The 72,089-nt window shown below is 34.8% G+C and overlaps 2 protein-coding genes across 2 annotated transcripts; both read left to right on the plus strand.

The window, feature by feature from the left end:
- The first annotated feature begins 18,268 nt into the window (after positions 1-18,268).
- Positions 18,269-40,333, plus strand: LOC141692111 (uncharacterized). The gene is made up of 7 exons (XM_074496848.1): positions 18,269-18,805; positions 38,598-38,648; positions 38,998-39,090; positions 39,181-39,230; positions 39,329-39,456; positions 39,544-39,693; positions 39,778-40,333. The coding sequence occupies exons 1-7, from the start codon at positions 18,269-18,271 to the stop codon at positions 40,155-40,157; spliced, it is 1,389 nt and encodes a 462-aa protein (XP_074352949.1). The 3' UTR covers positions 40,158-40,333.
- Positions 40,334-41,992: 1,659 nt separating this feature from the next.
- On the plus strand, positions 41,993-43,648 carry LOC141689112 (autophagy-related protein 8f-like). Its single transcript, XM_074493291.1, has 7 exons — positions 41,993-42,119; positions 42,276-42,341; positions 42,438-42,500; positions 42,583-42,638; positions 42,798-42,850; positions 43,200-43,327; positions 43,422-43,648. Exons 1-7 carry the CDS (start codon positions 42,062-42,064, stop codon positions 43,568-43,570), a joined length of 573 nt encoding a protein of 190 aa, XP_074349392.1. The 5' UTR covers positions 41,993-42,061; the 3' UTR covers positions 43,571-43,648.
- The last annotated feature ends 28,441 nt before the right edge of the window (positions 43,649-72,089 follow it).

Below are 72,089 nucleotides of genomic sequence, written 5' to 3' on the forward strand. Positions count from 1 at the left end.
TTGTGATAATCACAAATTTTTAAATTAAATATCATTATTATCAATATTTCTCATGTTATCCGTGTGCGAATTTATTTCGTTGTTAAATGATTAGAACGTGAAAATAAAATCATTCGAGAATAATAGTAAGTTACTGTTGGGTTTCGTTTCGAAAGAATAATATTTTGAGAAATTATCAAAAATACTAATTTTTCTAAGTTTGCTTGTAATTTTACCATCTTTTGAAAAAATATGTAAAAAACGGTTTGTAACTAAAAGCAATCGTATATGCAACTTATTCGAAAAATACTGATTTTTTTTTTTGTTGCAATTAAGGTTGCATCGGGTTGTATTTGAGATTGTCTGTTTGCAGCGGGTTGCAAAATAGTATTTTTGCAAAAAAAAAAATTGTGTTTTTACAAATTAAAATTTAAAAAAAAACGTATTTTTGAAAAAACCTCTAATATTTTTGTGATTTTTTTTCTATCTATTGTATTATTGTCTTAGTAGTATTAATATATTTATATTTATTTTATTTTATTTTATGAAATAATTGGTATTAAAATATTGACAAAATATATTTATTTCAAAATATGCACAATTACAGAAATAAAATTTAAATATTACAAACATTGCAAATAATTTCTATCAATTTTTTTAAAGAATACTACAAATTTATTGATTAATCTCCACTATTTTTCACACGTTCGATTATATATTGATTAGAGATGCAAATATTGCATTAATGGAAGATCATAATTGATGGCCAAAAATATATATTTTAATTGCAAGCGCACAATATTTATTTTAATATTTTAAGATTCGTTTCGTAGAGACTATTTAATTTTTCGCAACCTTAAATTTTAATTTAGGCGAATTAGAGCAAATAATTTTGAGAAAGAACGTTTATCTAACTAATTAAAACTTCGAAAGATAAATGACAATAAACTACTAAAATCTAGCGGTTTGAAGTAATATCTGCCTTATTGGGCCAGGAACAAAAAGGAAAAATTATTATCAAACAATTACTTTGGGCCATAAGTAAACACGAGCCTGCCTTAATTTAATCCATGACAATACAAATTGGGCTATAGGCAGAGGCCCAAAATAATTTAAAGATAATGAAAAATGCATGAGATTATAATGAAGAGCCATGATTAAATAATGAAATTAATGACTAGTTAATGGTGATATTGTAATTTGTACGTATGCAATCTAAAGATAATTTGGGCTATAAAATCAAATGGGCTAGATTTAAATCAAAAGTAAGTTGGGCCAGCAAGATAAAATAAAACCGCAGATTGAAAATAAAATACAGAGGTCAAATATTATAGCAGGTAGACAACAATACTCCTAGAAAATTAACATATATATATATATATATAATATATTAATAAGGCAAATTTAAAGATGAAATGAAACAAAGGCGTGATTAATGAGTGAGAACAAATCAAAACTTCGAACACCAAACATGTTGGTGAAGAAGTAAAGTAGACACCATTAAACTTAAGACTGGATCTTAAAATACTAATTACAATAAAATTCGAAAGTGAATTTAGAATATTAACTCAAAAATAAATCTAAATCTAAAGGCTCCTTTCAAATCCTCAAATATGTAGTTTGTGAGATTTTGAAAAATATCATAACCCAAAATAAAAATAAAATATATAAAAATAAAAGAGAAGATGCAATAAAAAGACTTAAATAACATTAACCGAGAAGAGTGTTTACAATAATGGAAAGCTTGAGAATTGGAAATCGGATCTAAAACATAAAAAGAGAGGTTACTACTAAAATTAGGGTAAACTAACATCAAACTCAAGTCTAGATTACAAAGGGGAAATGAGGGTATTTATAGCTAAAAAGTAGGGTTTATGGTAGAGTTGGTGAATCTTGGTCATTCAAGTGAGAGATGTATTGTGTTGATCTTGACCCTTGATTTCCACCAACTATTTCTTTTGGTTTTTCTTCGATTTGCTTGGTGACATTATAATTCTTTCATTTTTGTCCTTTTCTTCTATTTTCTTCATATATTTCATTTTTCAAATATCTACAAAATAATGAGATTTGCAATAAAATAATATATTAAAAATACGAAATCAAGTAAGAAATAGGTTTAAAATTATGCAAATATATGTGATTATCAACAATCCAAATATACTAAACTAAAAGTTTGCATGCGTCTTTGAAATACTTATAAATTAAGATCAAGATTTCTTCTTTAGCCAAACAAAATCTGAAAACATGTCTTGCATATATCTATATTTCACCTCTTTTGTCTTTATTTATCCATAAAGCTTTGGTTGCAATGGTTCGTATACGAGCTTCCAATTCCTCGTTCTAATCATACGCGTCTTCTCATTTGCGTTTGTTGAAGGCTGAATAGACACATAAAATAGTTTTATATGTATGTATTAACCTCCGCAGACGCATATAGATTATTAGCATAATCATCATAGACTCATAGTATACTTTCAAAGTTGGACGGGAATGACCAATTGAAAGCTTCTACAAGAACCATTGCGGCTACAGCTTCTTGGACATATGGAGGCAAAAGAGGTGAAATAGAGAGATATGCAAGTCTTGTTGTACAGACCAATCCGAATTCAAGTAGGAGATTGGAATCCGGGTATGAGGTTGCGACCCAGGCAGGGAGCTTTGAATTCCGAAAAATTGGGGGAGTTGTAACGTTTTTTAGTTTCCTCCTCGATTTTGAATTGTGGGCAGTTAATGCCCCTTGAAATTCGCCCTTAATCATTACGGGCTTTAAATTGTGGTTTTGTGTATATTCATTTATACGTATATATAAATATAACTGAAGGGTTGGCGGATCCCGACTGGACACGTGGCAGGGGCAGTTTCTCCCTACCCCTCTATAAAACCCCCGCCCCTTCACTTCCTTTTTCTTTTTAATTATTCCACCCACAAAACACACAGCAAACTCTCTCTTTTCTGTTAATTTTCCGGCGAGTTTTAGGGTTGCGGGCTGCTTGTTCTTCTTCCGCTGTGGTTGTCTCCGTCTTCTCCCTTCTTCTACTATACTCGGAAGTTTCTGTTTTTTGTTTTTTCTTATCTTATTCTTCCCTTTTTCGAGTTCTTGCATGCTTCCTCTCGTTTCAATCCGTAAATTCGAAGTAGGATCTTGATTGGTTGTGGTGTTTTTGGTATAAATATTATTTTTTCGTGTTTTATTTTGTTGCTAATTTAGATCTGTGTTTTGTTGAGTGTTTTTGACTTTGAATTTGGTTCGATTTTTCTGGGTTTTTGTTTTTGTTCTTGGTGTTCTTAGTTTGAATGAGTGTAAGTATATATGAAAAGTATATGTTTTGGTGTTTTGATTTTTGTATAAACTGTTCTGGGTTAGGGTTTTGTTTATAGCCGGGTTGGGTAGTCTATACCCGGGTCTGGGTTGTTTCCTGAGTTTGTTTTTGCATGTTTAGGATTGTAGTTTGTTTGTACCCGGGTATGGGTGAAATTAAGTGTTTTTTGCTTTGTTGATAAGTAGGAAGATATTGTTTGGGGTAGTGTTGATCTGAATTAGTGATATATGGTCGGGTTGGACTTGCATTGCCGGTCCAGATTGACAGGTTATGGTAGGACTAACATAACGTGCTGGTTCCGGACCATTTAGTAAAAACATAAAACTTGTAGGAGTCTAGACTAAATCACATTGAATTTAATAGGTATATGATCCGGACCAAGCAACTTGCCAAGAGACCTTTTTCTTGTTATCCAGGAGTGTGATCCGGATTTTTCAGAAAGAGATCAGATCCAGATTGAGATGGATAAGACGGCTGCTACCTTGAATGAGGTTATAAGTTAGTTCCGATATAAGAGGCTCCCGGATCGGTCCATACCCTTTACTCCTAAGGGGTACTGGATCGATGTAAAATATCATTTTATGACCAAGGCTAAAGATGTTGATAACGAAGTTTACTACTTGAGGATTAAGTATGAGAATCAGCCTAATGGTCATCCCGGAGTCTACAATCAGGTGGCCCTTGATAGAGATTTCTCGGATTTCCTTATTAGCCGGGACCACTATGCGTTGAAAGACAGTTTTGTTGAGGCCGATCCTGCTGAGATTAATAAAGCGGTCCGGGCCGCTTTTCAGTTGACCCTGAACATCGAGTGGAGATGACCGGAACCCCATGAGAGGATCTATCATAGGCCTGCTGATGGTTTTGTTCCAGTTTCGATGGAGCATCTCAGATCCGGGTGGAATCCGAGGTGCCATATGTTTATTAAACATCTTTGTAAGCATGTTTACAAGATATCTCCAATGCAGACTACCCCCAATGGAATTAAGCCATGAATTGATTTATAACTTGCTGTAATATGACCGGGTTCCAGCCTACTCTGAAGTTGTTCCATCAGCTTTTCTATTTGTCAAAGTCGGGTCAGAAGCCCTTCTATGAGATAAGGTTCCGGGTTGCTGAGTGTGGGTATGGTTCGGGTAGGTCCAAGCCTATTATGCACCTGACCTCCCTGAAGTACTGGAATGGGGAGATAATTCTTTTGAAGGGTATGAAGTTGGCCTACCTCCCATACTTCACTTTAGAGGGGATTCAGACTAAATTCCACCCGACAGTTCTTGAGGGTGATGCAATTGAACATATCCGAGCCTTTTATGATAGTCTCGGGTTTCAGATTACCCGGGACACGTTTCTTAATCATAAAACTCTGTTTAATTTTGGATGTAAGTTTGTTTTTTGCTTTGGTTTTAGATTTATGTGTGTATATACCCGAATATTGTTTACCCGAATCATATTTGTGCTGTGCTTACCCGGGTTCTTCAGTATTTTTGACTTGGTTTTTCTTGTTTCTCTTTCAGGTCTTCCCCACTATGACACGGATTTTGCCGCCATCATGTCTTCCTCAGCATATGCTGCTGCCATCAACAGTCTTGGGCTTGCCTTCAAGACAAAAAGCCTCCTGGTGTTGGATCCGGGTCTGCGGATGCCGAGGGTGGGGGCGAGTCATCTGCTCCCCATAATGAGCCGAATCCGGGTTCTGAGCCTAATCTTCAGGATATTCCGGATGATGAAGATCCTCCCTGTAAGAAGAGTGTCCCGGCTAAGCCTCCTCGGGGAAAAACTGTTGTTTCTAGCCGGGTTGTCTGTGTTTCGAAAGGAAAGGGTCCAGATGGGGAGCCTGTGAAAGTTGGCAATAAGACTTTGCTGGATTTGGTTGATTTCATGTCGGACATAACGACTGGTGATGATTAGGACCAGGTAGAGGGTTCCGGGTTGGCTACTGTTTTTAAAAAAGTAATTGGGCATTTGGGGACAGGTAAATATATGTTTCTCATTGATCCTACCCGGGAAGGATATCTTTTACTTAGCTATTTTTTCTTTCTTTCTTTCAGGTTGGGACTGCTATTGCTGTCTATTCTGATATAGCCTTCAACAAACTTTGGGAAGCCAATAAGAGGTCAGATTTTGAAAAGGATTGGGAAGACAATCTTAAGGATGAGCTGAATGAGGCTCGGGAGGGTTTTAAGACTGTTGAATCCGAGTTGGAGAGACAGTTGAAGGAGGAGAGAACCCAGGATGATGGTCTTGCTAAGGAAGTTGAGAAGCTCAAGGCTGATTTGGCTGCCAAAGAGGATCTGAACAAGGATGATATCATTGTCGAGTTCAAGACAAGTGAAGAGTATGACATGGCTGATGCTCAAGTCGGGGCTCTTAATGTTCTTAGGGCTTGGTTTGTAGCAGAAAGGCATGTGAAGACTGATCCCGGGCAAGCTGGCCAAGCTTCATTCAGGAATTTCTTGCAGCCAAGGCGGCCACTGAGCAGGGTACGGGAGAATCAAAACCCTATGATGGTCCCAACCCCATCTTCATCTAGATCGTTCCCGGCTTTGCAAAGCTGCTTGGGCTGTGGCCATGTAAATTTTAATTTCCTCGTACTTTCTTATTGTGGATGATTTTTGAACCTTGAATTTGGCCGGATTGGTGTCCAATCCGGATTGATGTTTTTATTATTTTGGTTTCGTTTGCTGTTACTCCTTGCTTGCTTTATGATAATTTTTATTCTTAGAAAATATTCTAAGTTAAAATTTTTATGTTTCAACCCAGGTATGAATTCATAGCAGGGTTGATGTTGCTTTAAATTACTTTTTATACTTAGAAGACATTGTAAGTACAAAATAATTGCCTTTGACCCGGGTATGAGTCCATAGCCGGGTTGATGTTGGATTTGTATTGCTTTTTGTACTTAGAAAATATTCTAAATTCAAAATAATTGCTCTCAACCCGGGTACGAATTCATAGCCGTTAATGTTCGCTTTATATTGCTTTTTGTACTTAAAAAATATTCTAAGTACAAAATAATTGATTTCAGCCCGGGTATGAATTCATAGCCGGCTTGATGTTTGCTTTGAATATTTTTTTCAACTCGGGTATGAATCCATAATCGGGTTGATATTGGATTTATATTGTTTTTCGTACTTAGAAAATAGTCGAAGTACAAAATAAATGCTTTCAACCCGAGTATGAAACCTTAGCCGGGTTTATGTTTGCTTTTAACCTTTACTTTCAACTCGGGTATGAATCCATAGCCGGGTTGTTATTGGCTTTATATTGGTTTTTGTACTTAAAAAATATTAATAGTACAAAATAATTGCTTTCAACCCGGGTATGAATCCATAGCTGGATTGATGTTGGCTTTATATTGCTTTTTGTACTTAGAAAATATTCCAAGTACAAAATAAATGCTTTCAACCCGGGTATGAAACCTTAGCCGGGTTGATGTTTGCTTTGAACCTTTGCTTTCAACCCGGGGTATGAATCCATAGCCAGGTTGATGTTGGATTTATATTTCTTTTTGTACTTAGAAAATATTCTAAGTACAAAATATTTGTTTTCAACCCGGGTACGAATCCATAGCCGACTTGATGTTTACTTTAAATGCTTTCAACCCGCGTATGAATCCATAGTCGGGTTGATGTTTGCTTTTTTAATATTGTTTGTTTAAATAATAGCTGACTGAAACAGAAAAATTCTTTTCATTAATCTGAAATTTTCTTCATACAAGAACGTTGATCATAGAGTGGTTGATTGCCAAAGGCTACAAGTTTTTGATTATTTTTTGTTGCTTTCTCTACTGATAGAATTTTCTGAGCCTGAGTCCATGCTAGGTAGGGATGAGCGTGGTTCGGTTTGGTTCAGTGCAACCGAAAACCAAACCGTAACCAATTCATTCAGTTTCTAAATTTAAAAACCAGGACAGAACCAAACACCGTTGGCGTGATTTCAGTTATTAGTTATGGTTTCAGTTTGAGATGGCATGGTTTCGATTTTAAAACAAACTTAAATTAAATATACTTTTTCCAGATTAACAAATAACTACTGAGTCCGGACATTAGAAACTAGATTGGCAAAAAGTCAGAATGACGGATAAAAACACAGAGCAAGCAACCCAGTTTATTAAACTGAAACATATAAACAGCTACAAGCAACCCAGACAATTACTTATGCTATAGAATACCATTTAAAAACAATCCGAGTTACTGAGATTGGGTATGAAGTGTAAACTTGAACAATCTCATACTGAATTACAGCAGTCTATAATTCTGTTGTGCAAGACATGCCTGCACTTTAACAAGACTAAGACAATTTGTCAACCCTAAGTAAGTTGTATTGTTATCTCAATTTGTATTTTGTACTTGTAACACTTAAAGTCTGTAAAAATGTCAAAGTAGCAGACTGGAGTCTTTTTCTATAAACAGTGTCAAGCCTAAGAATTCTATCTGGAAGAAGATCAAGAAGATCATGCCTCAGAAGAATTGTGAAGAAGCTTGGAGTTGAATAAATCTGTTTTAGGAAAAATATTCTAAGTCAAGATCTCTACAAGTCACAAATTTAGTTTTATAGAGAAGTCATTCGAGAACTCCATAATGACTTATAGAGAACTCAGAGATATCGACAAGCCAAATTGAAGATATCGACAAGTCGTTTCTTCACTAGAGAACTCAGAGTTATCGACAAGTCAAATTCCACTAGAGAACTCAGAGATATTGATAAGTCAAAATCCACTAGAGAACTCTGAGATGTCGATAAGTCAAATTTGACTAGAGAACTCTGAGATATCGACAAGTCAAGAAGTCACTAGAGAACTCAGAGTTATCGATAAGTCAAAGTGAAGATATGAAGATTAGAGATCTCGACAAGCCAAATTCTCTTGTAGAGAACTTGAGACCTCTACAAGCCAAATCAAATATAGAGTACTAGAGATCTCGATAAGCCAATATACTTATCGAGATGTCAAGTTCTCTATAGATCAAACTGAAGATCTCGAGGTAAAATCTCAAAGTACAAAATTGCAGATCAGTTCAATATCCAAGATTAACAATCAACAAACAGTCCAAACAGCTGGATTGACAAGTCTACAAAAAGCAGCTTGAGGATGTGCAAGATCAATGATGAAGATTAACTGACAAAGAAAGATCAAGATGATCACATGATGCTAAAGATATGCTAAGCCAGAAATAGAAGATATACTTTTCTATAAATGGAAATGACAAGTGACTGTTTACTAAAGTTAATAACATGTCTTATAGTATACTGTGTAAACCAGCAGTTAACTAAATAATAAAGTTAACACTGGTCCTTAAGTCAGGAGTAAAAATTTAGATAGAAAATCTTGTAACACTCTCAAGAAGAAGCTAAGCTCTTTATCAACAAAGTGCCTAGAAATTTTGTAGCAAAATATTCTTAATTTTAATATAAAATTAAGTGAGTTTTAAAGATCTGTGTTCTTAATTCTTGCAAATTTAATTTCTGCATGAACACACTTTCACTACAAGATTTAATTTACTTTGTTCAACCATAAAAGATTCAATAAAAGCTTAAAATAGTAAAACACATTTACCCCCCCCCCCCCCCCGTGTCTTATTCATTTCCTAACAAGTGGTATCAGAGCAAAATCTGAAAGTAAACAGATTCAAGATCTTGGAAGAATGAATACACAGAAAATCAGTAGCATCAAAATTCCTACCTTTGACAAAGCTAACTACACTCTTTGGAAAAAGAAAATGTTGCTGTTTATCAGGATGGCCAATCCACTCTATATTCAGATACTTAAAAATAGGCCATTCACTCCTATGGTTAGAGTTGAAGAATCAATATATGGTGATATGGTCATTCCAGCTCATTATGCTCCAAAAGACCCTTCTGAGTATACTGAGCCTGAAAAATAGAAAGTTTCCCTGGATACTGGCTTGCAATTGATATTGATTGAGTCACTTGACAATGTGATGTACAACAACATTGTCAACTGTGACACTGCCAAGCAAATTTGAGAAAAGATTGAGATACTCTGTGAGGGAACTAAGAAAGTTAGATCAAATCAGAGAAGGACACTGATTTCACAGTATGAGGGTTTCATGGCTAAGCCAAAGGAAAGTATAACATATGTGTTTGAAAGGTTCAACAAGCTGATAAATGACTTGCAGCTCTATGACAAATACTATGAAGCTGAAGAAGTGAACTTGGAGTTCTTGCTTACTCTCCCTGATCATTTGGAACAAAAAGTCTCAGCAATCAGGGAAGGGAGAGATCTGAGCAGAATAACACTGGAAGTTCTATATGGAATTCTCAAAACATATGAGCTAGAAATGATTCAAAGGAAATCATTGAGATCTGGTCAGGGACATGTTGTAGATGGCTCAAGTGCTTTAATTGTTAATGAAAGGCAAACATCTATTGATGAACCAAGATCTCAAACTCCAGTTACCTCAACAAGTGAGCAAAGAAAAAATGATTCACAGGAACAAGTCATTCTGGAATTGGAAGAAGATGAGTTCTACACTCTTGATTAACTGGATGAGCTAGATCAATCAATGGCTTATTTGGCTAGAAAATTCTCAAACATTTGAGTAAAGAAGCCAAGATTTTTCAAGGGTAAAGTTTAGTCTTTCAACAAAGACAGCAGCTGGAAAGTAAAAAGGAAGTACACTTCTGATAGCAAGAATGGTTACAAAATTGGATCTGTTGACAGATCTAAGATAAGGTGCTACAACTGTGATGAGTTGGGCCATTTTGCTACAGAATACAGGAAACCCAAGAAAAAAAAGAAGGATAAACATTATCTTTAATTGGAAGCAAAGTATGAAGCTCTTCTGAAGAAACAGCAAAGCAAAGCTTATATTGCAGAGGGTAAAAGTTATGATGACTCTGAAAATGATGAAGATGAAAAATTTAGAAATTATGCACTCATGGCCTTGGAGCAAGGAGAATCATCCTCATCTAAATCACAGGTACCAACTCTTACCACCATTGATTTAAATGTGAGTCAGTATAAGGAAACTGTAGAGAAGACGAGCACAGAAATGTTTCACATTCACACAAGCATGGTTGCCGCTAATGAAGAAGTTAGCAGATTAACAAAGATAAATGAGAAGCTTGAAAGTGAGAAGCAAGAAACTGAATTGTTATTGGTGGAGCTTGAAGCTGTAAAGCAAGAGAATTCTTATCTCAAGAACAAGCACAAATGTGCAAATGAAATTGAAGCAGTGCTAAGGGAGAAGCTGGAAAAGAATGAGGTGAAGTTGAAGTCTTTCAGAAATGCATCTGTGCTGGTTGGACAATACCATGAGAAAAACAAACCATGTACAAATATTGCTATTGGTCTTGACTATGATGCCTTGAATAGCAAGAAGAAAGAGATAGGTGACAAAGGAAAATCAACAGCTAATGAAAATGTTCCAACTATGCTGAAAAAGGTTGTATCACCTATGTTCAAGGCATGTGAAGTCAACTTCAGTGAAGAAGAATTGATTATCAAGCAAGAAATTGTTGATGAGGACAAAGAGAAGAAAACTGCAGAATCAACTCAGTCCTCCAATAATGAAGAGAAGCTCATGAATAAACAAAGTCCCAAGACACCGGTTAAAGAAAAATAGAAATGGGAAAATAGGGATAAACAAAAGCAACAATTTTGCTTATGTTGCAGATGCTCCAAGAAAGAAATGTGAAAAATGCAGCTCTGTGAATCACCTAACTCACCTTTGTAAAAAGGCAGTTAGCAAGCCAACTGAAGGAGCCTGCAAATACAATGAAGCAAATGCAAATAATCCCTACTCCTTCTGTGACAAGTTTGACTGCATTCCTTGCAACTTGAAAGTGATGAAAAGTTGCCACAAACTAAGAGTAGACCTCAAAGAAACAAGAATTGGGTCTACAATAGAAAGGGAAAATGCTCAACAGTCAATGAACTCTATTTTATCTGAAACTACTCATTCTACTTCTGCTAAATCAGTTAACAAGAAGAAAGTACCCAACACTGCTTGGGTTGTTAAACACACTTAAAACTCATTGTGTGCAGGGAAAAGTGAAGAAAGTCATCTGGATCATAGACAGTGGATGTTCCAGGCATATGTCAGGTGATAAAGCCCTGCTATCACAGTTTGAGGAGAAAGCTGGCCCTTTGGTGACCTTTGGAGATAACAACAAAGGATTCACAATGGGATATGATAAGATTATTTCTGAAAAATATTGTCATTATGTAGAACTGGTAGCTGGTCTTGAGGTGAATCTTCTAATGTTAGCCAATTTACAGATAAAGGTTTTGAAGTTTTATTAAACAAGGAAGAATGCACTTTTATCAGCAAGAGAACTGGTGAAGTTGCTCTGAAAGGAGCAAGGAAAGGAAGCTTGTTTGTTGCAGATTTGGACTCAACAAATAAGGATGGTATTTGTTGCTTCTACACCAAGGCATCAGAAGAACAACGCAAGCTTTGGCATAAAAAGCTGTCTCACTTGAATTTCAAGGTAATTAACACCTTGGTCAAAAAGGAGTTAGTAAGAGACATGCCTAAACTGGAGTTTGCTCAAATTGAAGTTTGTGAAGCTTTCCAGAAAGGAAAAATGAAAAGATCAAGTCACAAATCAAAAACTGTGAATTCTATAAGTACATATTTGCAACTAATTCACATGGACTTGTTTGGACCAGTAAATGTCTTATCTATTTCAAGAAACAAATATGCATTTGTGATGGTGGATGATTTCTCAAGATACACTTGGGTAGAGTTCATGCACTCTAAAGATGAAACTCCACACATCATAATTGAGCATATCAAGAAGATAGAAAAACAGGCTGAAGATTACAATTGTGTAAAAAGATTGAGAAGTGATAATGGAACAGAATTCAGAAATGCAACATTGAGTGAATTCTGCAAAAGTAAAGGCATTGTTCAAGAATTCTCAGCTGCTAGAACACCTCAACAAAATGGAGTAGTTGAAAGAAACAACAGAACATTAGTTGAAGCTGCTAGAACAATGTTGTAAGATGCCAAGTTGTCAACAAGTTTCTGGGAAGAGGCTGTTAACATTGCATGTTACACTCAGAACAGATATCTCATTAACAAGGCACATGGTAAATCACCTTATTCAATCATGTCTAAAAGAAAGCCTGCCGTAAAGCATCTTCATGTGTTTGGAAGCAAGTGTTACATTTTGAAAGACAACTCTGAATATGTGGGAAAATTTGACTCAAAGATCTTTGAAGCAATTTTTCTGGGATATTCATTGGAAAGAACAACCTATAAAGTTTATGTGATTGATCAAAAGAAGATTATGGAAAGCACAGATGTGACTTTTGATGATGACAAGTGTCCAGGATTGGAATGCCTTGATGATAATGAAGTTGAAGCCCTTGCATTTGAAAACCTCAACATTGATAGTGATTCTGATGGGGAAGATGAAGTTGATGCACAACAGATGATTAGTGAATAGACTACTCAACAGGAAAATCATGGAAGTGGAAGCTCATCTCAAACACCTGAATTTGATAGCACACACTCAGGGGGAGAAAGAGAAGAAGGATTTCGCAGTCATACCAACAATGAAGAAAATGATGAAGGCACAAGTCAACAAACTCATACAAGAAAGTGGGATAGAAGTCACATTAGAGAAGCAATTATTGGTGATCCTACTGCTGGTGTGAGGACTAGAAGTGCAACTGCTAATGAGTGCTTACATGTATATATTCTGTCTCAAGTAGAGCCTAAGAAAATTGATGAAGCTCTACTGGATCCTGATTGGATATCTGCCATGCAGGAAGAGCTGAATCAGTTTGAAAGAAACAAAGTTTGGGAATTGGTTCATGCACCAAAGAATAGAAGCATAATTGAAACAAAATGGGTGTTCAGGAATAAGATGGATGAAAATGGAATAGTTACCAGAAACAAAGCAAGGTTGGTTGCAAAAGGCTACTCACAAGAAGAAGGAATTGATTATGATGAAACTTTTGCTCCAGTTGCAAGACTTGAAGCAATAAGGATTTTTCTAGCATTTGCTGCACATTCAAATTTTAAATTATATCAAATGGATGTCAAGAGTGCCTTCCTGAATGGTGAGCTAGAAGAAGAAGTTTATGTGCAACAACCACCTGCCTTTGAAGATCCAGAATTTCCAAATTTTATGTACAAGTTACTCAAGGCTCTATATGGACTAAAACAGGCACCTAGAGCTTGGTATGACACACTGTCAGAATTCCTACTGAAGCATGGTTTTACTAGAGGTTCCATAGACAAGACTCTCTTCTACAAGAAATATGGTGATGATATGATCCTAGTTCAAATCTATGTGGTTGATATCATCTTTGGTTCTAGAAATGAGAAGCTTTGCCAAAGATTCTCCAATTTTATGCAAAGTGAATATGAAATGAGTATGATGGGGGAACTGAGTTACTTCCTTGGACTTCAAGTCAGCCAAATAAGTGATGATATCTTCATCAGCCAAACTAAGTATGTCAATGATTTATTGAAAAAGTTTGGTATGGTTGATCATTCACCTGCATCCATACCTATGTCTACTGCAACAAAGTTGGATGAAGATAAAAAGGGCAAGAGTGTAGATATCTCAAGCTATAGATGGATGATTGGATCATTGCTTTACTTAACTGCAAGTAGACCAGACATCATGTTTGCTACATGTCTGTGTGCAAGATTTCAAGCCAATCCAAAAGAATCACATCTGATGGCTGTGAAGAGAATTTTCAGATATTTGAAGGGAACTCCAATCTTGGGATTATGGTATCCTAAGGGAACTGGTTTTGAAGCTGTTGGATACACAAATGCAGATTTTGCTGGATGCAGGGTTGATAGGAAGAGTACTAGTGGAAGCTGTCAATTTCTTGGACAAAGACCTGTATCCTGGTATAGCAAGAAACAACAATCTGTATCAACTTCTACAGCTGAGGCTGATTAGTGAATACATAGTTGCAGGAAGTTGTTGTGCTCAAGTGCTTTGGATTAGAAATCAGCTAATGGACTATGGCCTAGTGTTACACAAAATTCCTATCATGTGTGACAATACTAGTGCTATATCTATAGTGGCTGATCCAATTAATCATTCTAGAACAAAGCACATTGATGTAAGGTACCATTTTATTAGAGAACATGCTACAAATGGTATCATTGAGCTCATTTTTGTTCCAACAGAAAAACAATTAGCTGACATTTTTACTAAACCTTTGGATGAAACAACTTTCACTAGACTTGTAGGTGAAATTGGAATGCTTAATTCTTCATCTTAAGAAAAGAACTCAGCTAATATTTTTATTTGATTTAATTGGAAATTAACTGAAATATGAATTATAAATATTTCATAAGTCTCTGCATATTTATTTTTCAACATTCAAAATTTAACTTGAAATTTTTCAAATTCTAAGTAAACTGCTCAGTTGTTGATCTACATTCTTATCATGTGAAATTAACACAAGGCAGAATTATATTGATCAAAAGTATATAGATAACTGAGTTCTCGATAAGTCTAACTGACTTATCGAAAAGTTATTTTAAGACCTCTTGAGTGAGTTCTCGACAAGTCAATTTACTGACTTTTCGAGTGACTTCTCGATAAGCTTAATTATGACTTATCAATAAGTCCTTGTATAGTTCTCTAATAGTGTTTATTCACATATTTCTCTACAGGTACAATTTTTGACTTATCAATAACTCAGAACTGAAATAATTTAATTTAATAAATTAATTAATTTGGTGAAATACTTTTGGAAAATTTATTCTAATTTTATTTTGAATTTATTCAAATAAAAGTTGGAATTAATTAATCCATTTTTGGACAAACTGGGTATTTATTTGACATCTCGATAAGTCAATTTTTAGTTATCTATAAGAGTAATTTAAAATGACTTCTCGATATGTACTTCATTTCTTAAAATGACTTCTCGATAGAAAAATTCCAAATGTCTATTTTTGAGTCCTCAACAAGACATTTGCTTTTACTATTAATACCTAGACTTCTCGATACATATACATACTTACAATTTTCGAGATCTCAAGTGACCTAGCCTCTCAAGCAAAAACCGATTTCTTTTTCAATTTTACTCCTTTCTAAAAAAAAAAGTTCTTACCCATTCATTCTCATCAATCAACGATGGCACTCAATGTTGCAAGAGCCTCTATTCGAGAGAAAGGAACCTACTATCTCACTTTTACAGATGCTAACCAAGCTCCTGACAGCTTCAAGGGGTTTGTGAAACTTTTGGATGAGTCTTATCTTGCAGGAGCTTTGACTGCAAATCATGTTCTGTATCTGGATGTTCTGCATGAATTTTGGACTACAGCAGTAGTAAGAACTGATATGAATGACAACTCTCTCTCTATGGTGGTGACATGCACAATTGGAGGCCAACAGATAGAATTCAATGACCAAGATGTGAATAGAGCTTTGGGGTTGCCAACTGAGAATCTGGTGGAGGTGCCAATTCCTAATGAGCTGACTGAGTTTATGGACTTGATTAATTATGGTGGAAGAATCAATCTGTCAAGCTTAAAAATGACCAATCTAAGGAAGGAGTGGTTTTTTATCTTTGATTTAGTTATGAGGGCCTTCAATTGTAGGAAAACAGGGTATGACAACATCTCAAGTGTTGTGCAAAAGCTGGTGTATTCAATTACCCACAACAGACACTTGAATGTTGGTCTGTTGATCCTGAAAGAACTTGCAACCAGGCTAACAATGCCCCTGCCAGCTAGAGGTAAGGAAATTTTATTTCCTAGATTTATCATGTCCACTTTAAATCATAAAGTAGCAGACATACATCTATTGAATGGTATAGATAGCACAACAATAGGCAACTGTAAGCAAGTGTCCAAAATAATATTTGGCTCACTTACTACAAAGATTAAGGTAAATATAAGTCTGAAAATCACTCCATTCATGTTGGAGAGGTTTAGGATTTACCCTTACCCTATGCCTGACATGAGATCCAACATACAATCTAGCACATCTATGATCCCTGAACCTGTGAAAGTACAAGCACAGGAACACCAACAGGGATCTTCCCAAGCTGCAACCATTCTTTCAAAACCTCTAGAAGCTAGGCAACCAACCACCTCATCTTCTCAAAAGGATGAGGTGAGTAAAAAGAAGAGAAAGGGGGCAACCTTAACTGTTGTAACTGAGAGTGGTGATGATCAAGCTGAAAAAGAGTCACCTTTGGTCAAGAAATCTAAAAGGAGTAAGAAAACTGAGTTGACCACTCAAACCACCTCTGCATCCTCCCAACATGATGCAGTTGTAAAAGCACCCAGTATTGAGTCTGCACAGCCTGCACCTGAAGCAATTCAAGTGTATGGTAGGAGAAATAAGGATGACACACACTGTGAGAGCACATATCTTGAAGCTCCCTCATCTATTCAGGGGGAGCTGCCAACACTCTTATCTGAGCAACACTCTCTCAAATCTCAAATTTCTTCCTCACCAACTGCACTTGAACTCAATTCTCAAGTGCAAACTCACTCAAGTGACTTGGCTCAAGAAGTCTTGCTCACCACCTAGACACCTCATTTAGATGGTGAGAGGCTACTAGCTGGGGTAGACCTTGATGACACTATCGCAAACATGGGGGTTCATCAGTTTTCACTGAAGACCCCATGGATGTCTCTAATGCACCTTCATGTACAAAACAGTCTTCACAGACTGAAAGGTTTGAGGGTAGTACTCCTGAGGGGGAGCTATCTAAATCCTCTTCAATTCAATTGGAGGTTCCTCATGTAGGAACAACTCCCCTCAAAACCCTGGCAGAAATTGCCTTGACAGTTGATGTTAGGAGTACAATTGCCAATGATCCTGTCACAGGGGAGGCAATATAGCACATTCAAGTTCCAGTGCATTGCAAGACACACAAGGGTTTGAGACTGGTGCACATGGCATTAACCCAGTCAAATCCCCTCCAATTCAATTGGAGGTTCCCACAACTAGTGTGGAACAACAACTAGCCATAACCACAGAGCAATCTGTGAGTAAAACTGTGACCTCAGTCACAGGTTTCTCTGAACCATCTACCTTAAAACCTTCAACTTCACAACCATCAACTTTTCAACCACACCTTGTCTCTTCCTGGCTCCATGAAGCTGCACCACAATCACATCTTGAAGAGTTCAGGGTAGATCAGCTTGCAGGCCTAGCACAAATTTCTCAACAATTGCTGACCTCTGACATGTCTAACCAGGACTATCAAGCAATCATGCTCTCTTATCAATCAGATGTCCAAGAACAACAAGATAAAATTGTTAATGAAGCTGAACAGGATGGAAACTGTGATGCTTGGCTGAACAAGGACTATAGTATGGAAATGGAGAATGTGTTAGCTAAGTTCAGGGAAGATTACTTGACAATTTTGGGCAGCAATTCCAAGGCACTGACATGTAGTGAAGTCTATGATGCAATTAATGAAGTTTTAAAAGCTCAACTTAAAGCTTTCCATCTCTTTGGAAAAGCATTAGAATTGAGATTGACTGGTCATGAAGACAGAATCAGGAAGATGGTAAGGGAAAAGATGGATGAAATCATTCCGTCTCAAACTGAGATCAAAAAGTAATTCAAAACCTTCTCAGAACAAATGTCTAGGTATGATCTCAATGAGATTGATAAGAGTGTGAATCAACTCAAGGACTCTTTTGTAGCCTTGCATAATCAAGTTCAAAATCATATCACTAATTCTAATGACACAAGGTTGAAGTTGGATCAGATGCACACTGCAAGATACACTCCTTCTTCTTTGGTCATGGATGAGATTCAAAAAAATTGTGCAAGCTAACTTTGGCCATTCTACTGCAATTTCTGCTTCAAGCTCTTCCTCCTCAGACATTCAAGCACTCAAGGATCAAGTAAATTCTTTGGAAACCTCAAATGCTTCTCTCAGTGCACAAGTTCATGCCTTGACTTCTCTAGTCAAAAGTCAATAAACTGACATCCAGATCCTGGTGGACTATCACAAACATCTCTACATGCAAAACTCAGTTGCCTTGGGAGCCATCATGGGAAAGCTCAACATAGCATTGCCTGCCTTACCTGAACAAATTAGGCCAGAAAATCCAACTCCCCAGCACATGCCTGTTTCCAAGACTAAGGGGGAGATTGAAGCCAGGATTGCACAATCCAGGGATGCTAGGGCACAATCTAAAAAGCCTGTTCAGATAGGGCAAATCTCAAACACTCAAGTTGATGTTGGGAAAGAAAGACTTCTGAGAGCTGCGGAAGGACCTAGTCAAGATCAGGAATTCAAAGATCTTCTTGCAGCCCTAAGAGTGTCTCTTCAACATAACTACATGAACTTCAAGAAATCTTTAGGCAAGAATATCAAATTTGTAAGAGCAGTGGTGGTAAAGATTGACAACTTTCTGGAGAAGAGGATTGTGATGAATATCAATGATAGTGGGGTAAATAGATGTCTTCAGGTTACTTTAGAATATCTTCAGACATTGAGAGCATCTGAATTGGATGTTATGATTGACAAAGTCCACCAAGTAATTCCTGAAGACACTCAACTTTTACATGAGTTTAAAAATGCACAGGTAGCAGCTTTTCCGGAAACCTATTTATCTCCACAAAAGGGAATTATTTATGTCTTCCCTTTCACCAAGCAAGCCAAGCATCTCTATATTCCTAAGCATTGTGTCAGATAAAACTTAAGGTTGCTCATGACTCTGCAATCTGATTTGAAGATCAAGAAGAGTAAGAAAGATGAGGATGTGGAGATGATCAAGATCTTGGAAAGATACCTTGGTAGATTATGAAAATATGTTGCCAGCTACTAAGTATAATCTAAGGAAATATGAGGATGATGATGAGCAGAAAGATGATCAAAAACCTTCTGGCTCAAATCCAAGTCAATCCAAGGCAACTAGCAGCAAGGAGAAGAAGCAGGAGGATAAGAAGAATGATGAGAAGAAGAAGGGTAGTGAAAGGAGAACTAAAAAGGCACACGATGGCTCAGAACCACAACAATCCCTAAAAATCCAAACACAACTAGCTCAAACCTCAGCTCAACCTACAACATCAAATATCTCAAACACCAAACCATCTCAAACTTCAAAGCCAAAATTTCTGTACAAACAAATATCCAACTCTATCCTAAAAATTCCAATCACCACAAGTCAAACAAGTCTCAAGAAAATCTCAACCCTACCTTTAACCAAGCCTTCACTAAAAGTCAATCTTAAATCCGTTGGAAGAAAAACTAAGAAAGTCAAGTCTTCTGAAAAAGTTGAAGACACTGAAAGGGCCAGCTGGAACTGTTTCAAGCAATCTGACTTCCTACCTTTAAATTGGTACATCTCAGATGAAGATCATTTTCAACAACTTGTTGAGGAAATAGTCAGAGTCTGGGTTGTATCTCTTAGGGAAGTTAGAATTTTCTATGAAGATGGTTCCTTTACCTTTCTTGGCAGTGATCTAATGGACTCTCTCTCTCTCCCACAGAAATTAAGAGAATAATAAGCTTGTTAAAGGATAAGGATACTGCCACAAGGGCATGGAGATCAGTTATAGCTGAGTGGTTGATTGAAAGGGAAGAAACAAGAAAAAGAAATGAAGTTGAAGCTAAAGAGAGAAGGAGGAAGTATGATGAAGAAATTGAGATGTTTATAAAGAGGTCAGCAGAGCTCAAGGAAAAAGGAATGAGCAGAATCTCTAAAGATGGGAAATTTCTAAACATTAAAGCTAGTGGATTCTCAAGATTTAGAATAGATTTGCTAGACAGTGGTCATCCCAAGGTAGCAAGACAAAAACTTGTAGAAGCTTTAAGTGGAACACCTATTATAGAAGAACTGGAAATTCTTGATCACTTGAAGGATGTTCTTAGGGAACAAGCAGATACAAAAACTGTCTTTACCTGATACTTGTAACCATTGAACTTTGTAAATCTTATGTTGTACAAAAGTTGTAATTCTATCAAGCTTTGTGTATTAATTTTATTTTCCATTATTTTAAACTTGGGGTTAGTCTTGTTAACAGGCATGAATTTGTGTTAAGCAATCTTCTCACAAATTGAGGGAGATTGTTGTGCAAGACATGCATGTACTTTAACAAGACTAAGACAATTTGTCAATCCTAAGTAAGTTGTATTGTTATCTCAATTTGTATTTTGTACTTGTAACACTTAAAGTCAGTAAAAATGTCAAAGGAGCAGACTTGAGTCTTTTTATATAAACAGTGTCAAGCCTAAGAATTCTATCTGGAAGAAGATCAAGAAGATCATTCCTCAAAAGAATTATGAAGATGCTTAGAGTTGAATAAATCTGTTTTAGGAAAAATATTCTAAGTCAAGATCTCTACAAGTCACAGATTTAATGTTATAGAGAAGTCATTCGAGAACTCCAGAATGTTTTATAGAGAACTCAGAGATATCGACAAGCCAAATTGAAGACATGAAGATTGAATTATCGACAAGTCATTTCTTCACTAGAGAACTCAGAGTTATCGATAAGTCAAATTTCACTAGAGAACTCAGAGATATCGATAAGTCAAAATCCACTAGAGAACTCTGAGATATCGATAAGTCAAATTTGACTAGAGAACCTGAGATATCGACAAGTCAAGAAGTCACTAGAGAACTCAGAGTTATCGATAAGTTAAAGTGAAGATATGAGAAGATTAGAGATCTCGACAAACCAAATTCTCTTGTAGAGAACTTGAGACCTCTACAAGCCAAATCAACTATAGAGTACTAGAGATCTTGATAAGCCAATATACTTATCGGGATGTCAAGTTCTCTATAGATCAAACTGAAGATCTTGAGGTAAAATCTCTAAGTACAAAATTGCAGATCAGTTTAATATCCGAGATTAACAATCAACAAACGGTCCAAACAGCTGGATTGATAAATCTACAAAAAGCAGCTTGAAGGATGTGCAAGGTCAATGGTGAAGATTAACTGACAAAGGAAGATCAAGATGATAACAGGATACTAAAGATATGTTAAGCCAGAAATAGAAGATATACTTTTCTATAAATGGAAATGACAAGTGACTGTTTACTAAAGTTAATAGCATGTCTTATTGTACACTGTGTAAATCAACAGTTAACTAAATTATAAAGTTAACACTGGTCCTTAAGTCAGGAGTAACAATTTAGATAGAAAATCTTGTAACACTCTCAAGAAGAAGCTAAGCTCTTTATCAACAAAGAGCCTAGAAATTTTGTAGCAAAACATTCTTAATTTTAATATAAAATTAAGTGAGTTTTGAAGATCTGTGTTCTTAATTCTTGCAAGTTTAATTTCTCCATGAACACACTTTCACTACAAGATTTAATTTACTTTGTTCAACCATAAAAGATTCAAGAAAAGCTTAAAAATAGTAAAACACATTCACCCCCCCTCTATGTGTTATTCATTTCCTAACAAATTCTATAAAATAATGAATAACAACCAGCAAGTTGTCCTTGGTTAATTCAGTTTTCAAAGCTGAAACAACAACATAATTGTTTAACTCAAAAGCAGATAGCACCACGAAAATTAATAAATCAAAATTAAAATATTATTAGTCTTATATATATTAATTAATTTTATTCGGTTCAGTTTGGTTTGTATTCAGTTTTAAAAAATATTAAAACCAAACCGCAACCATATTATCGGTTCGGTTTTTATTCGGTTTGGTTATTAATTGGTTTGTTTTTAATGGTGCCATTTTGTTCGGCTTCAGTTTCGGTTTCAGTTTTGCTCATCCCTAATGCCAGGTATCGGGGATCACAGATTTATCCATGTTCATTAGCTTGTAAGTCCCTGGCCTTAATACTTCTTTGATCTTGTAAGGCCCCTCCCACTTGGGCATCAACTTTCCAGTCTTGGTGGGATCCGAGGCTTCTGTATCTCGAAGTACCAGGTCTCCAACTTGAAAGTTCTTGACCCTAGACTTTTTGCTGAAGTGTTCCTTAGTTTTTTCCTTGTATTTTTCCATTCTTGATATAGCCTGGTCCCGGACATCATCAATGAGCTCAATACTTGTTCTGAGCCCCTCCTCATTGGTTATTTCATCGAAGTTGATCGCTCGGTGAGAAGGGGATCCCACCTTGATAGGCAGCATGGCTTATGCTCCGTAAGCTAGCTTGAAAGGTGTTTCGCCTGTGCTTGTCCGGGGACTAGCTCTGTAGGCCCACAACACATTGGGAAGCTCTTCTAGCCACTTGCTTTTGCTTTCTCTAAGCCTCTTCTCAATGCCCGAGAGAAGGGTCCGGGTTGTCACTTCTACTTGTCCATTTCCCTAAGGGTATGCTACTGATGACTTTTTGTGCTTGATACCCCATTCTCGAAGATAGGATTCAAATTCTGACCTGATAAACTACGGTCCATTATCTGATACCAGGACTCTCAGGATTCTGAACCTCATCAAGATATTATTCATGAATTTTATGCAATCTGCTGGTTTATGGTTTTCATTGCCTTTGTTTCCACCCACTTAGTCATGAACTCGATTGAGACTAATAGGTATCTTAGATCCCCTATAGCCCGGGGGAAGGGTCCCATAATATCTACCCCCAAACGGCAAATGGGATTGGAGATAGGACCGATGAGGGTAGTACTGGGCTTACCCGGGATACGTTGCCGAAAAGCTAGCACTGTTTGTATTTTTTCATAAAGTCAACTGCATCTTGGTGGATTGTTGGCTAGTAATAACCCTGCCTTATTATCTTGTGATCCAATGCCTTCGTAGATATATGATCTCCGCATATCCCTTCATGGACTTCCCTTAAACAATATTCTGCCTCCGCCGGGCCAACACATTTCAGGGTAGGGGAGGAGATCGTTCGGAGATAGAGTAATCCTACTTTAAGGAAGAACTTTGATGCCTTAGCTTATAATCTTTGAGCTATCCCTTTGTCTTCTGGGAACTCCCCCCTTTCCAAGTAGTTTATGAAAGGAGTCATCCAATTCAGAGTGTTGTCTATCTCCAAGATCTCTTCAATTTCTATTATTGAATTTTGCAATTCCTCAAAGTAGACGGAGCAATCTAGGTCTGATAAGTTCTGGACTAGCTTGGATAGGGTATTGGCATCCAAATTTTCTTCTCAACAGATTTGTAGTACTCGGCTCTGTGGTATAGAGGCTAGGTAGCTCTGGACCAAAGCCTGGTATTTGGCTAGAGTTGGATCCTTCGCTATATATTCGTCGTTTGTTTGCTTGACTACAATATAGGAGTCGTTATAGATGTTTAGGTTTTGGACCCTTAGGGTCCTGGAAAGCTTCAATCCTGCAATCAGGGCTTCATACTCCGCCTAATTGCTTATTGCTGAAAATCTGAAGGAGATAACAGTTTGAATTGTAAAACCATCTAGGCTCTTTAGGATGAGCCCGACTCCTGACCTTTCATTTGTTGAAGATCCGTCAACCTTGAGAGCCCATGCTCCCAGGTTGGGATCCTGGTTCAATTCTGGATCAATGTTCTTAGGTGTTGGCTCGACATCCGAGAAGTTGCATTCAATTATGAAGTCAGCCAGTGCCTGGACTTTGATAGCGGTTCTTGGAATGAAACTCAAGTTGAATTGACTTAGCTCGACTGTCCAGTTTACAAGTCTTCCCGAGATACCCGGCTTGTGTATTATCTTCCTTGTGTATTACTCTTATTCTTATCATTATTGTATACATCTCCAAGATAACGAAAAAATCATTAATTATAATTTATTACGGAGGTGAAAATCTTTAATTTTTTTATGAAATCGAGAATATATAGATTATATAGTGAGGTTAATGAGTAAATTTTGTAATACTCTTAAATAATTAAATAATTATACTGATTCAATATTTTACCATTTATTTTAGTTTGAGACTTTTTAATTTTTAATCTAAGTAGGACCGAGTTTGACCTAAGTTAGACTCAAAAACGGGTTTTATTTGACTAATAAAAAACCAGCCCGTGAATAAGTTCGAGTATGTGTACTCTGTAATACCCCAACTTTTATGAAAATAATTATACTTAAATATTCAACTAAAACTCCAAATTAAATCCATAATAAGAATAAGTTTCTAGTTTTCCATAAAATTCTAAAATCCGAGACAGAAATAAAGTCATCTAAGCTGAAAATAAAGCAAATCCTGGGAGACGCAGCTCCAATACAAACATAATCACTAAAATATTATTCCCAAGCAAGGTCAAATCAAGTCCACTGTCCCAAAAGCTAAGCACCTGAAAATTTGTAAGTAATGAGCCAAGGCCCAGCAAGAAAACAATTCTACACTAGTGAATCAAGTATCATAATTTTATAAAACAAAAATCATTTTCCAAAATCCATATGTCATAAGATATAAAAATTCCACAGCTCGCTAAGGCCACAAATACCTGGTGACACAGTATCAAAAGTTCATAATTTCTGTCAATAATGCGCCCCTTACTAAGGTATCATAGAGTGTGCGCTCCCGAAGGCATCATAAGTAGCACTCCCTAGTAAGGTATCAAAGGCTAGTTCCGGAACTATACGCAATTACTAACTGGTTCAAAAGTCAGAGCTCACTGGGAATTCTTATTTCTAAAACAGGGTACTTGATCTATAAATTTTAAAACAAAAGCAGTGCAAAAATATTTAAAAGATTTTAAAATAAAATAAAGTGTGAAGCGTTAACTTAGCTTACTGGCTAATGATGATCCAAAATATTTCCAAGTAATTCCTATATTTAAGTGAACCAAACAAAGATAATTACTAACCTAATTTATACAAGTAAAGCAAACACCTTAAATCCAATCTGAAAATATCATGCTAAGCAGTAATGTCACAGTCAAACATGTTAGAATTATGTTACAAAAGAACAGAGTAATTGGTTGACAACAAAATAAAACAGAGTAATAGGCTGACAACACAAAATTATAAACAAAACAAACTTTAAGATTTTAAAACATAATTTAGATAGTGTAAAACAATAAATAAGTAATAATAGTTTTTCATTCATCAAATCAAATAAAATATTTACTAACTCTACCATATTATATAAATTAAGTCAAATACATTAATAACACATAAATAATGTATACATAATGATGAAAATAAATATACACATACACACATTACAAGGCACATTAAACTTACAAGATGTATAACACTTTAAAAAATAAATAATAAAAATATGTGTAAATTTTACATTAACTAATATAAAATTAATAAACACATTATTAAAGTCTAGACATAACATATTTAGTATAATAACATGTCAAAACAATACCAATTCATTTTATTTTACCACTCACTAATAAATTATCTATGACTACCCAAATCGGTTAATGTATAATAATAGCAATAATGATAACAATACATAATAATAATGATATTAATAAAATATGCAGGTTAGTGAACATATTATATACAATAATATTACAATAAAACATATCCCTGCACACGAGTATATAATTATATTCAATAACAACATAAATTATTAACCTGATACTTTGCAAACACCTACATAATTTAATAAAATCATAAGATTTCTACCATAAATCATCTTATCTAAGATAAATTACTAATTTAAAAACATGGTACTTGAATATTTAACAAATTACATACCAAGTACATATGAACTAATTAACAAATATCAATATCTAATAACATGTATAAATCACGTATTATTAAATCAGCAAGTATGCAAGTATTTGAAAGAACTTGACATCCATGTAAATTAAATGTATTAAAGTGAGTATAAAAAAAGGGAGAAAACATATTTTAAAAGAAAGGTAGAAGAAAACAGAGAGAATGAGGTATACTAGAGAAAGAAGATGATGTGCAAGAAATAAACTAGCTGAGACAAGTATATTTATTTACAAATTTGAGGTAGTGCCCTCCTATTATGGCGGTTAGTTATCACCCACTATTTTTAAATGACCCATATCTTATCTCTGAATAACGTGTTGTTGTTGTTTTTTTACCAAGTAAAAATAGAAATGTAAACACATAAAATAATTTATAATTATTTTAAAGATATTTTGAAACATAAAGAAATGTATTATTCAAATATATATATTTTTTAAGATCTTGCATATGTATGTATATGGATCCACTCAATTTAATAAATATTTAATTTTTTTACAACTACAATTAACTTAATTCATATATATATATATATAAAGAAAAATACTGGTTATTACATACTCGATCGATATCTTGGCTAAGACGCTCGAGTTTTTTAATAATGATTTGGATTAGTCGGACAGTGACTCAGAAAAATAAAATAGTAAAATTTGATCTAATAAAAATAATGTACTAAATATAGTATATTTCAGTATTTGTTATCAAGTATATTTATAAAATAAATAAATTAGTACTAAAAGTTTTATTAAATTAGAAAATAATTTACACCATCATATTGGACAATTTAATTTTTATCATGATTTTTTTCTGAATGTATTTCATTTGTGATTATGTTTTAAGAAAACATGTCATTTTTCACTAGTTTTCATATGTATTTCACTCTTATATTAATTTACCCAATGTTTTTCCAATTTATTTCACTCACCTCACATATATAATACAAAATCCACTTAATTAACCTAAGTATTAACCATTGAGGAGTGAGACGAATTAGTATTGAATATGCTTGTTTTTTTTACCTCTTCATTTTTAAACAAATAAAGATGGACATTAATCTCGCCCCGTCTGACCCCGATACGATCCCCTCCTTATTCAGGTTGGAGATTCAGGGAATTCTTAGTGGGCGGGGAACGAGGAAATTTTTATAAAAATTTCGGGAATCGTGGCAGAGTCTAAGATTAATGTCTCCCCTACCCCGATTATGTGTGTGTATGTGTATGTATAATAGAATGTAAAATATTATTATATATTTAAAATAATCTATACTTTTCTTGATCAATTTTTTTATAATATAATATATATTTTTTATTTTAATTTATCATTTCTTTATATTATAAATCAATTTTAATATGATTGGATGTTCAAAATTGAGATATTATTAATGTTTTTATATAATACGAATTAGTAAATTATTTTTAATCATAAAAACTTACTAAAAAATATAAAATTATTATTTTTATATTTCCCGAATCCTGCCAGAAAATTATTATTTTTAATTATTTCCTCAATCCCGCAGGAATTCCTGGTCGGGCGGGGGGCGAAGAGGAAAAGAGTCCCCGTTCGGGGTTCCGAGTTGGTGATAGCACTTCCCGGCCCTGAAGTGACCCGATGCATATCCCTACAAAAAAATTAATTGTTTTTGTTATAATAATATAGTTATGATTATTTTAGTGATTAGATTTATATACCTTATAATAAGTATCCAATTTCAAAATTCACAGGATTAGCGAGAATCGAACTCTACTACAAAAAGTAATCTCTCACCACTTAAATTATCTAATACAACTTTAACATTATGTATGAAAAGAAAAAGAAGTAAGACAATTCAGTGATGAACTTCATGACATCACATTTTCATTTATTTAAATTTATGAGATGTAATCAAATTTATAAAAATATATTATTCACTATTACATATTTGCTATGCGATTATAAAATAAAGTTAAAATAATTATTTATGTTATTCAAAATTATTTCTTTCTAGATGCAAATTCGTTCGATATAATATTTCGCTATATATACAAGCTCGTGCTTTACGCTAGTTTAAAATTTAAATACAAAAAAAAAAATTAAAAATAAATTATGAAAATATACTTTATATTCATCTTAAAATACGTGCCGAGTATTGTAAAAATTTTGTAGTGAATTGAATGAGACGGAGGGATTTATCGTTCAATCTCCACTTCTATAAGCAGTACATTCGGTTATATCTGAGATTATAAAGTGCTCAACACAAAGCTAAAAAATAAGACTTGCATATCTCTCTATTTCACCTTTTTTGCCTCCATATGTCCCAGAAATTGTTGCCGCAATTGTTCGTGTACAAGCTTTCAATTGCTCATTCTCGTCCAACTTTGAAAGTATACTATGAGTGTACGATGATTATGCTAATAATCTATATGCGTCTGGGGAGGTTAAAACAGACGTATAAAACTATTCCATGTGCCTATTCATCTTTCAACAAACACAAATGAGGAGACGCGTATGACAGTTTTTGTAGTAGTGAGCTTATGGTTGGATGAGATAGAGGAATTGGAAGCTCGTATACGAACCATTGCAGCTAAAGCTTCATGGATATAGAGACAAAGGAGGTGAAATACAGATATATGCAAGACTTGTTTTTCAGATTTTGTTTGGCTAAAGAAGAAATCTTTATCCTAATTTATAAGTATTTCAAAGAAGTATGCAAACTTTTAGTTTAGTATATTCGGATTATGATCTTCAATTAATGCAATATTTGTATCTCTAATCAATAAAATAATATAAATATAATCCTACGACAATACTACCATAAAATAGAAAAAAATTACTAAAATATTATTATTCTTTCAAAATGAAATAAATTCGCACACTAATAATAAGAGAAATATTAATAATAACACTAATGGACTCAAATTCAAACAAGAGAACATGAAAAAATTCAGCAAACACGTTAAGCAATTTCGCGAGTCGCGTCAAATGGAGATGGACATGGATATGATATCCCGTTCGGGTGCACTAAATATCAACAATGGAGAATTAAAATGTTAAACCTAAATATATAATTAGGATCATTTTATACGATATTATCAAGATTACATAATAACTGAAATATGGAAAAGAACCTGATTTCATGACGATATATTTGAATACAGATTGTGGGATTTAATCTTCCGCAGACTTTAATCAGCCTCTAGTCGTATCTCATTCGAATTGATGGGAATAGAATAGAGTAGAGATTGTGAATAGTCTCGGGGGACCAAGTCTCTATTATGTCCTTTAGTAGTCCAATTATACCACATTAACCCTAATCAGACTTCTATTAAGTATTACATATTACGAATCCCATATCACATAACATGTTATTGAACCATTTATTTTACATCACTTAATTATTTCAAATATAGAATAAATATTAATTATAACTGTATATAATTTGTAAGCCCGTATATTATAAATGTAATAAAATATTCTAACACAAGGAGAAGTATATTAGAGAATGTTATTATATAGTTGCTCTTATCTTTTCATATTGTCGGTTAAACTCGTAACACATGTAAATGCGGAGAAAATGGAGTGATTCCAGTAGCGAATTCATAAATAAATTTTCAGGAAGATGCCTACTATATTTGTGAAAATACTCTTAACATTTTTTAATTGTTAGGGGCACTTTAATATATTTTCAAAAAATTAATGATAAAAAAACTTAAAATTTTGTTTTAGGGGACACATGTCCCCGTGCCTCGCTTACTAGATCCTCCCTCACTCGGACAAAAATAATAATAAGGAATGAGCGTCTGGGAGACTGGGACATACGATTTTTACCGGAAAGACAAATGCTAAAGTCCAATGGTTTAAACCATACCTCCTATGTCCCACTAGATTGTATATATAAGGGAACGGAGACTCGACACACATTTTAATACTTTTCTAAAATATAGTTTTGTAAATGATTTTTATTTATTTTTTCTTCTGAATAAAAATTTAATTTTTAAATTTTAATAAAAAAAAGAAAAATTAAAAAATAAATTATGAAATTATATTTTATATTCATTTTAAAATGTGTGTCGAGTAATGAAAAAAATTGTATACAATTAAATAAGACATATGAAATACAGTTTACGAGAGTGCATATATTTAATAATTTATGATTAATTATTATACGAAACTGTTGTAGGAAGGTTCTAATATATTAACATATAAAAAACCATATCCCTTTCAGTTGATATTGATAGGCCATCATCGTTCAGTTTTTACCTATACATGTCACGTTGGAGATTGCTTAATTTTATAAATAAGAGCATCTTCAACGGTTGACATCTCTCAAAAGGTGTCAATTTTACCACATAATCAAGGATGTCATTTTTTAAATTCTCTCTCTTTCATATCATTTTTAGCACTTTTATTTTAAAAATACTTCAATGATTGGCACCCCAAGATTTCAACTTGAGTAGTTCAATAAAAAATGCATAATAGAATAAATTAAAGCAATGATATTTTATACGTCATTGGACTCACATTGGAACCATAAATGAAGTTGGCACCCTACTTAATGGGATGCCAACTTTTGGCACCCATGCCAACTCATTTGACACCCCAATTTTATCTCTCAACTAGACCTGACAATTCGTTCGTGTCGTGTATTTTCGTGTTTCATGTACTTAAAGGTGAAACACAAAACCGACATGTTTAGAGTTCGTATACTTTCGTGTTCGTATAGTTTCGTTTTGTGTCGTGTTTTCGTGTAAAATTGAATATTAATATTAATTATAATAAATAAATAAAAATATAACTTTTTGGTTAATTATTTTACGAAATATATTAAAAATATATATTTAGATCACATTTATATACATATTATAAAATTAAACAATTGTTTTTAAAATAAAGATGCATATATGTTAGATATATTTGTGATGTCATGTCTAATAATGATTTGTGTTTAGTTTTCAGATCTTGACTAACAGGACAAATCAGGACTTAACTGGAAATTAGTACTTATACTGAAGTCAGAACTTAAGATATCAGAACTTAAGTTATCAAAACTTAAGATATCAGAAGATAATATCAGGACTTAAGAAGACTTTCAGATAAGGAAGACGGCTGATTGAAAGGAAAGAAGATCAAGATTAAAACAAGATGAGATATGCATGGAGAAGAATTCTATGAAGAATAGAAGACTTGGAAGAAGAGATAACTAATTGATATATTTTAGGATACAGAATTATATTCGATATCAATTTGAAAATTATCTTGTAACTGTGTGTCTATATAAACACAGCATAGGGTTTACACTATAAGTGTTATCTTAATCGAGAATATTATTCATTGTAACCCTAACAACTCTCGTGATATTTGATCATCACTGAGAGAGAACGGTTCCATTATAATACTGTTTTATTAATAAGATTATTCTGTGTTTCATACTTGTGTTCTTAATTCAATTTGATTGTACTATACACTGTATTCAACCCCCTTCTACAGTGTGTGTGACCTAACAAGTGGTATCAGAGCCTATCTGTTAACACATATACTGTAAAGATCTAAAATCAATCATGTCTGGTCAATCAAAAACACAAGACTCTGAAAAGAAGCTTTCCAGGAAAAGTGGAAGTCCTAAAAAAAAGGGCTCAAAAAGACTGAAGTCAAATGAGGAAAGTCTGACAAAGGCAATATCTCTCCTGATTGCAAGAAAAACCATGCAGACACTTCAGATTCTGAAAAAGAGGTAAACTATGCCCTAATGGCAAATTCTGATAGCAGTCCTGAAACTGCTGAATTAAAGGTACCTCAATCAACTCTTGCTTTTGATACTGATGATATTACTGAGTTGAGATCTTATCTTAAAACCATATTCACTAGTTATAGAGATCAGACTTTAACATGTGATAGGTTAACTTCTGAAAATCTGGCTTTTAAGAAAATGAATGATTATTTAGAAAATGAGTTAGTTATGTTCCACTAAACTCAGAAAGAAAGAGATGATGCTTTTTATGTTAGAGATGAAGTGTTAAAATTGAATCAATCTCTAAAAACTGAGTTAGAAAAGGAAAGAGAGATTATCAAGACTTGGACTAACTCTGGCAGAGCAACTCAGGATATACTAAGTAGTGGAAACTAGAAAGAGGGCTTAGGTTATGGAGATGATAAAAGTGAAACAGGAACTGAACAAGTTAAGCCAATTAATGTTAAACAGACTAATAAGCCAAAGGTAAATCCTGTTAAGTTTGTAGCTGTAAAATATGATATTGATAAATCAGAAGTTAAAGAGAAATTAACTTTTGACAAACCAAAACAGGATAAGCCAGCTGAAGTTAACATAGGCTTAATGACAAGGAAGCAGCTTAAATATAAGCTGAAAGAGATTAAGAATGTAAACAAGGTAAAGCCACCTAGGAAAAATAGGAATGAAAAGGAAGGTGTGAATAAAAGCAATAATTATAAGCCTGTTCCTAATGCTCCTAGAAAGAGATGTCATAACTGTGGAAATTCTAACCATCTGGCTTTTTTTTGCAGGAAGAATAAAAATATAAACTCCTTACCTTCTAAGTCAGGAGTTAAGAGTCAGTCTGTTAGGTTTAAGCCACAAAATCCTTGTTTTCATTGTGGTAGTTTGTGGCATTCCATTTATACTTGTAAGGAATATCATAGTTTATACTATGATTATTATCAAATAAAACATTCTTTAAAGAAAGTTAGCATTATTTCTTCTAGTGTAAGTTCTGATGCAAAGTCTGATACTGTAAATTCTAATAAGAAAAATGTTAACATAAACTCTGATGTTAAATCCACTGCAGATGTTAACAAACTTAATAAGGCCAAAGGATCCAAGCAAGTCCGGATCCTTAAAACTAATCATTAGTGGTCTTTATGATTGCAGGGCAACAGGAAAAATATCCTAGTTCTTGATAGTGGTTGTTCAGGACATATGACTGGAAATAAAGCCCCGCTATCAGACTTTGTGGAAAAAGCTGGCCCAGGAGTTTCTTATGGAGATGGCAACATGGGAAAAACTCTGGGATATGGCAATATCAATCTTGAGAATGTCATCATTGAAAAAGTAGCTCTAGTCTCAGGACTTAAACACAATCTGCTGAGTGTTAGTCAAATCTGTGACAGAGGTTATCATGTGGATTTCTTTGAAGAACACGGTGAAGTTGTAAGCAAATCTACAGGCAAAGTTGTTCAAAAGGGATACAGGCATGGTAACATTTATGAAGCCAAGCTTTTAACAAGTTCCGATGGTTCTGCAATCTGACTGTTAAGCAGAGCATCAATTGAAGAAAGCTGGGATTGGCACAAGAAACTCTCTCATTTAAATTTTAACAAGATAAATGAACTAGTCAAGAAAGATCTTGTGAGAGGACTGCCAAAATCAGTATTTGCTCCTGATGGCCTTTGTGATTCATGTCAAAAGGCAAAACAAAGAAAATCTTCATTCAAGAGCAAGACTGAATCTTTAATTCTTGAGCCTTATCACCTACTACATGTTGATCTATTTTTTCCAGTAAATGTCATGTCTATTGCAAAGAAGAAATATGCTATGGTCATAGTAGATGAGTTTACCAGATACACATGGATGTATTTCTTGCACACAAAAAGTGAAACTGCATCTATCTTGATTGATCATGTCAAATAACTGGATAAATTGGTCAAAGACTTTGTGAAAAGCATTAGAAGTGATAATGGCACTGAGTTCAAGAATTTGATCATGGAAGAGTTCTGCAAAGACCATGGAATAAAGCAAGAATTTTCTGCTCCTGGAACTCCACAGCAAAATGGATTTGTTGAAAGAAAGAATAGAACTCTTATTGAAGCTGCACGAACTATGCTTGATGAAGTAAAGTTACCAACCTACTTTTGGGCTGAAGCTGTGCAGACTGCTTGTTTTACTCAGAATGCAACACTTATCAACAAGCATGGAAAAACACCATATGAGATGGTGAAGAAAAAGAAGCCAAATCTGAAGTACTTTCATGTATTTGGATGCAAGTGTTTTGTTCTAAAGACTCATCTTGAATAGCTATCCAAATTTGATCTAAAAGCTGATGAAGGAATTTTGTTGGATATCCGCTTTCCACAAAAGCCTTCAGAGTCTACAATTTAAGAACAAGGGTTGTCATGGAATCTATCAATGTCTCTTTTGATGATAAGAAGATTACCGTACTTGAAGATTTCAATGATCATGATCAATTGAGATTTGAGAATGAAGTTTTAAATTCTGATTCTGTAAATTCTGATAGTCTAAATCCTGATACTGCAAACTCTGATGGGTTAAACTCTGATGTTATTGAAACTGTGGTGATTACGCCAAAGGAAAATACACCTGTGCAGGGGGAGCATATTGAAGATCCAACCACATCTCAAGAAGCATCAGAACCTAGAACAGGCTCTTCAAGTTCTGATTCATCAAGTTCTGATGGGCCAAGTTCTGATAATTCTGTAAACTCAAATTCTGAAGGATCCAACTCAAAGAGCATAATTTCAGGGGGAGCATCAGAAAATATTGATGGAGACAACATGGATCATGGGGGAGCGTCCAGTTCTAGAGATCACCTTCCATCAGCAAGTGGACTAAATCACACACACCTGATCTAATTATTGGAGATCCTAAAGCAGGTGTTATAACTAGAACAGCAACATCAAATGAATGTCTCTATCATTCTTTTCTTTCTCAGACTGAACCAAAGAACAAGTGGAAGCTGCCAATTTCTTGGAGGCAGATTAGTTTCTTGGTTTAGCAAGAAACAAAAGTCAATTTCCACATCAACTGCAGAGGCAGAGTACATTGTTGCAGGAAGCTGTTATGCACAGATTCTTTGGATGAAGAATCAGTTACTGGATTATGGGTTAGAATTTTCTAAAATCCCTATTTACTGTGATAATCAAAGTGCTATTTCTATGACAGGTAATCCAGTACAACACTCTATGACAAAGCACATCAACATTAGGTACCACTTCATAAGGGAGCATGTGATGGAAGGTACTGTGGAATTGCATTTTATTCCAACAGATCAACAACTAGCAGATATCTTCACTAAACCACTATGTGAAGCTACTTTTACAAGATTGGTAAATAAACTTGGAATGGTTTCAGGTTCTTTCTCTAAATTTGCTTAGTTTATGTTCTGATACATCAAACCTTATGATCAGTATTTACAGATATTACTATCTTTATGTAATTTGTGCTTAAATTGAAATTTTCCTAAGTGCTGATTGTTGTCTGATGTGAATTTCTAAACTCTGATAGTGATATGAATGTTTATGTGACTATTCAATCCAATAAGGATAACTGTGCACAAGATTCTGACCTAGTAGTCTCTAATATACTAAAGATCCCATGTTTGAAGTAATTGTTTATGTGGAAATCTTTTAACACTATCAAATTCTGATATTGAGCTTGGTTAGGTTTACTTTGTGTATCTTATTACTAAGTCAAAAACTAGAATAGTGCTTCTTATCTGTTAAGTTCTGATGTTGATAAATCTGATGGATGTACTAAGTGCTAATAAGCCTCACTTATCAAAAGAAAAAGAAAAAAATAAATATCAGGTACTCCTTTGAGATACAGAGAAAAATGTATGTGGAAGGGAAGACCCAAGTGCATTGGTGGTATTAAGTAATATGCATTAGAAAAGCAAAATAAAATTTTCTTGGTGACTTTTCACATTCTCTGATTACTGGAGAAATACTCTGATAAAAGCATAAATTCTGATAGCAGTTGTGACTCACTTACACTGAGAAGCCACTGTGAAAAGGAATGTTAAAAAATGCATAAAATGAGCACAAAACAGTTGAGGTGGACTCATGCATGAACTCATTCTATAGTAGACTTCAGACTAATGGCAGATTTTGAGCAAAGTTCTTAGTTATGCCTTATTTCTAAGATGTACTGAAGTGAATCAGACTTTACTCTTTGTCTGATATTTAGCTTAAAGCACACACTTACACTCCATATGAATGATGAAAATTACTGCGTTGATCAATGTTGTTTTAGATGAACAGTTTAAGTGTCAGTTGCATAAATTCTGAGGACAAGTTCTGATGGAAGTTCTGATGATTAAGTTCTGAAGAAACCATATCAGTATTTCTGTGAAGAATTACAGAAATAAACATTCACTTTTTGAGTACAGAAGTCATATTCTGATGACCTTTAAATTCTGATAATAATCAAGTTCTGATGCTTACGTGGCAGTATTTATTTACCTATTTTATTTTTGGTCACTACTTGAACGGTTATATTTTATCAGAATATTGGATTACGTGAGATAAAACAGTAATAATCATTTGTTTAGTGGCAACAGTTTTTTTGAAAAACTGCATGTGCATAGTAATCATTACTTATTTACCGTGTCCATTAACTTCTGTCTTAACTACTGCATGGCTGACAAGTGTAAAGTTTGTTCCACTTCTTAATAACTGTTGTCACGTGGAGTGTCTAAGTAAAAGAGATAAAAGATTTTCAAATCTTTTATTTATATTTCTAATCTATACTCTCTCTCTTTTTCTTCCTGTTATGTTTGGCCGTAGATGTCATCTTCATTTCTTCAAATACACATATCATTTTATTTTATTAAATCGCAACTTCTGGGTGCAATTCTGACTAGAAAATTTGATCAATTTTAGGTAAGTTACCCTGATTTCTCGAAACATCAAGAGCACGTTTTCATGAACTTACAGTTGGAAATGCAACAGGGGTGAAATATTCTTCTAGAGCAGAGGACAGTCAAAGCAGTTTTTTTTTCAGGTTTATCAGATTGCATTGATAAGGATTTTATTAGTCGGAACTTTTGTCTTACTGGATATAGACGAGTGTGATGCATGATTATGAATTTGGTAGTTTGGACCATTCTGCCGACCAATTAAAGTTGCTTGCTATTATATTTGTTAAGTTTATGATGGAATTTTACTTTTTATTAATATGTTTATAGTTCAATGGATGCCAAGGTATGTTAGTGGACAGGTACTACTTCTAAAATCCACTGTATCAGTCTGATCTTCTCTCTGAAAGATAGCTATTCCTGCCTGTTGAGTAGAGTAGTTGATGGTGTAAACCTTATTTACCCAGACTCTTCATTTTGCTTCGAGTACCCGTGTCGGATACTCGACACTCGGACATAGATATGGACACTTGTACACTTATTTTAGGCCAAAAACATGTAAATTTTTCAGAATATTGCCGAGTCCAATACTTGGATACGAACCCGTGTCCGACATCCATACCCGAGTCCGGGTAACATAGGTGTAAACTGTAAAGTCCACTTTTCTGAAAATTGATCATCAGACCAGATAATAGTTGCAACAAGTGTAGGATTTAAAAGCTTCCACGTTTTATTTGCCTAGGAATAGAATTTTGTCATTTGCAAACGAGCTGCAGCTGTAAAAGTTCCAAAGCTGCAGAAGGATTAAAGTTAACAGGGAGGTCTTGAAGCTGTGATATACAACTAAGATTGTTGTCTAGTTAATTAGGCTCTGCGAGTTTTGCTTCCACCTGCTAAATCTGGTTCTCTATGTTTCTAAATACGTCGATGTTCCAGAATTTCATAGCTTGTACGTCTGTATTAGTGTTTGGTATCGTTGTGAAAGTTGTCGCTGTTAGCAGACTACTGTGCCAGGTGTTCTAACCTCTCAACTCTGAAGGGTCTTGGAGTCTAGGACCTCTGTTAATTTCAGGGGACCTCTGTTATTTGAGCGCCCTGTCAAAGTACAGTGACTTGCCTTAATTACAAATCGAGTTTCCGAAATAAATCATCTTGAAACTTGCATGTACTAGTAAAAACTACGCGTAAAAAGTCAAAGGTACTTATATTTTGGGACAAAGAGAGTATATTATAATTCACAAAAAAAAAGTTAGAGAAAATATGTACAACTATCCCGTCAAAGAATATGTATAACTATCGGGTCAAAGAATATTGAAGTGTGGACAAAAAGTTAAGGGTCTGTAAAAAATAGGAAGATACCATCATAGTTAATAAGGAAATTGACATTCCATTTCAATTATCAAAAAGGAAATTGACATTCCATCTCAATTATCAAAAAGGAAATTGACATTCCATCTCAAATTTAAGGTACGGTTCCCAAAAAAATTCCCCATATTTTCCTATATATATATACACACCCAATACACACGCAGACAAGCAAACCAAGCAAGCTTTGTTAGTGAAGTCAATAATCTACAGGAAGCAAATTCAACAGCCTCATGGCCGAAAGAAGCCCTTTTCCTTTCACTGCCTGTATCGACCATGGACATTACTACCGTACGTTCTCTTTTCATTCTCAAGTCTCTATATCTATTGTACCACCGTAAATATGCACGTGTATAGTAAGGTTTTTGGTGTGCATGTACGTGATTTATCTTCATGTATGTAACAATCGTTTGTTTCTTACGTCTCCCTAAATCATGTATTGATGGAATGAAAAGTATCACGTAGATTCTTTTATGCCCTTGTGTATATATCAAATCAGACACCCCGATAACATGTCAAGTAAATAGTCAATCTAAAACATTAAGGTAAAAAGGTCCGTCAAGATCTTATACTACTCAACATAAATATCTTAACTATATAGGGTTTAATTGTTGCTAATATGCATTGTGAATTACTCCCTCTCTCCTCTGTAATTCCTATCACTTTGGTTTTTATTGGAATACTATAATTATAAAATATTACTCTTTTTTGTTTAAGAGTTTGAATCAATTAAGTAAATTTTAAAAATAATATGTGCAAGTATATATAATGGTGAAAAAACTTGACTTCTGAAGAGAGGGGAAGAATAATGACTAATACATGTGATTTACCAAAACTTGTATTTTCCTTGCAGCCTGCAGAGAAGTTTTGTATCATTATGATGCTTCCGATTGTGGCTGAATTAGTTAGTCTGATGATCCAGTACTTCGTCTGATTCTGGTGCTTCCGATTGTGGCTATGTAGTTGGTCTTGTGATCAAGTACTACGTGTTTCGTATACATAAACGCCAATGATCCACGTAGGAATGAAAGTATTTGACTTCCTCCACGCACTTTTAAGTTCATTGACTGCGTAGCAATATTTTTTTAAGGTCACGGCACTTTAAAACGTGTACAGAAAAGTCGAGCAAAGTATAAAAAACAGAGGCAGTGTAATTTTAGATCCAAGTGCGGGCTAGGAGGGTGTATTTCTTGGTGATGCATGAATATAAGATTGATTTTGCTATTATATAATTAATGACAATTATACTCTAGGTGCCTAAGTATCAACTGTTTATCTTTTTTAGTTCAGAAGAGAGGCAACCAAGTTTGTTAAGCTTTAGAGGGACATGTCCGGATAAAATACCGGTAAGAAGTTACTCGTACTTTGCAGCTACATTGATTATGTTTCATCTGAAACTCGTTTCTTCTTATCTGACATCGAAGTTTTGTGTCCAGGTAATTGTAGAAAAGGCTGGTAGTAGTCAAATTCCTTATGCATTGAAAAGGTATATGCGTACCCTTGCTAATTTCCTTCTTCGTATAACTGGATTCTGTAAAAATATCGTATCCAGATGCTCACCAGTCACCAATTTGTTTCTTGTAGGTTAGACATCCGAGCTGACTCCAATCTTGCAGATCTTTTTGTTGCGATTTGGAATAAGATCTTTAAAGTTGAAAGGGGGTCGAAGACATATTCATTGTTTATGATTCTGAAACACAAGGATCCTGTCTGTAAGTGCCCTTTATATCAATGTGTAATTTCTAAAATCAAAAATAAATTGTGGAATCCTAATCTGACTTTTACTGATTCTGTTGTAGTTAAGAAACTGCTGTCATCGGTGTACGATGACTACAAAGATGAAGACGGCTTCCTTTGCATCACCTTAAGTGGCGAGATACAAGATATACTTCCCCAGCCTAGTCCGAGTAACATCAGTGCAAAAACATTTTATGTTACTAATATGCCAAGTTAGTGAACTGAGTCTCTGATAGTTAAGCATATGTTGATTTGGATCTTTCTCAGAGTTTTAAAGTTACCGTTTTCAATTGTAGGGGACTTCAAGCTCTACCACGAGCGTAAGGACGGTGGCTTGGACCTGTTTGTCCTGTATTTCGAGTATGTTTACAACAAATCGGTGAAGGATGATTGTTACCTCGAGTTTGAGAGTAGTAAGTGTCGTAATCCAAGCAAGCTCTGCTTCTATCTGGCTGCTACTGGACTCGAATACAAAGAAGAGAACATCATGAAATTACGCAGACACGTTAAGCAATTTCGCGAGTCCGGTCAAATGGAGATGGACATGGGCATGACATCCTGTTCGGCTGCACCAGATATCAGCAATGGAGAATCAAGGAGCAAGTATGTCAGAGAATGTTATTATGTAGTTGCTCTTATACTTTTCGTATTATCGGTTAAACTCGTTATTATGTAAATACGGAGAAGAATGGGGTGACACAACGAATATATGAATATGTAACGAGTGATGGTCCAGGATATACGATTTTTATAACATGGTATATTGTGGTAAATAATCGCTTAACATGTTCCCATTTTACATGTACGGTAATAAATTACCGCGTTTTACGTGTTCCCATTTTACATGTACCGTAATAAATTACCGCGGACCAAGTTTCTCCGGATAACAAATTTAATCATTGTTTCTTCCTTTAATTTTTGTTTGATTGTATCAGCAGCTACTTGTTAAAGTATCCACTTGATTCAAAAATCAAAAGTTTGATGCTAAACAATATGTTTTGATATTTAATTATTTCCCTTTTTTCCTAGTAAAGTTTAAATTTCGAAAGTCATTTAATAATTTGCACATAGAAGATAAAACGATAAATAAATAAATAACAACTAATATAGAAGAATTCCATTTCTTAAATATGAAAAGTGGTTTTAATGATGTCACAAGAAGCTCGTCAGAGGCTTATGAGTTGATGAACAAACCATGTTCGAGAAGGCTCGAAATGTCATGTTTTGTTCCAGATGTCATGGTTTTTTGCTAGAAGAGTTTTCGCAGATTGTTATGTACGGAAAATCCTCCCAGCAGAGGGGAGATTTTGGCTACATTACATTTCTCGCAACAGACTGGGATTAATCGCAAATTTTCAAAATGGTGATGGTTTGTCTAATGCAGCTGGTTGTCAAGGTGATGATCAAGATCCTTGTGTCCACCCTTGGGGATGTCTCATCTTAACGAGAGACGGGGCGCTTACTCTTCTGCATTGCTACTTGTTGTTAAGCTCTCTAAAGGGGATCCAAAATGTAATCACTAGTCATCCTTTTTGCTCGTTATTGAATCGTTTTTCTTGGTTTTGATTGTGTGGTAACTTATTATAGCGGCCTTTGCATCAGGTGTTTGACAATGCTCGCGAAAGAGGGAGCGGAAGTTTATTAATCCGAATGCTTGTGGTGTAGGAGGTCGTAGATGGAAAGGACCTGGATCAAGGGAAACCTGTGCAGCGCTTAGCGCGCGCCTTCCTCTTGAAGAAATGGTTGATTTTTGACAGGTTTGACAGGAAGAAATTTTGTAAAGATTGCAGAAAGAATGTTGTTCGGGAGTTTAAGGAATTGAGGGAACTGATGAGCATTAAAAAGGAGCCTGGATATTATTATAGTTCACTTTGACTCTGCCTCAGTGTATATATCAGGCGTCCACCATAGCAAGCTATATTATTTATGTACTTTAATTAAATAACGTAAACTATTTTAATTTTTAATTTTACTGTCCTAACTCATGAGTTAGCCTTTGTTTTTCCCTCGATAAAGTGTGGGAAACAGACGAGGTCATTATCTATTAGAGTTAATAATTAAGATGACAATAAAGCGTCATAAATTGTATCTAAAAGGGATTAGAAAACAAAGAGAAATAATAACTGTTATATCCTTTTTCACTAATTATATATATAACTGAAATCTGAAAGTAAGTAGAAAATTGAACGAAGTGAACGTAGTAGAACTTGATTATCTACTTTTTTAGTGATTATGCGTGTAGCCGAAATCCGAAAAAAGTAGAATACAGATTTATAGTAGAACTTGGTTACATCTTTTTTCACTAATCATGTATGTAGGTTGTAGTCGAAGTCCTAAAGAAAGTAGAAGACAGACTTATGGTACAACTTGATTACATCATTTTTCACTGCAAAAAGAAGTAGAATACATATTTGTAGTAGAATTTCAAAACTCAAACCGCATACCTTTTTAATACTTCAAAACTAGTTTTTTTTTCGTGTGATATATTTCATATTTATATATTTTCCAACGTCTTCGTGTAGATTAGTCTCTCTTACTTTTGTGGGGATCATCTTCAAAACAGATTAATTAACGTTAATCATGGCAGAAGCAAGGAGGCTCTTTCCTTTAACTGCCTGTGTCGACCATCTAAATACTAGTATGTTTCTTTTAATTTTAAGCTATGCACTCCTCATATCTTATATATTTTAATTCTACGTATTAGAGCAAGAATAAGGTCCTTTTCGGGATTTTATATTAGTATTCTAATCGCATGGTATAGTATGTTCTTCACGCGAACTGATGAATTTTGCAGCTTACGAAGAAGCATATCGGAAGTGGTTAGCTGCTAACCGCAACTTCCGACGAGAGAGATTTTCAGGTTTGGATTATAATTTATGAAATCGTTTCCTCCATTCTGTTAGAACTTGATTCTCCTAAGTACGTACTTATATATGAAAACTAGTGTTCTTTGCAGCTTTTCGAGAACTTGCGACTCTGTCAGCAACTACATGCAACTTCAAATCAGAGAAATCACTTGGTAAGACTTATTTTTTGTTCAAATCCAACTAATTAATCATATAAAAATATGCATATCTGAAAATTTCTCTTATTTTTTTTAGAGGAGAGGCAATCAGACGTAGCCCGCATTAGAGAGAAGCACCCTGATACGATACCAGTAAGATAATTATATTTCAGCTGCTTTAATCTCTTAAACTTTTTTCATAATTTAATACACAAACCCCGTCGTCTCGTAAGAGAAGCAGATGAGATACTACTACACCAAGAGGTTGAACCCGCCTTCTTTTCTTATTTGACATTCAAGTTTCCGGTGCAGGTGATTATACTACGGGCTGAGGAATGCTTTATGCCTTATCCCAGGAGGAAAAAGTAAATTTCTTATACCTTTGTGTTTTTTTCTCTAAATTCAGATTTTAAGCAGACTTCTTGGCTCTTGCTGATGCAACAAATTTGGTTTTTATTTTATTGAGAACTTGGGCCCCTGATTACTAACTTCCGACGAAATTGTATTTTGTGACGAAAATTGAACTTCCGACGAAATTTTATTTTCTGACGAAAAATGAACCTACTACTCGAGCAAAAACGACGGAATATTTGCGTTGACGATTGCAGTTCAAAAAAACCGTCGTAAATGGGCTGATTTGTTGTAATGAAACTTTACAATACACTATTGCATTTGTATGTTGCTAATTCATTTTGTTATTTTGACACCCTGCAGATTACTTATCCCGGCTAAAAGCAACCTAAGAGCATTTTTCACGATGATTTGGAATGTGGTCTATTCGTATAATTCTGGGTCTCGGTCATATTCATTAGTTATCATTCCGGAGCATTGGAACCCTATCCGTGAGTGCAAATTACTTAGATGTATTCATGATCCATTGAAATTTTAGGTGAATTTTAATGTCTTGGTCTAAATTAATTATGCTATTTTATGCAGTTAAGAAACTGATGTCATCAGTTTACGAAGAATACAAAGACGAAGATGGCTGCCTTTACATCACCTTAAGTGGTGACAGGGAAGTTCTGCGTGATTCACCTGTCCCCAGTGACATCAATGTATGGACATTCTATCTAGCATCGCGATGAAAGTTACTACAGTAACGTTTCGGTTATGTAAGGGGATTATTGTTTATGAGAATTTGAGTGATCTAGTGGCCTCCTCCTGTTAATTCTTATGTGCAAATTATTTTCTTTCATATATGCATGTGTACGAGAGCATCACATATTAAATTGATACGTGAATTGATGAACTCCTGGAAATAAGATCATACATTTGTTTACCAAATTGAGCCCGTACCAATAAATTTCAACAGGTTTAAGACAATATGGTACTAGAGCTGTTCGCGAACCGAGCCGTTCGCGAACAAGCTCGAGCTCGGCTGGTTAAGGGCTCGGTTCGGCTCGATTCGTTAAGAGCTCGAGCTCAAACACAAAAATGTGTTTGTTAAGAAAACGAGCTCGAGCCGAGCTTTTGGCATGTTCGGCTCGGGCTCGAGCTCGGCTCGGCTCGGTTCGGCTCAAAAAAAAATTAAAAAAAAAAATTTATTTTTTATATATTTAATTATTATGAATTTTATTCAGGTTTTTTATAAATATTTTTAAATTATTGAACTATACGAATGTCAAAATATATATTTTATTAATTTGACAAAATTCAGATATTAAAAATTAATTTTTTAATTTGATATTTTATTAATTAACAAGTGATTTGACTATTACTTGTAACTAGTATTTATTTCCTGATCGGTGTTTCGATTTTTTGAAATTATTTATAAATGATCCAACCGTACGAATGTCAAGATCTATATATTTAAGTGATATAATAAAAAATTTAGAAAAAATAAATATATTTGGTTTGCTATTTTAACAGTTAACTAGTAGTTTGACTAGTACTTCTCCCATATTAATGTTTCGATTTTTTAAAAAATATTTATGAATGATCCAACCGTACGGATGTTAATATCTATATATTTTAGTAATATGACAAAATTTTTAGAAAAAAATAAATATATTTGGTTTGTTATTTTTACAGTCAACCACTGTTTTGACATTTACTTGTAATTAGTGTTTAGTTTCGTATTAATGTTTTGATTTTTAAAAAATATTTATAAATGATCCAACCGTACGGATGTTAAGATCTATATATTTTAGTGACATGACAAAAGTTTTAGAAAAAAATAAATGTACTTGGTTTGTTATTTTAACAGTCAACCGGTGTTTTGACCTTTACTTGTAACTAGTGTTTAGTCTCGTATTAATGTTTTGATTTTTTAAAAAATATTTATAGATGATCCAACCGTACTGATGTTAATATCTATATATTTTAGTGACATGATAAAAATTTTAGAAAAAATAAATTTATTTTGTTTGTTATTTTGACAATCAACCACTTGTTTGAACAGTACTTGTAACTAGTGTTTAGTCTCGTATTCATGTTTTGATTTTTTTCAAAATATTTATAGATGATCCAACCGTACGGATGTTAAGATCTATATATTTTAGTGACATGACCAAAGGTTTAGAAAAAAATAAATGTATTTGGTTTGTTATTTTAACAGTCAACCGGTGTTTTAACCTTTACTTGTAACTAGTGTTTAGTCTCGTATTAATGTTTTGATTTTTAAAAAATATTTATGAATGATCCAACAATACGGATGTTAATATCTATATATTTTAGTGATATGATAAAAAAATTTGAAAAAAATAAATTTATTTTGTTTGTTATTTTGACAATCAACCAATTGTTTGAATAGTACTTAGAACTAGTGTTTAGTCTCATATTAATGTTTCAATTTTTTTAAAAATATATATGAATAATCCAACCGTACGGATGTTAAGATCTATATATTTTAGTGACATGACAAAAGTTTTAGAAAAAAATAAATGTATTTGGTTTGTTATTTTAACTGTCAACCGGTGTTTTGACTTGTACTTGTAATTAGTGTTTAGTATCGTATTAATGTTTCGATTTTTTTAAAAATATTTATGAATGATCCAACCGTACGGATGTTAAGATCAATATATTTTAGTGATATGACAAAATTTTTAGAAAAAAATAAAAGTATTTGGTTTGTTATTTTAATAGTCAACCGATGTTTTGACCAGAATTTTTTAATTCAGCTCGGCTCGGCTCGGCTCGTTTTGATGGAGAAAGCTCGTGTTCGGCTCGGTTCGACTCTACTCGATTTTGTTCGATAAAAGCTCGTGTTCGGCTCGTTCGTTAACGAGCTCGAACTCGAACACAGGTTTTTGTTCATTAAGAAAGCTCGGCTCGGCTCGTCAGAAAAAAAATTAAAGCTCGGCTCGGTTCGATCAAAACTCGGCTCGGCTCGGTTCCTGAACAGCACTATGTGGTACCGCCGGTGCCCCTTTGGTCTTTATTGATGGTTAATGCCATATACCCGGGACGCGTATGATCGAAATTGAACAAACGCATAATTATGTTGTTGTTGAATCCTTTCTCGTTAAATAGGCAACCAAACGATTATTTGAAATGATATGTACATGATGTAATCTCCACCTATTGTTTTGACCAATCCACAAATGCATCATCATTAAAACTTTTATCACCGAATCAATATCATGAAAATTCTGAATATTTGTAATCTCGAACATGATGAACCGCAAACAAATCAAATAAAAACAAATTCTCACACAAAGAGAACCCAAATAAATTGGGAACTAATTGAAAATTAACGAAAGATGAAATAACAATAACAAAAAGAAGAAGAGATTAGGGTTTTTCAGCGGTGAAAGCCGATGGAAACCCCTCAATATCTTAGGGAGCCTGCTTCAAAATTGAGAGAATTTTGCCTATTATAATATAGTATAAATAAAATTCAAATATATTAATTCAATAATTTTAAATTAGAAAATAATTTGAAAACAAATAAGTTAACATTTAAATAAATATAAAGGCGAAAAAGTCACAAATCAAGTGTAATCGCTCACGATTAGATAAATTAAGTAGTTAAAACTTTATCTTCTGTCATCATAATTCAAAATTTATTACAGATAATCCTGAAAATTAATTGTTAAAGAGTTCTTTACTGAGTACTAGAGATCGGTATTCTAATCCTAAATCTTTTCATATCTTTCTTAAAAAATAGTTATAATGTTTTGCCAATTGCAACTTTTTAAATTTCGGTAAGTTTTATTTTTTCTTTCCGGTTTTTATATTAACTGATATAAATATAAATATATATATATGTATATGTATTAGAAATTTTTAGTAAAATATAAATATTTTTTCATTTTATATTTTTATATGACTAAATTTTGAATAGAATTAAAATAACATTAATTAAAATATCTAATGCGAAATTAGTAAAATTCTAGTAACAACCGATTTCAAATTTATCGACATCAAATTCGAATTACTACACGAAGGACAAGGGTCCTACATGCTAAGTGAAGTCAAATTTTCTATTAATACATAAATTTTTGGTATTATTTTTCATCACCTGCAATTTTTTATTTATAGTGGGACAAAAATATGCATATGTAGCAAACTATATTTGTTTATATACTTTAACAAAATAACGTAAACTATTCTAATTTTTAATATTACCGTCTTAAGTTAGCCTTTGTTTTTCCCTCAATAAAATGTGCGAAAGAGACGAGGTCATTATGTATTAGAATTAGTAAGATGACAATAAAGCGTTATAAATCTGTACTATATTATAATAGAAGAAATATTAAAAAGTTGATAGTTGGTTGGTCGGTACTTGATGAAATTACTTAGCCATGCCTGCACTTCGTTTTCGGGAAGCTGCTGCATAATTTCATTAGCAGAGCACACCCCCCGACAAACTCTGTTGCAATTTGCAAATTAAATCGGTGAAACAAAACTATATAACTCTTTTCTGTATTTTAAATCAATCAAAAGATTCAAATTTATATTATTTATATTATTATATTAAAGACAAAATAATGAAAATTTGGTTGTTTGTCACTCCGGTCATTTATATATATATATATATACACTATTATATTAAAGACGAAACAATGAAATTTTGGTTGGCAGTCGGTCTGATTACCGTAATTATAGTAATATTTAAAAATAAAACATTCTCATAAATAAATTAATATTCATAACAGAATTATAATATGCTTGATGGTTTTCGTTAAAAAAATAATATATAAAATTCACCCAGCCAGGCTAAAAAAAATTATACAATTGAGCCAATTTTAAATGAAAAAAAAAACTATATATAGTTAGTTGAATTTGAAGAATCAGGTCAAAGTAAAATAATAAATATTATTGATCCCGCTGAAAATACTATATTATTAGACTGGACTGTAACAAAATAAAAATTTGAAAGGAAATTTGTGGGGTCGATATAATGTCATCAAATTAAAACAAAATAATACATATTATCCATCTTATATGGAGAACCCTGAAAAATCATTGTATCTATTATATAATCTTATCATAAATTGTAAAATTTTATTTTAAAAAATATAAGATTTGATGCTAATTTAGAATAATAATTATATTTGAATATAATAAAAAATTTAACAATTAAAATTTTAAAAAAATAATTGAATTTAAATTTAATTCTACATTAGAATAATTTTTAATAAGTGTGATTCTGCTGTGATTCTCCTATAGAACCAAACTAAACTTTTTGATTAAATTTCAAGTATGTGAAAACTTGGATGTGTTTTCGTGAGTAAATATGTGAAACTTGTATGTGTTTTCGTGTGTAAAGTATGTGAAACTTGGATGTGTTTTCGTGTGTAAAGTGAGCATACAAATATATCGAAGTATGTTATAATTTTGATTTGAAAAATATTAGGCAATTCGATTGAGGATAATTAAATACTAGAGGAATGAATAGTATGAGAATCAAATTTATTTATGCGTCTAGTTTATGTGTGGTTGCCTATAAGGTAAAGATTCCCAAATAGCTTTAGAATCCGTGCTTATTAGAACCTATGTAACCGGGGGTAGATGTAACTATAGGAGGCTTGAACCAGCTTTAATTTTGAATAGCTAGGGTGAGATAATCTCGGGGAGCATTCATTAGTAACAATAAAGTATTCTAAGTAAGGAGTGTTACTCATAGAGTAAAAATCATTAGGTATTTAAAAGTACTTTGGATTTGAAGCTTGTTTTTATTTAGAGCAGTAATTCAAAGAAAACACTTAATTGATTGTCACTTAAAAATATTTCAGCTATTTGTATATTTTAGGAGTAAAAGGATTCGTGATTAATTAAGTGTTAGGCCTTTAAATAATTATAGAGGGGGTGGATATAGTTATAATAATCAGATAGAAATAAGTACTCAACAATGAAGAATATTTATATAAAACTGATCACAATACTCTTTCAAAGGATGAACAGATTTCTTTCAGAGTTGCTAAGTTATGTGTATGATAAAACAATGCTCGACACATAAAGTGTTAACCTAATCTGTGCTTATATACTGCACAGTTACATAATCAATCTAGTTGATATAATATAAATCAATAAGGAAACCTAATACATATCCAACTATTGATTGCTACAAATAAGTAAAGTCCTACACTGATATATTTCTGCAAGTATATCATCCTTCAACATCTCCTGATTTCCAGATTGACAAACACTGATATGAATTAATGATGACGATAAGTACTGATCAACAAATACTGATGACAAATGTTGATGACGTCATCTTTTTTAAACTCTTATATTAAATGTTGATGGTAAACTCTGATATTTATATACTGATAACATCAATTATATCTAAAAATAAGTCTTAAGTAAGTCTAGGGTGCGAATAACCTAAGTATGTGAGCGAAAGTTAGGGGAATGCAAGTTTACACTTTAGGTTTTAATCCTAGAGGCCTTAAGCTACGCCTGCATACCATCTATCTTAACAATAATTAAAAGGAATAATAAAATATATAAAACCAAAAATATGATAATTGACATGAAAGTACGGGGAAGGGGAAGTTAGTTTGCATTACAACTTGTGAGGCATTATGAGGTGCCTACACCCTCATCCGAAGAAAACCATAAGTCTTTGTGCAAAGCACCGTTTAGTTCATAGGATCATACAGAAATTTCTTAGAAAAAAGGAGACTTTACCATGGTAGAAGAGCTAAGGAGTGGCCGCAACATCAATGGCCATTTTAACGATGGCATCAATAGCAGGTTCATCGACATGAGGATCATCTGAGTGTACCTCAACCTGAGCAACAGGGGCTGGAACTTTGTCTTCCATTGGAGGAGCATCGGTTACCATTGGGATTGCGCTCGCAGATTCCTCCGTTTTCTCCTTCCTGATCTTCTCAGCTTCCTTAGAAGCATCCTCTCCAAGTCTTGACCAATCCAGATCGGGGAACACATCTATGGTAGATTTCATAAAGTCTATTACATCATTTGTCCACCCAACATTGTACTTCACCTCATTGTCCTTGAGAAGCACGACTTTATGGTTGTCTATAGCCGATTGGAGCTTGGAATTTCGTAGCTCGAGCTCATGGGCCTTCATTGCTAGCTCAGCGGCCTCCTCCTTCTTTTCCTTCTCAATGGTGGCAATGGTGTTGTTCATCTGCTCGTTTTCTTTCAACAACTTGGCTTCAAAAGCCCTTATCTTGCGCAGCATCTCGGTGATTCTTTTCCTGTCATCATCTCGGGACATCAAGGTGGATTCCAGCTGTTGCGCCTCCTCTGATAGCCTTTTATCCACATGGGAAGCTTCAGTGATCAGCTCTCCGTGCTTCAAGTGAAGGAATAAGCTTTGTACATTGGCTAATGTGATCAGAGGTGCAACCTTCACGTACTTGATCTTTTTCATTGGGTAATCATCTCGTCAGAAACCTGGCCTTTGAGCATCTCGATAAATACCTGGAGCTTCCCGGTGCTCTTAAAAATAGCACCACTCATCGACATTTTTCTAGACTTGGAAATAAAACCTCTTACCTGATCAGGTGTGGCCATGGAAAACTTCCTCTTTGAAGAGGTGCCAGATTTTTCCATGGTTGAGGAGGAGTGGGGAACCCTTGAGATAGGAGAAACTTCGATGAGACCAACATTTTCTTCATCGGGGCATATGTCTTCATACTTAACTATTTTACTTGATACCGGCAGGAACTCCAGAGACCATCTCTACAAAGCAAACCATAAAGAGAAGTCAAGGGATGTATGGAGTGCATAAGTAACAATACATGGTGAATATAGTAAAGTAATAAAAAACATAAGGATACATGTATGAACCTATCATCTGCGAGGGCCCAACTTCATCAGCTGAACCTCCCTTGGAAACAAAACCACAATCTTTCAAATTCTCTTCAATTAACAAACTGGAACCATATCCTAAACTGGATGACAAGGTGAGTGCCCGTTGAGCACGCTTTAATAGTTCACCCTTGAGAAGAGACATAACAGGGGTTGCTACAAGCACGTATAAGGATAAAAAAAAGTTAATAAAAGGGAGTGTGGGATTTTCAAAAGGCTTATTGGGAAGGTCGAGTTGTATGAAACTTACCAGGATTTAATTAAAGTCTTTCCTATATGGAGGACACCCGTAGTAATACAAAAAATGTTGCTGCCAACTCGACATCCCTCTTTTATTTCCGCCAATGCACTTACCTTCATGCACACCTCATCCAGCTAGGTAAAAGCTACCTGAACCTTTCACTGTTAGTTTAAGCTGGTAGAAGTAACCTAGCTCGTATGCAGACATGATGGATTCAAACTCCTTGTGATACAGGATGTACATACACATTGTCAATCAGTAGGAGTTGGGGGTAAGCTGGAAGGGGACATATTGTATCTTTATAGCTTTCCTATAAGGAAAGGTTGTAGGGGCATGGTTAGGCCAATCCTAAAGTGGCGAGCTGATAAAACGGCATCAGTGATAGCTTGCTCGAGACCAAAGTTGTTGAACCTGTGGCAGCGTTCTCTTCTCGAAGGAACCACCAGGTGGCATCCAGAGTTACAGGAAGCTAGAAGATTGGCTAGTTTGACTCTGTTCATGGAGGTACCCATACTTTCTCATAGTAGACCATTGTTTTTGGAAGCAACAGACTTTATGTCACTTTCTGTGGCATCATTATCAAGGTTCTCAGGGTCAGGTTCGATGTTCAAAGAAAAATCAGGTACATAAGTGTGAAGGGAAAACTGGTTACTCTCATTTTCCTAGGAGGTGGTCCAATTTAGATGATCTAAGCTGGAGTCTTTGAGTGGAACTGGTGAAGAATAACGCCAACATTAAGTCCATCAAATAGCTAAACAAAAATCTAACGAAATTATATGTGGAACCCAGTTTTAAAAAGAGAGGTAAATTGAAATGTAAATACAATCTACACACACCACTCATAACTAACTCTCTATTATCTTCACTCTCATATACATATTTTCTTTTCTTTAAACAACTCATCATATCTCTCTTCTTTAAACAGATTATCGCTCACTCATCATAATATATTTGTTGCATCAATGACGTTGAATGAACCGAAATTAGGGATCATGAATTCTATGAAAAATCAAGTGATGAAATTGATGTCTCACTTAATTTATGTTGGAGGCGGAAAGTGTGAAATAGATCTTGTGAATTTGGCGGACTACGGGGGTGCCTGAGCATGAGTTGTACGAACGCACAAGGCCTACTAATCAAGTAAGACACAGTTTACTTAAATTAAAAATAAAAAATATAAAAATTACCGTTGCATTCATAAAAAAATATAATAAATTTATTGCACATTTCATATTTCATTATAGAAATGATATTTTTAAAATTAAAATAAATTAGATAATATATGCGATAATTATACCGCGAAAAATGTTGAATATATTATCATTTATTTCTATATTAAGATTTTTTTATATATTGATTTTTTTTTATTAATGTAGAATTTTTTTATATATTAATAAGGCTCAGCCGAAAGACACACTTTTGCCCAAAACTTCGATCAATGCAAACTTTGAGACTCCGATTTCGCAAATATTTCTATGTTTCTGTCAGCGCTTGTGAATCAATTCGTAAGATGAAAACGAGAGATGATATAAAGTTGAGAAACAAAAGGATTAATGAAGAGGTTAAGGTTAAGTGGATCCTCAACAAGAAATTGCAGAATTTGATAAGCATGTCATTGAGTTTGAGAACACTGTCAACGCGGATGAAGGAGGAGAAACTATGAGCGGCTATGTCGATATGCCTCAAATCATCGAGCGCTATTTGGATTTGTTTGAAGAGAAAGAAAGTCTCGATGGAGACATCGATAATAAAAGTAAAACCTAATTCCTCTGTTATGTGATGTTATAGATAATTGGGTTCTTCACGTATCTCCCTGGTTGTGATTCTACGTGAAAGCAGACAACGTAGAGCATTTTTAATTCATTATACTATTGATCCATTTTTCCTACAAAAAAGTATTTTAATCGAAAGATTTTCTAAAGAATGTATTTACTGGAATGCAAAATAGTTGTGTTTTTCATGTATCCCCTATTGATGAAATGGTGCTACCTACATAGGACATAGAGTATGTTAGCATTTTATAAAAAATACGCTAGTTGTGATATTATGTGTCAGCTGAGAGGGAGCGTAGAGCATTTCCGAAGAATGTTTTTTAATTTCTCTAGTTGCTAGAGTGCTTATTTGTTACATTAACTTGATGTCTAGCTTCCCATACCACATACAAACCTAATTAAGTTTGAGAACAATGTCAACGCGGATGAAGGAGAAACTATGAGTGGCTATGGCGATATGCCTCATATCATCGAGCGCTATTTGGATTTGCTTGAAGAGGAAGAAAGTCTCGACAGAGACATCGATAATAAAAATAAAACCTAATTCCTCTGTTATGTGATATTATGGATAATTGGGTTCTTCATGTATCTCCCTGGTTGTAATCTTACGTGAAAGCAGACAGCGTAGAGCATTTTTAATTCATTCTACTATTGATCAATTTTTCCTATAAAATAGTGTTTTAATGGATAGTGTTTCCTACAAACTGTACAACTGCAATTGAAATCTATGGAAATAGTAGGTGTAAAGGTGTTTCCAAAGAATGTATCATGATCTTTTTAGGCATCTGATCAAAACTTTCCACTCATCAACCATACTCCCACACTTAGAGCACATATCAATCACCTTAATCAATTCTGCATCAGTCTTAGATGTCGATCTTAAAAATTAACCATGAACTTTATCAACATCCTCAAGTTTCTTTAAGTTTCCACATAAATCAAAAAGCAAACTAAAGCGCATACCATAACTGCGCACCCTCCTTCAACAATTCAATAACTTTCTTAACTTATTGTCTCATGCACAAACCAACCAAAACCAACCAATCAAATCCTCCTTCTTAGGATGCACAACAGGCTTCTGATTATTCATATTTTGCCCATGGTTCTGGTTCTGAAACCCTTGGTTCATTTCATTAGGACCAATACGCTGCTGACCACAATTTGTATAACCCTTACCACGTTGCAGATAACTCTCTTGTTGCTGCTTCTGATCACAATGTGGATAACCTTTTTGTGGCTAATGCAGAACACCTCAAGTTGAAACCTTGTTACGGCTAATGCTGGATGTCTTGTTCATTTTTGGCTGGAAAGGCTTTTTAGCTCCACTTATTTTAAATGCAGCCAGTGGTTTCCGTTAGTCGCTAAACACGCGCTAAAATACATGCAAGTATACGCGTTCGCAAGTAGTATAAGATTTAGATCAAATTCGTTCCCACAGAGACTCTTTGGTTAATTTAAGAATATGCACCTATGCAACAATGGTATGGTTATTATCCAATGCTAAGACAAATAACAAGTTGAGATTGTTTATAACTAAACTTAAGCTAACAATTATAACTAAGAGAATAAGAATGGTTGAGTTACTATATATGACAAACATAGGATCCTAACTTCATTAAGTACTTCATTCAATAGCCTTTTCGTTCTTAACCTTAGCATGTAATGGTGATGACACTAATCAGATAACACGAAACTGATAAACGCCAACTTTCGTTGTACGAATACCATACTACCGGACATCCATAAAAGAGATAGAAGCTGAATAGACACCCATTATATTGAGACCCTATATATCTATAGAATTTGACAACATAACGGTTTAATGCACAAGTTATCTATCGTGATTACATGGGACAAGTAAGATGGTTAAAATTACCTACGAATCATGCATACAATAACACATGAACCTATGCTAGCATGACAAGTTCTAAACCCTTAAATTTACTTTCGCTTCATTAAGAATTAACACGCTATCTTATAAGTTCGCGACGCTCATAAAACGAATAAGCACAACCAATACTAGGTTATCATTCAATCACCACACACTAAGGCATCGAAATAAATCAACTAAAGAAATTCATAAATAAATCCGCTAGAACTCCACGATAACGATTAGCCCATAATCGGACTCATTATCAACGTGGGTTCCAATAAAAGCATGGTATAATAAATGTAGTCTTTATAAACGAATAATAAACAAAGTACGAAATAAGAGTATAGGTTCAAGAATAAGAAAACTAGCATCCAACGTTACAACTTAAACAAAGAATCACAAGTTAAAACTAGATCTTCTTCGCCTTGGTTGAATTGTGCTAAAACGGTCTTCTTACACCTTCTCCTTGTGCTCTGGTACGTCTCCTTATAAAAAAACAAGCTTATTTATGTATATATAGCAGCCCCATGCAGATTAGAAGTCTTCTGGATCAAAAGCCCAATAGAATCAGGATTTCTTTTGTCGACCCGGCGCGGCCGCGCGCTTCAACAGCACGGGCGCGCTGAGCTTCTGGACTTTGGGCGTGGCCACGCGCTATCACAGCGCGGGCGCGCTGACCTCCTGATTAAAATTTTGAATTCTTCTTTTTTCCTTGCTGATTTGAGCTGGCTTTCCAAGAGCTTTTATTCCAACACCATCCTAACACTCAATTAACACTAAAACCATGCTAATTCACCTGATTACCTGGAGAATGCCTGAAAATGCGAAAACACTAGAAAATACATTAAAACACCAACAACTTGAGTACAAATACACCAATTCAAACCTTTACGGAGCATAATAAAGTATCATAAATGCCACTCAACATACCCCCAAACTTGAATCGATGCTTGTCCTCAAGCATAAACAGACTCAAAGAACAAGAAATAAAAAAAATGCATGAATGCAACTAAATGAATGCAACGATTCCCATAGAATAACTAAACCAATCAACAAGTAACATCTCAAAAAATGTAGTTACTCGCATAAAGATCAATCATACCCCACAAATCAATCTACAAACCAGAGACGTGCGTGTGTGCAAATGCTTACAGATATACTATCGCAACTAGATCAATAATCATAACTCACTACTTATCAAAGCAATCGCAAGTTTATAAATAAAATAAAAGCTAGACTCAAAATAACTTATAACACTTCAATTCTTATATCGGAGTTTTACATGGATTCTTGCTTTTATTCACAACAAAATAACACAAGTATGCTTATTTGACCGTGCAATGAGTGAGGTCCACAAAAGACTTATACAATAGTACCCGTGTAGCGAGCGTTAGGTTAGTGGATCTCAGACTATAAAAGCCTTAGGTCACTAGGCACAAAGTCCCCTAAGAACTTAATAACTCGAGTACTAAAGAGCCCACTCGTGATCAATTATACATAATACTTAAATATTTTTTCTTTTTTTTTCTTTTTTTCTTCAACAATTTCTGAATGAGTGCGTTTCGCTCCATCTCATTCAACCCTAGACTACTCATATAAATATGAGTCGGCTACTAACCATTTGACACCTAGCCACACAACTAGCAACGAAATCCAATTTTCTCCAATTTCTAAAATATCCATGTTAATTTATTATTAAGAGAATATCCTAAATTTTAAATATAAACAAGCGATTAAACCTCGACAAACAAACAAACCATGACCATGATCTAGTACTTAAGCAACCTATAAGACTTAGTGAAATACAATTGCCTCTAGCATGCAAATCAATTCGATAAGACTTAACATCACTAAATACGACATCACTACACTAGCATCAACATCACAAATCAATCGGAAAAATCATCTAAGGGATCATGTTAATATGCAAATGCATGAAACTATATGAACAGCTATCATAAAAAACTACCAAAAAAATAAAATAAAATAAATACTACGTGGCAAATATGCAACTATATGCACTAAACTATCTTGAATATGCAAACTATATCCGATTCACAAAACATATTCCTTCAACTACTACCCTCAAACTTAAAATATTCACTGTCCTCGGTGAAGGTAATAGTAAAGAATCATGCATACCTACTCTGAATCAGGATCATCACCCTCAACGGGTGGTGTGTCAGGCATGTCTGAAGGTGGATACACAGAATCCTCACCAAAAACTAGCCGCTGGATGTCAACACCTGTGGCTCTGAATGCAGTCCCTAGGGCCTGGGTGAGATCACGTGCAAACCGACTATGGATGTCATGCATCACCTCCATCCTCCTCGCTAGACGCCTATACTGTATCGAACTCAAACCAGCTTCAACCTCTGCTCCTGCTTCCTCCTGCTGTGACGGACCAGCTTCTGCACCCAACTCAGCTCTCCAAGACGCCTTGCTAGCCTGCTGCTTACCACCAGCATATGACTGAGGAGCTGGACGTCCACCTGGCAGATGATTATAAGAATAATCAAGCCCCTTAGGCTCGGGCTTACCACCATACCACTCCGTCATGATCAACAGCGTAGAACTGTCGATAGGAGCACTGGGAACCTATAGTTGCTCATGTGCGGGCCAATGAACACCAACTGCCACGCACAGCTTCGTCACAACGGACGCATAGGGTATAGAACCCGTAGTACCTCCTCTCAAAAATCTCAAAATACCCTAGTATATAACCATCCCTAAATCAATATAATCACCCTGAAGAATACCCCACAACTTTAATATACTAAAGATTCCATATTTGAAGTAATTGTTTATGTGGAAATCTTTTAACACAAGCAAATTCTGATATTGAGCTTGGTTAGGTTTACTTTGTGTATCTTATTACTAAGTCAAAAACTAGAATAGTGCTTCTTATCTCTTAAGTTCCGATGTTGGTAAATCTTATGGATGTACTAAGTGCTGATAAGCCTCACTTATCAAAAGAAAAAGAAAAGAAAAGAAATAAATATCAGGTACTCCTTTGAGATCTAGAGAAAAATATATGTGGAAGGGAAGACCCAAGTGCATTGCTGGTATTAAGTAATATGCATTAGAAAAGCAAAATAAAATTTTCTTGGTGACTTTTCACATTCTCTGATTACTGGATAAATACTCTGATAATAGCATAAATTCTGATAAGCAGTCGTGACTCACTTACACTGAGAAGCCACTGTAAAAAGGAATATCAAAAGATGCATAAAATGAGCACAACACAGTTGAGGTGGACTCATGCATGAACTCATTCTATAGTAGACTTCAGACTAATGACAGATTTTAAGCAAAGTTCTTAGTTATGCCTTATTTCTAAGATGTACTGAAGTGAATCAGACTTTACTCTTTGTCTGATATTTAGCTTAAAGCACACACTTACACTCCATATGAATGATGAAAATTACTGTGGTGATCAATGTTGTTTTAGATGAACAGCTTAAGTGTTAGTTGCATAAATTCTGAGGACAAGTTCTGATGGAAGTTCTGATGATTAAGTTCTGTTGAAACCATATCAGTATTTGTGTGAAAAATTACAGAAATAAATATTCACTTTTTGAGTTAAGAAGCCATATTCTGATGACTTTTAAATTCTAATAATAATCAAGTTCTGATGCTGACGTGGCAGTATTTATTTCCTTGATTTATTTTTAGGTTAATACTTGGACGGTTATATTTTATCATAATATTGGTTTATGTGAGATAAAGACAGTAATAATCATTTGTTTAGGGGGGATAGTTTTTTTTAAAAAAAATTGCATGAACATAGTAATCATTACTTATTTCCCGTGCCCGTTAACTTTTGTCTTAACTACTGCATGACTGACAGGTGTAACGTCTGTTCCACTTCTCAATAACTGTTGTCACGTGGGGTGTCTAAGTAAAAGAGATAAAAGATTTTCAAATCTTTTATTTACATTTCTATTCTATTTACTCTCTCTTTTTCTTATTCTCTCATATTTTCTGACGGTTTACTATACAGACATTTTATCAAACACTTTTCAGGCATTCTAACTTCTCACCTATTTTTAATGGCACCCAAGGATATAATCTTTAATGGAGCAAAGTTCATCCCCAACAATTATGCTACCATTCTCACTAAGAGTGAAGCTCCTTCGGAACTTCATTTTATCCAGAATTTCTTATCTCATAGTGAAATTGGGTTCGCATTGACACAACCATCCAGTATATCTGGAACTCAAGTTCTGACATTCTGGCGTACTGGACATTATGATGATGGTGGTAAGAATGGGACTCCAAGCATCGTGTTTACAGCAAATGAGGTTGAGTATGTTGTTACTCCGGGAGCAGTTCGAAAAGCTCTACACCTACCTGAATCCTATCAATTTAGTTCTGCTGTTGAGGAGCCATTGCTACAACAAATGATGGCAAGTCTTGGATATGAACAGAGTTTGGCTAAGTTGGGTCAACTCAAATGCCCATATATTCGAAGGGAATGGAGCTTCTTCTTCGATTGCATCATGAAGACGTTTGCCAACAAATGCTCCAACTTTGATGCTATTCACATTCTGAGTCAGCAAATTGGGTATGCACTCCTAAACCAGTCTTATTTTGATTATGCAAAGACTGTGTTATGTTTTATAGGAGATAGAATGAAAGAGGACAGGAATGTAGTTTACTTTTCTAGGTTCTGTCAGTTAATTTACAATTACTGTATATCATATGAACCAAAACTAGCAGGTGAACTCATAGAACCTTTTAGGTTAGCAAAAAGGGCTTTTACTGATCTTTTAACTGCTGACAACAAGAAGGGAGTTTTAAGACCCCTTAGAATTCCTTTATCAGTAAAGCAAGCTCTTGTAAATGCTGATGATGCCACCTATTCATTGTTATATCCTGATGTGCAACCCACTAACACACAACAGCCACCAGAACTAACCATCACCCAACCACAGCAACCACAAACATCAGCATATATCAATCAACCATTAGCACCTACAGTGCAGCCTTCTTCTTCTAGAGCAAAGACGACTAAGATAGTACCTCAGTCACAGCAGAAAAGAAGGAGGATGATTCTGAGAGATGAATCAGAAGATGAGGCACGGGTTCAAACATCAGAACCTGTTACAATAGCAGCTGAGGAAGTGTCTCCTAAGAAAACAAAGGAAATTGCGAGTTCTAGGCCCCTCAAAAGGCTTAGAAAGATACATTCTGATGATAAAGCTCCCAAAGTCTCTCCACCCTTGAAGAGATGGAAGAAACAAAGAGCTAACATGGACATAGTTGAGTCAGATTCAGAGGATGTGGAAGCAGCAGCTAAGGAAGGGGATCAAGAATCTCTGATCCCAAAGGAGCCAATTGTGATTGAATCCCTTCCATCTACACAACCAGAATTTGATGAAGCCACTGAATCTACACCTCCACTGTCACCAATTCAAGAGCCAGAGACTGCTACATCACCAATGCCTACACCTCCTGTGTCTCCTATTATTGAACAAGTACATGCTGAAGACCCAGGTACAAGTGCTGAAATAGATATTCACAACTTGGTTGTGCCAGAGATTCTGTACTTAGAAGCTCCAACCATTCTTCAACATACTCCACTAACAACACCAATTTTAGATGCTGATTTCAATGCAGATATTCCAACAACACCTCTTTTGAATCTAGATGATGAAGATCAGATATTAGGTGAGCATCAGAATTTGGATGTTGATCAGAACTTAGAGATTGATTTGAAACCTCTATAGCCTCACACACTATCATTTTATTAGAGAAAGCTGATTTTGCAGGCTCTGTAAGTTCTGATGCTGCAAATGCTGATAATACTGGTGAAGCTGCTACAAATCTATATGCTGATGCAGCTGGTCCTTCAGGACATGCACCTCAACAAGTTCTAGGCAAAGCTGCTCTAATCAAGAACTTTGTTAGAGAGGATGCACCAGTACCTTGGAGTGAAACTTCAAGAGGAAAAGAATGGATCAAGGAGTGGAACAAAGTTGATTTTGTTCCTACTACAAATATTCTTGCTGAGCACCTGGCTAAAGCTGATGAGATGCTGGTGAATGATGACTTCAAAGCACAGCTCAGAGTTACTGCATTGAGTACAAGGCACCTTCAAGGTCAACACTCAATAAATCAATCCAAGGTGAACAAAATTCAAGAAACACTAATTCAGCAAGACATGAATGTCAAATTGGAAAAGAACAGGTTTTTTAAGCCAGCCTTTGGCCGCATTGGGTATATAGAAAAGACTCAAGAAAAGCAGCAAGCTCAAATATCTGATATTCTAAAGAATCAAGCTGCTCAACAAGATCAACTCAATGAAATCCAAAACTCTATGGAATTGTTTGTCTCTCTCCTTCTACCAGATGATGCCAAAAAGGGGGAGAAAGTGATTAAGTCCAAATGCAAAACTGATCAACCACTGAAGGGTAAGGATGATAATAATGAAGGCCAGGGAAACTCTGAAAGGGGTAGAGGTCATGGTCAAGGCAAAGGCTCTTCATCTAGAAAAGCAGGAACTTCTACACAGAGATCAAGCTCTGATGTTGATAGAAGAAAAAGTTCTGATAAGCAAGTTCTGACTAAGCCTGATGTTCTGATACAAGGTGAGAGTCAAGAATCACAGAAGTTTATGCAGACACTGAAACTTAAGGGGAAGGAAACAACAGTCTACTATCAAGACCCCAAGTTACAGAAGCTGGATGAAGAAATTTCAAAAAGACTATTTCTCAAAGACAATCCAGGAATGGACTTTGAAAGTCTGAAGAAAGAAGAAGCTAGACTTAAAGCAGAAAATGTCACATCCAAGTCTAAAGCTTCTCTTACTACAAAGAAACCTCCAAAGCCTAGGGGCATTGTGATTAAAGAGAAGACAAACTCTGAGGCAACCAAATCTGAATCCAAAGCCAAATCACAAGTAGAGGTAGATCCAAGGTTCAAGGGCAAAGCTAAAGTTGATGATTCTGTAAAAATCTATCTGCCAATTATGGATCTGGAAGCAAAGGATGATGAAGATACTAGTCTGATTTTGAAGAAGAAGAAGAATATTCAAACAACTTCTGACAGAGCTCATGTTGTTCAAGACCAGGACTTAGTAAATTCTGATATGACAATGAAGCAAGCAAGCTCTGACAGGGCTCAATTTGTCTTGATATCAGAAGATAAAGGAAAGGAAATCTCTGACATTGCTCATGTTAAACCTTCAAAAATTCTACTACCTGGGTTTACTAAAGCTCAACAATCTACTCAACCTTTGAAGACTACATCAAGTGGTTTTGAAGCAAAAGTTATTCGAGGAAAGGAAGCTAGAGACAAATAAGGATTGGGTAGTTCTGAAGAAAAAAGAGTAAATAATACTACCTTTGATCCAACCTCTTTGAGTGAATCAGGAGTGGGAACAACTCCTGAAAGATTGAATCAACTGGAGTTTGTACAAATGGTCTACCACTCTGTGCTAAAAGAAGATATCATGTTATATTTCATGACAGATGGGAGGGTATTCCATATAAGAAAGGATGTTATTCGTTTGAAGTACTTTGAAGAATTGCAACATGTGATATTCTACTTCAAGTGAAAAACAGATCATCAGATGGTGTTGCCAGATACATAAGGTCTAATATTGAAAGACAGAAGAAATTATACTCTGTAAAGTCTAACAGGCCATACTATCCTAAGTATAGAGCTCACAATGGTGATATAATTGAGATGAAGCCTAATACCGCCAAAATCACTACATTTCTTGGTATTAAGGGTCTTTAATTCAATCTAGAGTCTGATAAAGCCTATGTCATCAGACTGGATCAGGAGATAAGGAAAACAAAAATAAATGATCTCAGGGCTGCGATCTTTCAGACAGGAGAAGATACAGTTGAACTTAAAGATGCAAAAAGGGGGATGCATAATGAACTTGAATATGCTGAGAGAACTCTTTTGAAGAACTATCTCAGAACAACTCCTGACATTAAAGAGATCACACACTGAAGCCAAGTCAAGGACTACAACTATTAAATTCTGAAGTATATACAGGCTAAAGCTGATATTAGACTTTAAGGATGGTAAAAGCTACAAGGACTGTGAGTTATAGTTATCTAGTCAAATTCTTATATGCATTTGTACTTAATGTTTTTGACATCATCAAATATCTATTGAACTTGTATATTATGCTAATTTACAAGTTGGGGGAGATTGTTAGATATATTTGTAATGTCATGTCTAATAGTGATTTGTGTTTAGTTTTCAGATCTTGACTAACAGGACAAATCAGGACTTAACTGAAAATCAATACTTATACTGAAGTCAGAACTTAAGATATCAGAACTTAAGTTATCAGAACTTAAGATATCAGAAGATATTTATCAGGAGATAATATCAGGACTTAAGAAGACATTCAGATAAGGAAGACGGCTGATTGAAAGGAAAGAAGATCAAGACTAAAACAAGAAGAGATATGCATGGAGAAGAATTCTATGAAGAATAGAAGACTTGGAGGAAAAGATAACTAATTGATATATTTTAGGATGCAGACTTATATTCGATATCAATTCGAAGATTATCTTGTAAATGTGTATCTATATAAACACAGCATAGGGTTTACAATATATGTGTTATCTTAATCGAGAATATTATTCATTGTAACCTAGCAGCTCTCGTGATATTTGTTCATCACTGAGAGAGAACAGTTTCATTGTAATACTGTTTTATTGATAAGATTATTCTGTGTTTCATACTTGTGTTCTTAATTCGATTTGATTATAGTATACACTGTATTTAACCCCCTTTTACAGTGTGTGTGACCTAACATTTTAATGACATATTATATCTGAGATAGTTGAACAATTAGACAACACAATGCTAGTTTGCAAATTGACAGAAAAACAATTTCATGAAGCGGAACTGCAATTTATATGTCTAGATGTCTCATGTAGGCATAATAAATATTTAGTCGGAACTTTCAATGTAATAAAAAAAGATAAAAAGAGAACCATTAGATCAAAAGGATATGGACAGTCAGGATTTGGTCTCCAAGGTCTCCACAAAAAGGAGGTCTCCACTGAAATTTGTTCTTAATATTGATACTAAATTCATAAAATTTATATATTTTTGAGGGGCCGAAAATTGAATACAAAGGAGTAAGGCATTATCAATTGAATGCTTAAAGCTTTTCAAAGAGACGCCAGCAGATTGAGCCATCTTAGTATCTATCTTGAGCAACAGATTGAGACTAACCTGATTACAAGTGTTTTTACCTTTACAATGCAACAACTCTCCACACTGTAACTACAACCAATAGCAGTTCCCCAAGCACGGGAACGTACATTGTATATCGGTGCTTTGAAATTGTTACTCTAACCCCTTTGATTCCCTATCCGTTGTGGCCATTGTATGCACGGTCCTTAAGGCATTTGTTTAACCTTGAGCCTAGGCCGTGCAATTTTATATATTAAGATAAGTTGATAAGTTAAGAGCATCAGTCGAGTAAGAGCAAGTCCTACAGCTCCCTTATACGAGCTCTTAAGTTCAATTATAAGGATTTTGACAAAAAATGGCACTCCAACGGTGTCTTAGTGCTCCCCTAAATCACTAAGACATGATCTTCGTTCTTTATCTTTAAGGATATACATCACAGAATATCACTAAACTGAATACACAGTCAAGCAGGGAGTTACTGGGGGATACTGCTACGGTGCTAGTAAAAGATCTTAACATATTAACGGCTAGTAAACTTGAAAATTTGCATCAAAGTGTGATTGACGGTTTGCTTCCTGTTGCTTTTAACTAAACTACAAGCTATTAGAAGCAAAAGAGAGGAAATGATTCAGTACATGGGACCATAGTTACTCGACAAGATATTAGAAGGTAACAATCATCCTACTTCCTACTAAGCTGTAGCATGACCTTCTTCAGGTTTTCCAGCACCAAGATGAGAAGCTGCGTCGCTTCTCCCAATCTTGAGGCCTTCTCTTCCGGGATCAGTTGTTCTTATATTTTCTAGGCCAAGTCATCATACTTGAAACTGAATCTAATATCTAATACACTCAATCCTAATCATGAAAGACTTTATCTAATCCGGTAATATTGAATATAAGATTCAAATTCAATTATATTTAAGTTTTTTTATAGTTGCTTCATCAATTACTTTAAAATTTTAAAATCCTAACTCAAATTTGTTTCCTGGAACTCATTTCTTATAAATACATGAACTCCCCAGACATGATTCTTCGATTTCATCCAACTTCTCAGACATACTTCTTCAATTTCAATCAATGGCTAGAAAATCAAGGTCTCTAGATGCTCCTTCACCAAAAGTTTGTTATTCCAGATCAAGATCTCTGCATGTTCCTTCATCAAAAGCTTGTTACCTTCATCAAAAGCTTGTTATGCATCAGAACCTAGTACAAGGATTATAAAGCCTAGCTCTCCCCCTCAATGTCTTCCATTCTCGGACTTGAACAAGATTATAAAGCCTGCCTCTGCTTCTGCTCTTAAAACTGTTAAGATAATGTACAAGGATTTAAGAGCACATCTTGCTCAATTTACTCGGTGGTTAGAAAATCTGGGTTCCGACAAATCTGATCATTGTAAAAAGGCTCGTGATCTATCATCCAAGCCTACAAGCAAAATCGATCCGTTCTTTCGTCATTTCTCATCGATCTGCTTCTTATCAGGTGTTTTCACTAGCAATCTGATCTTCTTTTCACCGTTTTTTTTCAACTTTATGTTCTAAGCTGTTCGTAATCGCTAAGTTTCGACTCGATCTGATAAATCATTAGATTAATACTTTGATTCTTCATAAGATTGTGCTCTTTGTTCTTAATTGTTGTTGTATTGCATCGTTAATCCAGATATAGATACAACCTGATTCGTGTCTATATTTCTCAATTCACATCTCTAAAACTGAAATCGTCTAAACCTAAATCAGTTGTTGATCTGTTTTTTGTGTATCTTTTCACGCAAACTCTACACAGCATACATTGATAATGGCCAAAACTAGTACTACAACTGTTGATACTAGGAATCAGGATCCATCGAGTGTTTTTTACATTCATCCGTCTGATGCGTCGATCCATCAACTTGTTTCTGTCAAATTTTCTGGTTCTGGCTTTCATAATTGAAAGCGCTATATGATTTTGACATTATCTCTAAGAATAAGTTCGGATTCGTTGACGGATCAATCGAGGTTCCTGACATTACATCTGATGAGTATAAATATTGGGAGAGATGTAATAACCTTGCCATTTCGTGGATAATTGCTAATCTTGATGATATTATCGCCAAAAGTGTACTGTTTCTGCAAACTGCTAGAGAGATTTAGCTGATAGGTTTGGATACACATCAATGGCCCGGGTGTATTCACTAGAACAACAATTGTTGGATATCAATCAGGGTACTGATACTGTTTCTGAGTTTTTCACCAAGATTAAGACGATCTGGGATAATCTGAATGATGCTAATCCATTGCCTTATTGCACTGGTAAGAAGTGTACTTGCAATTTGTCTCAAAGGTTGGTTCATCAACAACTTGAACATAGAATCTTACCGTTCATGATGAAATTGTCTGAAAACTATTCTAAGTGAGGGGAAATGTACTCATGATGGAGCGCTTACCTAATATTTCCCAGACCTACAGGCTATTTGCTCAAGAAGAGAGACACGAGGAAATCTCCTCTGTTACTAGTCAAACTGAGTCCATGGCTTTTTATGCAGATAAAAGAAGGTTCAATCAGAATGCTGGAAATAAGCAGCAAACATTCTATTCTGGCAATAAGCAGCAACCTTATCCTATTAACGCTTCACAGAATTTCAGAGCTGATTCACAAAATCAAAGAAAAGGGACTAAGCCAAATTACTTTTGCAGTCACTGCAAAATACATGGTCACAGCATGGAAAGATGTTTTAAACTCAATGGTTATCCACCTGGATTCCAAGACAGGCAGGCTAAGAAATTTGCAGTTGTTGTGCAAAGGGATGATGTTTCAGATTGTGTTGGTGATACCTCTTCTGACCATAATGACATTGTCAGCCTGTCACAATACAATCAGCTATTGAGTATGCACTATCAAAAAGAGGTTATGTTGAGAATGGAGGTGGAAAAGTTGGTTTTGTTACCTATTCACAAATGTGCAACGGAGATGTGGGGAAGATCAAACCAGGACGCGGTTCAAGCTTGTTACAGAGCATTGTTGCCCCTGCAGTACTGAAAACGTATGTTTTTAGCCTTTGTATGCTGGTGATCATGTAAAGATCTTGAGACTTAAATGAAGGGTTACATTCGCCAGTAGCTTGATTAGACTGGTGGAGGCTTTAGAGTGCACAATTTTAAGAACAAAGAGAAAGATAACTGCACAGCAGCCTACAAAAACTCTTTAACTTTAAGATTTGAGTCTTTATCCTCTGATTTCATTTGTAACCTACAGGGTTACAAATTTATACGAATGGACCACATTCCAAATCATCTTGAAAAATGCTCTTAGACTGCTTTTAGACGGGATAAGTACCCTACAGGGTGTCAAAATAACAAAATGAATTAGCAACATACAAACGCAATAGTGTACTGCAGAGTTTGTTGCATCAGCAAGAACTCTGCTTGAAATTTACGTAATTGTATATACATAATTGTACTACTAGTAGATTTAGAATTCTGAAATTTACATAATTGTATATACATAATTATACTACTAGTAGATTTAGGATTCTGAAATTCACGTAATTGTATCTACATAATTGTACTACTAGTAGATTTAGGATTCTGAAATTAACCAAGTTGTCCTGTTCCTATAAAAAACTATGGTTTTTTTAAGCCAATGCAACGTTAAGATGTTAATCAAGGCAGAAGCAAGGACCTTTCCCTTTACTGCATGTGTCGACCATCAAATTACTAGTATGTTTCTTTTGATTTTAGTTGAACACACCGATGTACCTAACTTAACATTCCGTAAAGAAAGTGAAGGAGATATTATTTACGAAAACTAATGTATTTTGCAGGGTTTCGAGAACTCGTGACAGTGTCAGCAACTACGTGCAATTTCGAATCAGAGAAATCACTTGGTATGGATTATGCATCTTGTTTCTAAATTAATTTTGATTGCAGATTAAGTTTATATAAACTAATTAACCATGTGACAGTATAGATATGTACTTTTCAGGCATATCTAAAAGTGTTTCTCTTATTTGTTTCAGAGGAGAGGCAAGCAGATGTAGTGCGCATTAGAAAGAAGCATCCTGATCGAATACCTGTAAGATATTCATACTCTTTGCATAACCCTGGTTGGTAAAGAGCATATTGCAACATATGCAAAGTCAGCATATGCAAAGTCAGCAAGAAATGTTTTGACTCAAGTCAATAATAAGTTGACTTCACCATTTACTAGAGTATTACCATTCATCCAAACACAGCCTCACAGCTCTCAAGTTAGTTAGAGTGTTAGAGATACAATAGCAGACTATATAATGGAATGTGTACATTGCAGATTGTAACTTTTCTATTAATAAAGAAATAATAGCTTCTTCTTCTTCTTCCTTGAGCTCAATGTTGTTACATTTCGTAGTTTAGAATTCAATATGGTATCAGAGCGATGAAAATCCAGAAGCTTTTCCGCGCGATTTGTTCATCGATATGAGTCAACGAATTCGATTAGTAGACGAAGTAAGTAACAATTCTTCGTTTTACTTGATTTTATCTTCATAAATCAAGAATCTAGTGTTATTTTGTTGAAGAATTACATATCGATTGTTGAAGATTGTTCGTGTTTTAGTACAATATTGTTTGAGTTCTTGTTTTTCAAGGTGATTTGTCGAAGTGAGTGACGAGTTTGTGATGATAAGATACACATAGTTCTATATAGATGTAGAGATCGGAATAGAAGTTTGATTGATTGATTCTCTGTTTCGAGCCTAGTTTTTACTTGATTTTCTGCTTGATTCTTGTTGAGATCACACAATCAATGGCAAAAATGACATATGCTAATGCTGTTAGTAATGTCAATAAACAGAGTAATACGGATATTGAGAATGAGATTGAGGACGAAGAGAACTTGATTACACCTACAATTGGTGATACTCAAGACATACATGTTACCTCCAATCTTCATCCTCTTTATCTGGCTAATATTGATCATCCAGGATTAGTTTTAATATCAAAGAAACTTACTGGTACTGATAACTTTGGACCTTGGAAAAGATCCATTACTATAGCTTTATCAGCTAAAAACAAGCTACATCTGGTTAATGAAACTCTGAGTAGGCCAGCTGAAGATTCTCTTTTAAGAAATCAGTGGGATCGGGTGAATGACATGGTCATTAGTTGGATATTAAACACTGTTTCAGATGAAATCAGTAATGGTATGGATTATGTGCATTCTGTACATGACATGTGGAAAGAACTTCATGATCAATTTTCAAGCATCAATGGTCATAGAGTATATCAGATTTTAAAGGATCTACATGCTTTGGAACAAGGAGAAAAATCTGTTGAGATTTATTACCATAAGATGAAAAATCTATGGGATGAATATGCAGCTTTGGAACCAACAGTTGTTTGTAAGTGCAATTGTCAATGTGACAATCACAAATTACAGGAAGAAAGGGATCAGAGGAAGAAACTACTACAATTTTTGATGGGCCTCAATGAGAGTTTTTCTAATGCAAGAGGCCAGATATTGATGATGAATCCTTTACCCTCAATTGCACAGGCCTTCTCTCTGATCAAACAGGAAGAAAAACAGAGAATTGGTAATAGTGTCACAATGTCTTTTATGGCAAACTCTACTGGCAATGCTGGAAAAGGTTTTAATACTGGTACTTATAGTAATGTGAAGAGACAAACTCTAAAATGCACATTCTGCCAAAAGGAAGGGCATGTGAGGGAGAACTGTTTTAAGATTGTTGGCTATCCACCAAAAGGCAGAGGAAAAGGAAAACCTGGTGGTTCTAATTCTGGCTTTAGACCACATGCTATGCAGGTTTCTTGCATCAATTCTGGTTCCACAACTCAACAGATTGATATTCAGCCTACTCAACAGACTACTCAACAGAACATTGCTTCATCAGTCCAGCCTACTCAACAAAATTTTGAACAATTGCAACAGCAGATGAGTAATCTCATGAGTATGATGATGCAAAATCAGCAGAAAACTTATAATAGTCCTGAAGATCATGTGCTTGGAATTGCAGGTTTGGCATTTTCAATGCTTTCTGGTAGCATTTCTCATTCTTTACTCACTTCTTGGATTATTGATACAGGAGCATCTAATCATATGTGTTGTGATATCAATCTCATGCATCATATTAAACCTATTCAGAAACCTTTTCATGTTGCCTTACCAAATAATCACATTATTCTGGTTAATCAAGTAGGGTCTGTTCATTTGAATTCTACTATAACACTTCATAATGTGTTATTAGTACCTGCCTTCAAGTGTAACTTGTTGTCTGTTAGTAAATTGGCTAATGAACACAGTTGCACTGTTATATTTTCTCATAATTCATGTATTTTTCAGGACCAGAACCAAGTAATTCTGGCCACTGGAACTGAAAATGATGGACTATATCACTTCACTTCAGCTATCACTCCTTCATCTGGAACATCTGTTTCTTTTCATGTCAGCTCTCCTGCAGTTGCTTCATCAAAACTTTGGCATATTAGATTAGGGCATAGTTCAGATCAAGTGTTGAAACACATTGATTTTCTTCATTCAATTCCTGTTTGTAATAGCTCTTGTCCTGTATGCCCTAGTTCTAAACAGACTTTACCTTCTTTTCCTAAACATAGCAATTCTCAAGCTATTCATGTTTTTTCTTTGCTGCATATGGATCTTTGGGGTCCATATCATGTTGAAACTACAAATGGATGTAAATATTTTCTTACTATTGTTGATGATTGCAGTAGAGCTACTTGGACATTCTTGTTATCTACTAAACAAAATGTCTTTTCTACTTTCAAAACATTCATTTCTTATATTCAGAATCATTTTCATACTACAGTGAAAATTATTAGAACTGATAATGGAAGTGAGTTTGTTAATCATCAATTTCAGAATTTTCTGTCTACTTTAGGCATCCAACATCAAACTTCTTGTCCTTATACACCCCAACAAAATGCAAGGGTAGAAAGGAAACATAAGCATCTCTTAGAAATGACTAGATCTTTAAGGTTTCAGTCTGGTTTACCTCCAAAATATTGGGGTGAATGCCTTTTGACAGCAACTCATTTGATTAATTTATTGCCTACACCAGTTTTGAATTTTCTTACCCCTCATGAGATTCTTTTTAAAACAAAACCTGATTATAGCTTTCTAAAGGCTTTTGGTTGTTTGTGTTATGCCTCTGTGCATCCCTCTGATAAATTGTCTCCTAGGGCCATTCAATGTGTGTTTGTTGGATATCCTCATTTGCAGAAGGGATATAAGTTGTTAAGACTTGATAACAAATCTTTTATGACTAGCAGGCATGTTAAGTTTTTTGAAAATATATTTCCTTACCATATGCCACAACCTGTCCATCATAAAAGTCTTCAAAATTTCTCTGGCCAAACTTATTCTTTCTTACATTGGCTTGCTGAACAAAATCCTGTATCAGTTGCTTCTATTCCCTCAGATTGTCCAGATGCTTTTGACAATTCCCAATCACCTGATAATACACTTTTATCTACTAGTCCTGTCATGTTTCATGATACTAGTCCTGTTACATCTCGTGATACTAGTCCTGTTATGTCTCATGATGATTCTCCACACAGACCTGAACAGATCACAGATTTACAGACTTCTGTTACTTCAAAGTCTATTTCTGTACCTTTTGTATCTGCTAGAATTTCTAACAGACCTAAAGCTAGACCATTATGGTGGTCTGATTATCATGTTCCATCAGCATCATTGTCTACTGGTCATGGTCAAGCTATGGTTGTTCAGGATTATAATATAGTTGAACCAAGACATTACTATGAGGCCATCAAAGATAACAGATGGATTGAAGCCATGGAAAAAGAATTGACAGCTTTAGAGCAAAATCACACATGGACTTTAGTTCCATTGCCACCTGGAAAAAAGTGCATTGGTTGCAAATGGGTGTACAAGGTCAAAACTCTTCCTAATGGGCAAGTTGACAGGTTCAAGGCAAGGCTAGTTGCCAAAGGATACACACAGGCTGAAGGTATTGATTACCATGATACCTTTGCACCTGTAGTCAAAATGGTGATAGTTAGAACTTTGTTGACTATTGCAGTAGCAAAGAACTGGCACATTGAGCAGCTAGACATCAATAATGCTTTTTTGCATGGTGATCTACATGAAGAGGTGTATATGAGACCGCCTTTGGGTTACAAGCTTCCTCCAGGTTCCAATCTTGTTTGCAGGCTCATAAAGTCCTTGTATGGTTTAAAACAGGCTTCAAGGGAATGGTTTGCTAAGCTCAATGCTAGTTTAATTGCTGATGGATACAAACAGTCTCAATCTGATCATTCTCTATTCACTTATAAATCTGGTACAAGCTTTCTTGCAGTGGTTGTATAT

The sequence above is a fragment of the Apium graveolens genome, chromosome 10 (genome assembly GCF_009905375.1).
Source record: "Apium graveolens cultivar Ventura chromosome 10, ASM990537v1, whole genome shotgun sequence".
Classification (NCBI taxonomy): domain Eukaryota; kingdom Viridiplantae; phylum Streptophyta; class Magnoliopsida; order Apiales; family Apiaceae; genus Apium; species Apium graveolens.

Bases quoted from the DNA above. Each gene is read 5' to 3' on its own strand.
- LOC141692111 (XM_074496848.1), top strand. From the start codon at position 18,269: ATGGGAAAGCTCAACATAGCATTGCCTGCCTTACCTGAACAAATTAGG. The intron at 18,806-38,597 runs GTAGCAGCTTTT...TTTTCCTTGCAG, and splicing joins ATGAGTTTAAAAATGCACAG to CCTGCAGAGAAGTTTTGTAT. The intron at 39,694-39,777 runs GTTAGTGAACTG...TTTCAATTGTAG, and splicing joins TTATGTTACTAATATGCCAA to GGGACTTCAAGCTCTACCAC.
- LOC141689112 (XM_074493291.1), top strand. From the start codon at position 42,062: ATGGCAGAAGCAAGGAGGCTCTTTCCTTTAACTGCCTGTGTCGACCAT. The intron at 42,851-43,199 runs GTAAATTTCTTA...GACACCCTGCAG, and splicing joins CCTTATCCCAGGAGGAAAAA to ATTACTTATCCCGGCTAAAA. The intron at 43,328-43,421 runs GTGAGTGCAAAT...TATTTTATGCAG, and splicing joins GGAGCATTGGAACCCTATCC to TTAAGAAACTGATGTCATCA.